The 72,089-nt window shown below is 42.8% G+C and overlaps 1 protein-coding gene across 1 annotated transcript; it reads left to right on the plus strand.

Moving 5' to 3' along the window:
- The first annotated feature begins 14,560 nt into the window (after positions 1–14,560).
- LOC147458529 (tobamovirus multiplication protein 1-like) lies at positions 14,561–55,232 on the plus strand. The gene is made up of 11 exons (XM_086513185.1): positions 14,561–14,899; positions 15,688–15,778; positions 15,863–15,915; positions 16,002–16,094; positions 16,176–16,247; positions 16,332–16,404; positions 42,651–42,696; positions 42,778–42,841; positions 54,298–54,351; positions 54,430–54,507; positions 54,594–55,232. The coding sequence occupies exons 1-11, from the start codon at positions 14,744–14,746 to the stop codon at positions 54,684–54,686; spliced, it is 873 nt and encodes a 290-aa protein (XP_086369311.1). The 5' UTR covers positions 14,561–14,743; the 3' UTR covers positions 54,687–55,232.
- Positions 55,233–72,089: the final 16,857 nt, after the last annotated feature.

A 72,089-nucleotide genomic window follows, 5' to 3' on the forward strand; every position in this document is an offset into this window, starting at 1 on the left:
TAGTGTGGGTGAGGATTCCAAAACATTCTGAGGGAATAGATAACTTTGGGCTCTTCAAATTAGACAAGGTAAATAGGATTTTCTTTTGTATGGACAAATGGACAAGGACATCCTCAAGAGGATGACTAGGTCTTCCAGTCTCTCTAAAGATGAAATTAAATCTCCTAATTGGATACATGAACTAGCCACTATGGATTTTGGTACTCGAACCAAGCCCTCTACTCAATTATATGAGATGTATCAATGTAAGTGTCCCTCATTTAAAGAATAGAAACAAGTCTTGAGCCAAATTCTAATGCCAAAAATAGCATTGAACATCCATAAACGCAATGAGGGAAACCAATGTCAATGGCTAGAAGGTAAAAAATTAGTGAACATATCGCATAGATTATTGCCAACTACTTAAATGTCATTGGATGCACAAGGATTCTACAAAGATCAAGCAGATTAATGGTTATTATGTGCAACCAAAGGCTTACAAGGCAAGTGGCAACAAAGGGCAACACCTAAACAAAATTTAAGAGTATCTACATAGAAGCAATACAAATTTAGGAGTATCTACATACAAGCAACACAAGTCTATCTCTAAAAGTAGTGTTGATACACATGCCCACAAAGGCCCAACACAAAGGGAAATAGCCCACAATGCAAAAGTGGGTGCTTAAGTATCTCTTAAGTGCACGAGGTTACTTTGAAGGAAATAATCAAATTTGGCTACCATTCAGTCCAAAACCAAATTCAGCAAAATCAAGCTACAAGGGGATATTAACACCACCATCCAACATGAATTTATGAAGATCACAATGGAATGGAGATCAAAAGCTTCTCAGTCATAGCAAGTGGCCATCACCCTCATGATATTTAATCATACCATATAGAATCTTGAAGTCACCTCCAACTCCTTGGATACAAAAGAGAAAATCCATGATGTCAACATGGGTAGGTACAAGCCAATCTTCTATCATTAAAAACATAAGCAAATAGGTCAATCACTTCAAGCTCTACTGCATGGTAAGAGCTCTCTTCCATAAAGTTATCAAAATTCCACAATATAAAAGAAAAACTTTGAGTTACAAGTCAATACTAAGATATTCCAAAGCCAAATTGTGCTTGGATGTTAGACCAATGCTTCAAGAAATATTTGCTTCAAGTATATAGATTGAATGTACATAATTTTTCTCTAATATTCAATATTTTGGTGTGCAATGGAGCTTTGTGATGCATTTAGACTACATGTAGTCATATAAGGCATTGATACTCTTGTTTCGCTATCCTTATCCCCTTCTTTTGATGTTTGATAAATCTTTGATCGCTTTGACTATACCTGTCCGAAACCCTAATTGGTGTGTGAAATCCTAATGTTAGCCATAGGTGCCACATTGTGGATGGATGATGAACTTAGTATGGGGAAGGAGGTAGTAGCAACCGATCTATGGCAAGAAAATCAAATGAAGAGGCTACTATGGCAAGTGGTTACCTTGATTGGATTTGAATGATGGTCACACCTTGTAATGGTGGAAGTTACCAATGTGTTTGTTGGAATTAGGGTTGCTGGAAAACACACACAGCTTGGAGAAGACAAAGGAAGCTCAAGGCACACAACAAAGAGTGTATTACTTAGTGTGCAATGGAAAGATTGATAGCCCTAGAATGATGGGCGTATATACAATGCACAGGGGAAAAACCCTCCTAGAGAGGGAAAAAATGCCCCTACGGTCCTAAGTGTATTCACACACATCACTACCACATGTATATGGTAACAAATCCCCCCTCGAGTGATGCGGTGAACGAGAGCTGGCACATAAGTAAAGGGAAGTGCCATGCACTGAGGACATGATCGATCGACAAAGGGGAGTAAACCCAAAGCTTTGCAAAAAGCTTCAAGCTTCTCACAAGGTAATGCCTTTGTGAAAAGATCTGCAAGGTTGTCATGTGTTGGCACATAAGCCAAACTGATCTCTCCTACTGAGAGCCTCTCCCTGACATAGTGGTAATGCACCTCAATGTGCTTTGTGCAAGCATGAAAAATTGGGTTCCTCGCAACTGCCAATGCGCTCTGGCTGTCAGTGTAGATAGTGTTGGCAAGACTTCCATGTACTCAACCTCACAACTATAAATGGCCACAGTAGGTTGCTTCTTGCTCCACCATGATATACATAACTTCCAAGCATGAAACAAAAACCACTTGTGGACACTCGCGTGTCAAAACAACCAACCCAATCAGAGTTCGAAAAAGAATGTAAGTCTGGCAGTAATGATCCCCCCTTGGGATAAAACAAGCCAAGATGTAAAGTGCCACTCAAGTAGCGAAAAATCCTCTTGACAGCCTGCCAATGCTTAAACCCTAGGCTATGCATAAATTTGCTGACTTGTGAGACTGCAAACTGAATATCCGGCCTCGTGTTGCATACATAAATGAGGCATCCAATAGCAGTTTGGTAAAGAGTGACATTTGCAGGATCACCCACATCATGAAGACTCAATTTCAAACTTGTTTCCATGGGAGTGGCAATAGGTTTGCAATCCTCAAGTCCAAACTTACATAGCAATGTCTCTATGTAACTTTTCTGACACAAGGCAATATTACCATCACACTGCTGAAATTGTATACCTAAGTTATGATGCAACATCACCAAATATTTCATCTTGAAAGTAGCATTCAAATTAGCCTTAAATTCAACAATATGTCTCTCATTTGGTCCAATGATGAGCAAATCATCTACATAAAAAACCCCAGTGAAAAGTACATCACCCTCACACTTTACATATAATGTGCTTTTTGATGGATTGTTTACGAAAGCCTTGTTTGACCAAATGAGTGTCAGCCTTCTCATACCAAGCACGAGGAGATTGCTTCAACCCATACAAAGTTTTGTTACATTTGCACACCTTATCCTCGTCCTTTTTTGACAAAAACCGCGATGCTGCAACACATAACTTCCTCAAATATGTCACCATTCAAGAAAGTGGTAACATTGTCTGATTGATGTACATCCCAACCAAAATGAGCTGCCAATGCACATAGAAAACGCACAGTAGTCATACGATAAGTGGGAGCAAAAGTCTCTTCATAATCTATGCCTTTTTGCTATGCATAACCCTTTGCAACAAGTTGAGTTTATTGCGATCAATCTCACCATCCGACTTGCGTTTCAACTTGTAAACCCACTTCGTACCAATGGCATTTTTGCCGGGAGGCAAGTCACATAAAGCCCATGTGTCATTTTCTATAAGTGCATCATATTCTGATTGCATGGCAACCATCCAATTTTTTGAATTATGTGCTTCATTAAAAGACAAAGGTTCCTCAACATCATGTAGGCTAGATACAGCCAAAGCATAACAATTTGATGCATAAGATGCATGGCGAGAACCTGAACGAGTACGACTAGACAAAGGTGCATCCAATTTACTATCATGCAATGTATGCAAAAACCATTTTGGCATACCTATAGCCTACTCATTTTTTCAGCCCTTTCCTCATCAAGTACATCATGTACATCTACATCAGTAATAGGCTGATGATCTATAGCATTTTCAGAAACCCCCATAGGCTGTACATTTGCCTCATTTAAATTTACATTCGTACTTCCACCATTGAAAAGAGGCAACAAAGTGTCATAAATGTCCTGTGAGCTTACATTATTGTCTCTAGTACATGACAACAAGGGTTTAACAGAATCTTTCACAAACACAACATCTTGTGAAATCAGAATACGCTTTATTTGTGGATGATACAACCTGTAACCTTTGATTTCAGCACTATAACCAACAAAAATACATTTGACAGCCTTATCATCCAATTTTTTGTGTTGTGTTTGTGGCACCAAAACATATGCCAAACAGCCAAAAACACGCATGTGCTCAATAGAAGGCTTTCTATCATGACATGCTTCATATGGAGTAATAGACTGCAAAGCTTTTGTAGGACACCTGTTTACATAAGTGGCATACATGATGGCCTCAAGCCAAAAAGAATGCGGCAAACCTTGACTTTTGACCATACATCATGCCATTTCTGTAAGTGACTTGTTTTTCCTCTCAGCAACACCGTTTTGTTGAGGTGTATAAGGCACTATACATTGGTGCTTTATCCCATGACTAGCCAGAAATGCATTGAATTCATGAGACATATACTCCCCCCCTCGATCAGAACAGAGGGTGCCCATAGTACATTTTGAGACATTTTCAGCCATAGCCAAAAATTGTTTAAAGCACATAAAAACTTTGGACTTTGCTTTAAGCGGAAATACCCATGCATGCCTGGAGTAACCATCAATGAAAGTCACGAAGTAAAGGTAGTTTCCCAAGGACGGGGTCGGCATGGGCCCACAAACATCACTATGCACAAGCAACTTGTATGTGGCCCTAACTAAACCATCCTTTGGAAACTTAGAACGCTGCATCTTACCCAAAGTACAGCCTTCACAAACATGTTTGACAGGTGCTTCAAGAGGCGGCAAAGAAGCAACCATATCAGATTTCTGCAAACGCAGCAAACTGGCAAAATTCAGATGTCCAAAACGTGCATGCCAAAGTTTTGCATCTGAAATAGCCTTAGAATCCACAATTGCATTTGCAAAATTTTGCCCACACTTGTCATACAAAATGAGCTTATATAGCCCACGACATAATATGCTAGATGCAACAATCTCATCACCAAAATTGAGATCATGTACTGTACATCTGTCATCCACAAATTTGACTACAAGACCAAGTCTAGCAAGTACAAATACAGAGAAAAGATTCTTCTTAATCCCAGGTACTTAAAGTGCATCAAGAAGTGTGAAAAAACTGCCATTTGCAGCAATAAGCACAATCTTTTCAACTCCTTGAACTGGATAAGAGGCATTGTTGGCACAAGTAACTGAATTCCCATGAGGGACAGACTCAAGAGAGGTGAACAAATCACGAAGTGAGGTAATGTGCTTTGTAGCACCACTGTCAAAATACCACACATGTGAATCTGCAGCAACTGACATGCATGCATCATGGACAACAGGATTATAGGTACACTTTGCACTAAAATCCCATTCTGCATCAACATTAACATCACAACTTTCACAGAAGTCTCAACAATAGCTGCATTTGTAGTGGAAACAACATTTTCCAACCACCCTCTTTCTTCTTAGCCTCTTTGGCCTTCAACTTAGGACACTTCTTGATCAAGTGATCATTAGCTTTACAATAATGGCAATGCATCTTCTTTTTGCCCTTATCACCAAAATTTCCATACAAATTGTTGCCAGCAGAAGCATTAGGAACATGTGATTTTCTACTCGCAGAAGAACCATAAGAAGTGGTTGCATTACTGTACCACCCTTTCTTTGAGCAACAATAAAAGCCTATTCAACTGCATGTTGTCTAGTCCTTTTTTTTTGGAAAGTGACTCTTGCAATAACAATGTGCACAATGCATCAAACTTGACAACTTCAGGATTTCCTTGGGTCATAAGTCTCGAAGTACTAGCAAAAGTCTGGTAAGAGTCTGGTAAGGCATTAAGAACAGTTGGTACAAGGGAACTGTCTTAAATGACTTCACTTGTAGAAATATGTTGCTCATTGATATCCTTGACACCAGCAAGGAAAGTGTCTATATCATCTTCCTCATGCATAATCTTCAATTCCAGCTCTTTACGTAACAATGCAATTTTAGCCTCATTGCGACTTGCATAAAGACCAACCAGAATATCCCAAGCCTGTTTGGCAGATTTTGATGAACGAATGTGGGGAGTAATAGTGCGCTACTCAGACAACACAATCAATGCATGAGTCTACACATCTTTTACATCCCAACGAGATTGCTCGGCTGTAGGCAAAACAACACTAACAACAACAATCCTTGCAGCAAGACCCGCAACATCCTCAAAATCGCCTACATCCTCAGAAGCAGGACGTACATTGATGCCCTACACAATATTCCGGACTCCCTTTGACACAAGAACATGTTGCATCCTATAAGCCCACATAGGGTAATTGTCCCCATCCAATCTGTCCTTAGCAGAACACATCTGTGTTGTTGTCAACGATGGTAAATGTTGCATCTGATGTGAAAATTTCCCAAGAGGAGGAGAAACGAAGCGAGAACAACACATGCTATGTAGCACAAACTGTAGAAGACTGTAAGGGACATGTTATGTAGAAAACGACACTGACAAAAATTTTGCACAAAATGACAAAATAGCTTGTGCAGTCTTAGTAGCCTGTAGTGTAAACGGAGGCCGAAATAAGCCCGAATTAGAAATCTGAGCAAAGTGAGCTCTACAAGCCTACCTAAAGTTTTTGTCGACTTGTGAACGCTTGCCAAAGCTCATAGAAATCGAAGAAAGTGAGCAGGCGTGTGCTGGAGCTGTTGGCGACTAAGCCCGGGAGCACACAACCTGCTCTGATACCAATTGTTGGAATTAGGGTTGCAGGAAAACACACACAGCTTGGAGAAGATGAAGGAAGCTCAAGGCACACAACAGAGTGTATTACTTAGTGTGAAATGGAAAGATCGATAACCCTAGAATGATGGCGTATATACAATGCACGGGGGGAAAAACCTCCTAGAGAGGGAAAAAAATGCCCCGGCGGTCCTAAGTGTGTTCACACACATCACTACTACATGTATATGGTAACAGTGTTTGTACATATAACTTTTTGTTGGTTTTTCTATCTATCCTTTGGGATGATGTATTCTTTGTAGCTTGAGAAAACAATAATTGTCAAAGACGCTCATGGGGGATCTAGTCCTCTATCCAAATTGGAGCATAGTTAAGAAGTTATTTTGTAGGGGATACCCTTTGTCATGATTGGGTTATGCTTTGGAAGTATTGTGATAGGTGCCACCCTTTGTCTTGGATCATCTATGTGATGGCTAGTGATTAAAACTTGATAAAAAGGTTGAGATGAGGAGAAGAAACCTAGTGGGGGAGAAAGTGCCTTCATCTTTTATTTGGCTACTAAAGCCAAGGTGTTGAGAGTAGTAAGTGTCTATACATGGGTTGAACAATAAAAGTATGCCTACTGCATATGTCTAATGGTGAGAATGTATTATTCATTCGCAAGTATAACATAATAGGGAAGATATGCAATGCTAGAAAAGAGTTTTCATCGGTTCTCTAATGATTTAACATAGCACTTGTGACACATTGGAAATTTATAAAGGACCAACCAACACAAGTCCAAATAGGGCTTTTGTTATAGAGGTTTTTCCACTTTTTCTCAATGTACAAACACTTCAACACACGGAAAATGTACTCTTTTTGTTACAAGTAAAGAACCCTCTTTGACCTGTCTCACACAATACGCATGCGAAGAGTACGGTTTGCTTCACACAAATACTTCATATCAAGGTTCTTATGTAGCTTTGACTTCAACGCATCTACCTCGAGTTGTTATTCCCAATAATGAGCATATCATCCACATAGAGGATCAAAATCAAAAGACTACTATAGATAGTTTTCTTTGTGTATAGGTTGTTACCAATTTGAGGTAATGCCTTCTTGTCAAAGCATTCACAAAGATGCCCCTACTTAGACATAAACCAAGGGAAAAGAATATGATGTTTAATTTATTCCCTAGGCCATAATATATCAAATTATTACCTTATTGTTTTCTTGGAAGCTCCATTTATGATACTCCCATTGTGAAGGACATCACAATACTTAAGAAATTATAACATGTCTTTGTAAAATTTTGACTATTTTTAATCTCGTCAAAAAATTACATCTAAACATAGAGTAGTAGTTAATGTTCCTACAAAATTCTAATGTGCACATACAGGTAAAATGCTTGAATAAAATCAACGCATACAGTGAAAAATTAGGATAGTCACTTGTATAGAGCATACAATTGACAACATCAAATATAATCCGTAGAGCACGCAAATGATCTTTTTTAAGTTACTTACTACAATCAAATCTTCAAAAAAAAGATATCAAAGTGCACTTAAGCATATATACACGTAAGAAAGCATAAGACATAAGAATTTTTTAGGTTAAAACATGTGTGTAGCAACTCACTTTGGTCACCATCAACATTCCTATAATAACTAATTCAAACTAAATTTAACCCTAAAATCACACACAAAAGCAACACAACTATAAAAAAAGGAAAAAAGAGTGCAGTTTATAAGCCTAGACTAAGGACAAAGTGACTTCCATCTTTTAGTCTCTTTGTAAAAAAAAAAAGCATTTAATATGAACTAATAGTTAAATGTATGTATCATTGCTTATTTCCTATGTTTTAGTTTACATAAAGCTTCTATGTATATGTAATTAAATTGGGTGTGTAGATGTAGATATGCACGTGGGACACATAGCAAGGAGCGGATTGTCCCCATATAAATAAATTTGTATATGAAAATTTGTGTAGGTGTGTGTGTGCACCACGCATATAGCATGGAGAGGATAGTATAAATTTCCCCATATAAACAACCTTGTATATGAAAATTTGTGTAGGGGTGTGTGTGCACGGGTGCACATATGTGCAACTTTCCATGGGAGACCATGTGGCCTCTGGCTGTGGATGGAGAATAGCTTAGGGTTAGAAATTGAAACTTTAGGGTGTAGATAGAGATAAACAAGTGCTAATAACAGAGTATAACGATGTTTAGAGATTGATTTGTGAAAACAATAGAGATTTAGAGTATGGTTTAAGGATAATAGCAGTAGGACACAAGAATCAACACAAAAATTAGGTTTGCAAATACTAGACACTTCCCATTGATGATCTTTAATAACCCAAACTTAAAATCAAATTGCCCATGCCACTATTGGTGTACACCTTCATTGAATCCCGAAATAAAAAATTCTAAACCCAATCCAATTGGTAGGCTCAACCCCTTCAGAAGCAACCCACTATCAAATCCAAAATGATGCAACACCCTCGGCTCACAATTTTCCCAAAAGTTGATAAAGAAAGCCTTGATCAAATGTGAATGCATTTTCAAAAGAGGAAGACATCCGGTTGAAGGACAAAAGCAAGAGAAAATTATGGAGAATTTCCACTTTGCTCAACTTCCTCCTCCCCTGCCGAGAGCTCTCCTCTTGGTAGGAAAGGATTGAGAGCTCTCCTCTCGATCCTTTGGAGGAAAGGATCGAGAACTCTCCTCCTCAATCCTCTCCTCCAAAGCATGATAAGCACCCCTCAAGAAGAAGTTGCTCTTCTCCTTTTTCTTGCCAAAAAAAGTTCCTCAAGCTATCACAAAAGTCCTTATTGCCTTGTTTTTTGTGCCTTTTTAAAATAGCCAAAAAAAGTTTCTTTTCTTCTTCCTCTTTTTAGAGGTCATCTTCTCTTTGTTTAGAGGTTGACTTTTCCCAACTATGCACACATATGGCATCCATGCAAAGCCACCCTTATATCCAGCCTTCTTGTGACATTGTGCCCCATTGGGGTTGTCACGGTGCCCTCCATCTACTTCAATTTGCATAAGGGGCAACCTAGTTTGGTCGCCCACATGGGAATGCACTTGCATTAGGCCCTATAGGCAGACAACTGCCATAGCACCACTGGTAGTCGACGATATACCGCAATACTCAAGAACTACCATCATAGCATTGGCAGCGCACTTGTGCATTGTACCAAGAGGCATCTACCATGGCCACGGAAGGAGATGAAGCTCTCTCTCTCTCTCCCTTCCTTCTTGTGATGCTTACCCAGAGCTCTATATATAGTGTGAGCAATACCCCATGGAACTGCTTATGGGTTCAATTGTACGCCATGCGATGGGATGTGAGGCTCCTTCCCTTTTGAACCACATCCTCCCAAAACCTCCAAAAGGCACTAAAAAAACATTGTTTTGGCCCTACAGTACTCTCTTGGAGTTCGAATTGGCCTTTGAAAAGCTCGGCTGAGTCTTGACCTAATCACCTACAAGTTGAGCACTGGAAGCACGTCTAGATTGGACACTCCTTCCTTCTAACTACCTAATCTTGTTGTCCTTTTTAAGGTTCCTGTGATATCGTTTTCTTTCTTTCACTTCTCCTTGACAATAGCTTTGATGTTTAGAGACTTCACTATGTATGCACACAACAAGAGCATATTGCCCATATGTTCCTACCCAGCTGTTCTCCTAAGGCAATTCCCCATCTGTCATTTTTGCTAATGGCAACTTTCCCTATGTATGTTGTCTTCATGGCATATGGCCAGAAAATTCCATTTCCATGAGATCCCCCAATAGATTTATCCTGAAATTTATTCTCCACCTACAAGCCATAGGTTTGTGCTTCAACAATACTTACATCATGACCTTGAGAATTTTCTCCATAATTTTTTTCCTTCCTTCTCTCCTAAACTTGACCTTAAGGGATAAATAAGTTTCCCTCAAGTAAATCCTAGCATCTTTGCAAAAATCAAATCTTTGCTCTTTGCTTCTTCAGATTCCTCACTATCATTTCTTATTTGATCAAAACTATCACATCACATGCAATTAAAATTGTCACTACCCTTTTGAGGGCTTCATTCCCTTGATCTTAATGCTGAACCCTTATCCTCAAGCTTGATAGCTTTCAAATTAAGGTTCAGTCATGTATGCCTTTCCTGAGCTCATCCAAAACAAGTTCTTCCAATTTCAAACCCCCACTTCAAAGCTTTTCTTCGTTATGCGCTCTTTGTCCTCAATAAAATACTCTTCTTTGCGAGATTTCTTAAATTATGTCCATGTGTTTCCATGTATGGTCTGAAGCTCCTCAATCCGTGCCCACAATTTTGGCATAAAAAGCAAAGCAAAATTCTCAACTGCATCCGTCCCCTTATCTACCATAGCTTTTACATAACTGCTAATTAATGAGCTGAACTGGTGAAAGACATTCAAGACAAGGAGAAATTAACATTGACACAATGTACAAGGTCAAATTTGACGAGGGCTTGCTATCTATTTAGGTTCCAATTTCTGGGTCCTTTTTGTAAATTAGAGTTGAGTTTGACAATGTTTTAAGCTTGAGGAGCTACAAGCTTCGCAACTACTACAATTACTTATTTTAGTGCAAAAGGATCCTGAAGCTAATTGAGAATGTGACGTGTTGTTATCCTCATATGCTCTCTACCCTTAGTGCATGTCATCATGTTGTGGCCTTTTAGGAAATATAAGTTTACTATTGATTGTGTGGTGAGTGTGTTTTTTGTAGGCTAATTATTGAGGTGACTAATAAATTTAAATAGTAAGTTTTTAGACTTTTAAGATGAATTGGGACTGCTTTTTCATTTATGTCTATGGATGCATAGGTCCCACAATCCATCTTAGCCCTTGGGAGGAGCTTTGAAGGGTGGATTCACATAAGAGCACCATACCATTGGAATGGCGAATGCTCAAGATGGCCATGATCTCACCCTCGTTCATATGGGGCATGATGTAAGAATATAAATCTCTCAAGAGGCATGATGTTACATAATGAGTTGACAACAAAGCCTTAATTGAGTAAAATTACTATGAAGGATCCCTGAAGAGTGAGGGCATTCCCCCAAATGATGGACCTATGCATGAATTCTAAAAGCTTGTGTTGGGATGGGGAGCCGTTGACAAGGGAAAGCAAACTCGTGATAAAATCTCAAGGCAGGGTTTGTTAAATTGAAGCATCATGCTAGAAAATGCACAAGTGGACATGTATGCCAAGTGTGGCATCTTTCCCAAGTAGAAAATGTTCTAAAGAAGCTTCCTTTCTTCAACATTATCTCTTGGATGCTCTCATTGCAAGGTATGCTCACAATGGGCAACTTAATCTAAAATGTTTTGAAAAAATGTAGCATGAGGACATCCCTCTGGGTGCACTAACCTATGTGTGCATCCTAAAAGCCTATCCTCTTATTGGATCCATTGACAAGGAGAAATACATACACCATAATATTTTGACGTGGGGGTATCTAAATTATGATATAGTGCTTGTATGCCAACTGTGGTGCTCTAGAACATTTTGAACAAATGCATGCTACAATTTCAAGGGTGCAAATATGGAAGGATGATATTGTGATGGGTAGTGCTCTTGTGAACATGTATGCGTAGTGTGGTGCCATTCATCACGTGTGCAATATACTAGCAGACCTACCTTCACACAAAGTCACCTCATGGAATGCTTTGATTGCAGGGTATGCACAAGAAGGTCAATGTGAGCAAGCACATAAAAAATAAATGCAATTTGATGACATGATCTAGGTATAATGACATTTCTTTGCCTCCTGAACTTGCGTGGTCATCTAGGTCAAGTGGTAGAAGGCCAATAACTTCTTTGATAGCATGGGAGCCATATATGGTTTGAAATATGATAGGAAGTGTTTTTCCTATTGATTGCTCTTCTTGGAGAGGTTGGGCATATTGTGAAGGCAATTGGGATTATCCAAGAGATATCTCTTTCCACTAACTCTGCTATTTGGCTTTGCTTCTTGAGTTTCAACTGGAAATGGGTAGATTTCAACTTAGGACCTAGGTGTTTGAGCATGCAGTGTAGCTAGAGAAATCTGATGGGACAGCCTATGTTATGTAGCAGCTAGGATGCTATAGGAGGAAAAGGCAGTGGAACCATGAAAATAATCCTTTAGAAGACGATCATTGAAGTAGTCTACATGCCACACAAGGACTGGTTTGAATAGAAAGGTGATACCAAGCGTGCATAAAAGTAAACAACCGGACTTGAACCTTGAAGTAGTTGCTTTGTAAATGTTGCACAAAGCATGTTGTTTAAAGTGAACATGTAGCTTTGGCTTTCATGGGGTTTTTGGATGTTAGACAAAGGAAATTTGAACAATGGTATTTGGTGCACTCTCCAATCTCCTCATAGTTGAGAGAGCGTCTTTCATCTTCAAGAAAATATTTGTAAATGCAGTTTTTTCAAATCATGGTATCTTTATCATGAGCTAAATGTCACGAAGTACATTGGGTGCAATTATATCTCAAGTCACAAGTTGTTGTTTACTTCACTTGCATACCTCCTTGGTTTTATAAGAAAGAGCAACATCAAGTCCATCAAAATTGCATGTGACAATACACAAAGCTGACCATTCAAGAAGCTTGAACATTGCCCTTTATTTGACCTATCAAAAAGCAATGACACAAAAACCATATGTTCCCCATTTTGGCTTTTATTCTACTACATGTACTTCAATAAAAACCTTGCTTTGGCCCTAGCAATTTTGAGGATAAGATTTACAATTGAGATCTTTTTGTTTTTGACATGGCTAAAATAGAGTCAAGCAAATTTTTTGCACATGTAGTACATGGAGGAACAATAACATGTTACGTTTGGCTCACCATAGCACACCACAATCACTTAGCACCCCTTAGCAACCATATTATTAGAATAATCCTCTCTCTCACACACACACACACACACACACACACAAAGAGAGAGAGAGAGAGAGAGAGAGAGAGAGAGAGAGAGAGAGAGAGAGAGAGAGAGAGAGAGAGAGAGAGAGAGAGAGAGAGAGAGAGAGAGAATGCTCACAATCGTCGTACTTTGAGCAACAATATATTGAGAGGCTAGCTTCCTCTTGCACAAGCGAATGATTACCATCTTAATTTATAGATTAGTTTACCATATAACATTGTTGAAAGTAGTAAATAACAAGAAAAAATACTCACATACGAAGACAATGTGCTCCAAGCGAGACAAGGAGAGAGAGATCCACCCTAAGGTAGGGAGAAGCTGGGGGAGACAAGGGGAAGACAACTTCTGCACGTGAGAGAAAGCAAACTGGGTTAGGAGAGAGAGTAATTATGGAGCCACAAGCAACTATGAGAGAGAAGGAGAGAGGGACAAGTTGGAGAGAAGGAAACGGTCGCACATATTCCACACACACACACACACACACACACACACACACACACACACACACACAGAGAGAGAGAGAGAGAGAGAGAGAGAGAGAGAGAGAGAGAGAGAGAGAGAGAGAGAGAGATGGCAAGGCTCTCTGTAATGTGCCAACTTAATGTAGTTTTTGACGTTGGCAATCCCTGACTTTGGGCAGTGCCAACAATAGGGGTTTATAAGGTGTTTTGTCCTTCGATAATCTTATGTGCGCCCTAAAAGAGACCAAAGGGGATCAACAATTGGGAGCATGAGAGCTGTCCGATGCTTGTAGGAACCCCCCTAATCTTTACAAGGCGGCCTTATTAAAGTGATGATTAGTAGCAAGGATGTATCATGCATGTGACTCGTCGTCCACGTTGGCTTAGCTAAAAAAAATAAAAAATATATATATATTTTACCATCAACGCGGGGAAGGAAGTAGGGAGAAACTATACACATATCATGTATTTACAACTGTACATTGCTGCACATTACACCCTCGAGGGGCAACCGTGGAGAATACACCCAAAAGAGCACATTACACCCTTGAGGGGCAACTGTGGAGAATACACCCAAAAGAACCCTCGAGGGGCAACCGTGGAGAATACACCCAAAAGAGCACATTACACCCTTGAGGGGCAACTGTGGAGAATACACCCAAAACAACGCAACTTGTGAGCCTCGAACCCTCAACCTTGGGGTTACATCTCAAAAGTCTCACCAACTAAGCTACGCTTCTTGGGTAATTAGCTAACTAATAGCAAGATTGAGTTGCGTTGGCCAATATAAACGCATTCATGTCGAAAGCTGTGCTAAAATTCTCTTAGCCTACTCACCCCCCAGGGGTTGCACGAGGTGCCACTCCACTCGCATCGCAATAAGCGACAAGCGAAGCCTCCAAGGGCCTCCCTCTGTGTGCGGCTGTCCAAGTTGAGTCGTATGCAGATCACTCGCCATCTCTGTCGTTAAGGATCTACTTCCATGGATCTTGCCTTTCACTCAATCGTGGAGCAGGGCAGAGCCATCACCTTGGCTCTTCAAAGCTGGTGGGACGACGTCAATTCCTCGAATCCCTGGCAAGAAGGCGTCTTCTACACTCTCTGTGCAGCTTACTCTCTAGTCGCTGCAGTTGCATTGGTAAGGTCTCAATCGCTTCGCTTTTCTTTCAAGCGTTGCAATCATCCAAAACCTCAATGCACGTTGAAAATATGCGGTAGCCGGGACTGGGGGCATTCTAAGAGAACAGGAAATCGTCAAGCAGGCTGCATGTTTGTGCAAAACAATCTGCTTCTTACCACCATTAATTGAGCTGCAAGTGGTACTTGGATCGACCACAGGTGGAACCTCTCGACCTTGTCATGAGCCACATCGAATGCATGCATTCTGCTAAAGGCTTGTTTGCTCTGTATTCTCTACATGCTCTGGGAAATGATTGAAATTCAGCATATTTGTGGGCCGATGAATGCGGCATTGTTTTTTTTACACAGTAAGTTAGTTGCAGAACTTTGATTTTTTGGTATCTAGGGAAAAGGTTCCTTCATCCAAAGTTTCAAGTAGGATGTGCCATTTAAAGCACAGAGAGATGATAAGTATTCTTAGCATTCCTGCTCAAGGTAAATTTTTGTAAGAGAGATGCCTCAAACGGAATAAAAATGGATCTGGTTTGCCTTGACAATGTGATCGACACCTAAATGCCAAGACTGGCATCATGGTTATTTTTAGTTATTTGAATGGGATGATTTTTAAAAATATGCCACTCTTTTTGACTTTGTCTTACTGGGGAAGAACAGCTTAAAAGCTTATTGAGTTTATGCTTAGTTTTCAATGACTTATAGAGTGGCTCGTTGTAAGAAAACGGCTGGTAAAGGAGTCCCTGTGCATCTCATATGATAAGAAAGCTCTACACATTTTTCCTTTAAATGTAGATTCAACTTGTACGAATCGAACTGCGTGTTCCAGAATATGGTTGGACGACACAGAAGGTCTTTCACCTAATGAATTTTGTAGTGAATTCTGGTATGGTGTCTAAGGTTTTGTATGTCTTTTTATGCACATTACGTAGAGCTTTTTGTAACGACTGTGCTGATTTCTCTCATGTAGCTCGGGCATTGGTTTTTGGATTTTACAAGAATGTTTTTTCTTTCGATATCAAGGTAAGCTTTTGCTAGCTCTTAGCAGTTGAAAGTTTTGTATTAACCTTTGTCAAAGTTTCCACGTTTACTTGAGCATTTTGCTACAGATTTTTAGTGTGATATTGCTGGACTTCCCTGGACTTTTATTTTTCTCAACATACACCCTTCTTGTTCTCTTCTGGGCTGAAATTTATCATCAGGTTTGGCTTTTTCCATTAGAAATGATTTATCTTCCAATTGAGGAATCACTGTTTGTAAGAGTCCGTTATTACGTGTTTCAGGCCAGGAGTTTACCAACTGACAAGCTGCGACCAGGCTTTCTCTCTATGAATGTACTGATCTATGTTTTACAGGTGATATGCTTTTTGCTTGAAATTGCAATCTTGACAATAAGTTCAAACAGCTTTGGTGAAAATGGAGCCATTGTTCTGTTTCAGATTATCATATGGCTGTACGAATGGTTAAGCTATAATGCTGTAAGCTTGGCTGTGGCTCGCCTCTTCTTTGCAGGTAAGAGATCCTTGTTTTCTTAAAAAAGAATGTCTAAATTTGGACATTTAACTGACCATAAGTTTCAAGCGCAGTGGATTGTGTGGGTTCGGAGTGATTTGGTGGGGGTGTATTTAAATAACTAAATTTAGAATTTAATGTTTGTCAGTCAGGTGGTAGAGTTGAGTGCATGGGACCGAGAGAGTTTGATTTCTTGGTTCATCATATTGCATGAAATGCATGGCAGGAGTTGTGGCTGAGGTTTTGAAGCAGTAGCTATCAGGTTTGTGGGATTCAAACACTTTTAGCTGTCACATGTATGCTGTCTTTTTCCATCCAATATGATATGGCACGAATGGAATTCATTGAGGATGCGAACCATATTTTTTCCACACTTCCATACCTGTATGGGTTACGGTCGTAGCAAATAAAACCAAAGATGGAATGTTATGTCAAAGTGGCAGTGGAAAAGTGGGCTGTCCACACACGGGGGAAAAGTGCCACCACACAGAGTGCTGTTCTAGTCATCATCCGACTAGATTGCCGTAGATCTTGCTCCAAATAAGCCACAAACAGCGGACAACCCTCTTTGCTTGAAATCTGTGACTACGGAAGCATGGGCAACCCAAGGAGAAAGCGAGAACCAGACCACGGGCAACCTGGGCCTACAGGGGATTGCCTTGCAGTTGTAGACACAAGAGACATGGTAAGAGAGGGCTATGGGGAGAGAGATCACCTACATAGAGCAAGTGGAGAGAGAGAGAGAGAGAGAGAGAGAGAGAGAGAGAGAGAGAGAGAGAGAGAGAGAGAGAGAGAGAGAGAGAGAGAGAGAGAGAGAGAGAGAAGCAGTGTTGCGGACATTCTCAGGGACAATTTTCATCTGATGATATCCGCTATTTAAGTCTATACGACTAGAGATGCGTGCACCCTGCAACTTATTGAGAATATCATCAATCCAAGGAATTGGAAAGCCACTTTGATAGTGATCTTGTTTAGAGATCGATAGTCTATGCACATTCGAAACGTGCCATCTTTCTTTTGCACTAGTAGGACGAAGTACTTGGTTGTACTAGACCTTTTTCTAGAAGCTCGTTCACTTGCTTCAAAATTCCTTTTGCTGAGCAAGACTTACCCTGTAAGGGGGTTGGTTAGGAGGAGAGTTACCTAGTATGAGCTCAATGCAATGATCTTTTGGGCGTTCCGGAGGTAGCCTATGTGGTAGCAACACCCACCAAGCAAGACTAGTTTGGGGGGAATAACCTCTATAAAAGTACCATTGACTATAATTCTAGCAAAATCATAAGTACGTCGGATATGATATATATAAGAGATCTTTCTTGAAGAAGATGTAATCCTCGTTAGAAGGATTCCCATTTAATAAATTGAAAATGTTTGATTTCCAAACTCAAGCGTAAACTCTCGTTAGTTTTATCCTTTTCTTGTGTGAAAATCAAGTAAGCAGAAACACACTTCTTTATGTCTTTTTAATGGAGATATGGCTTACAATAGGAATAGCCAATCCCCAGCATAAGCAAAAATTTTAATGTTCTTGTCCTCATGCTCAATTGTGAGTGTCTTTTCCACATAATCTGGACCAGTTACATGTGAAACTGCCATGGCATACCCAAGATAATATCACATCCGTTGATGGGTGGCCTCAAGAATGATTCGCGGTCCTTGTACTCGTCAATTCGAAGATTGAGCGCATTGGTGGTCAACCCCTCGAACACCGGTTTGGATGTGACCGGAGTTTTGAGCAGAGCTGGTGTGAGGCGTTTTGCAGAATCCAGCGAGATAAAGTTGTCGGTGAAAGGAATTGTTGAGACATGGTGGTTTACTCTGTTGTTACTCAGAGAAGCACCTGCTACGTGGTTAAAATTCAAGACAATTTTTACGTCAACTTGGATATCAGATGATTATGCACGAGATGTCATCACGGCTTGGCATCACTTGAAAATGACTGAGAAAGATACATTGGATGACTATTGCAAGAGGTTTTGGGATACTTATTTGCCAAAGAGACTAGATTGAGCGGTTTTGTTGTGTTTTTCCAAAAGAGATTTGAGACTATTGTCTGAACTAGAGGTCTGACTCCATTCAGAGACTTATGGGACATGCTAAGCAACGATTTGGAACGCATGGCGGCTCATTGACTTATCCTACGGACAGAATAGTATCCACCTCAATAGTGCAAGAGTTCGCCAATGAAAAGAATGAATCAGGGGAACCGGATGACAACTCATCACAGGATTTTGGAGAATCAGATGATGGTAGCACTTGCGAAGGTTCCGACAAACGAAGGGAACCAATTCCAAGTTCATCAGAGGATTCCGGAGAAAGGGGAGTTGGTCATGTTCTCAGGGTTCCGATGATTGCAACTGACGTGCCAATGGACAAGGAAAGCTAGTGAAGCTACCCACAGGTCCCAGGACACAAGGAAAGAAACGAAAAGGGAATCAACTAGTAGATCAGAAAATTCGCCAGACCCAAGATAAGATTTTTGAGCAGATCAGTATGATCTAGATCTAGATATTGCTTTTGCCAAGGTGCACGATGTTCTTGAGAAGTCTCAAGCACATCATAAGAAGGAAACTGACTAGAATCGACGCGACTTGCAGTTGAAGGAAGATGATTGGGTGCTTGTACGTTTGAGAAGGCATGCCTAAGAAAACAAAAGGGAAAGGAGCTGCTTTTTCCAAAGCTAAGAATGCGGTACTATGGCCCTTTCCAGATTTAAGAGAAGATAAATGATGTATCCTTTAGACTGAAGTTGCCAGATACTTAGAAGATTTACAATGCTTTTCATGTGAGTGAGGATTAGTGGTGCTAATTGTAACAGACTTGGACACTCCAAGTCAAGAATCAACCGTGACAGCACCAAATAACCACTTCAAAACAATTCACAGATCACAATAGATTTGCACTGGCCTGGCAGAGTTCCGTGCCTAGGGTTTCTGCTGACTGTAGCCACGTCATCACTTTGTGACATACCCCCTCTTGAAAGCATTGTAATCGACCGCGATTACGCCTACAAAACCGACAAAAGCCATAAATCGTCTTAGCAGACACTGACTGTTAGTATCTACGTACTAGGAACACACAACTAGCACATGTACAAAATCAACAGTCACATCACACGACATCACATGACATTCAACATTCATTCGGATCTTAGAGCATGATTTATTAGCAATGTAGCTAGCAATCACATCTAGGTCCAATCGGGACCTCATCGATGTCCGATTGACTAACCCCTATTGCAACCATGTCTATTTGAGATCAAGTAGACCAAAATGTTGCAGTCATTTTGTCTATTAGATCCTACACTCAAAAGAAGTGAAGAAACAAATCAGTATCATTATGAGGAATTCCATTTCATAAAGTCATCCAACAGAATACTGTCAGCTATCAGTATCCCTGAAGCTCAAAGAGACATCAATGACTTTAGTATCAAAATCGAGGCATCTGTTGACAAGGGAGCGGAGTGACTCCCCTCTTGTGCATCCCACTGCACCAGATTTCCGGCCAAGCTGAATTCTGGGTTCCATTTGGAGTAGACTATGCTAAACCAAAACCAAAACATCGAGGTAAAGTTTCAGAATCCGAGGACTATCTGCTAGGTCCTCCTCCTCCATCCACTTCGCATCAAATGCAGGAAAGTTCTTGAACTTAACCAAGAACCGCCTTCGGACTTTACCTTTCTTCGTACCGTTATGTGCCAAATCTGTTCAGGAATAAGGATCTCCTCGTTTTCTTCCACTTCGGGTTGCTCATCAGGCTCCCCATCATAATGCACATCACCTTTAAAAGGTTTCAAGAGACTCACATGAAATGCATTGTGAATCCTCCAAGTATCTGGCAGTTTCAATCGAAAGGAGACATCATTTATCTTGTCAGTGATCTGGAAAGGTCCGTAGTATCGCATACTAAGATTTGGAAAAAGCCTCTCCTTTCCCTTTTTCTTTCGTAGGCGTGCCTTCTCAAAACGTAAGAGCACCCAATCATCCTCCTTCAGTTTCAAGTCGCGACGATGGCGATCCGTTGCCTTTTTTTGTCGTTCTTGAGACTCTTGCAAAGTCTCGCGAACCTTGGCAAAAGCCGTATCCAAATCTCGCGAATATTCATGCGCTTCAAATATCTAATCTTTCGTGCTCAGGAAGGATGGAACCTTCGCAACAATTTCAACAATCTGAAATGGCGTCTTCCCCGTCGAAGAGTGTATCGTCTTATTGTAGGCAAATTCCACCAAAGGTAAGTTCTTTTCCCATTGAGTCTTCTGATCCGAGATACAAGACTTCAATAAATCTAAAACCACTGAATTGGCAATCTCAGATTGCCCGTCAGTCTGCAAGTGGAACGATGACGAGAACTGCAACTGCGTGCCAATGTTCTCTCAAATTGCGTTTCAAAACAAACTCATAAATCTGGGGTCTCTGTATGAGACAATCGTCTCAGACATGCCATGTAATCAGAAAATCATCGTGATCATTCTGTGTTCTCGGGAGATCAAAATTGAAATCCATTTCAATATTTTCCTAGGGGCGGGTGGGTATGGGTAAAGGCTGTAACAATTCCTGTGCCTTATGCCTGTCAAACGCACAAACTCTTCCACATCCTTTTTGAGTCTCGGCCAAAAGAAGTATCTCTCTACCCCTTCATGGTGGTAGCAATGCTGCGGTGACCCGTAAAAGGTGGACAGTGGCATCCAGTCATAACCTTTTCCCGCAACGGCTGTGTGACGCACAACATAGTCTTTCTCATCAAGTAGCCTTCCCGAAGGGAGTATCCAGCTACGGTCTCCCCATCCCGTATCTGTGTGACAATATCTGCAAAATCTGTATCTGTGGCATACTGATCGACCATATCCTCGAACCTCCTATGATGTATCGCGGAAATAGCCAAAACCAACGGCTTCCGAGACAAAGCATCTGCCACCACATTCTTCTGTCCTTGCACATGGACAATTTGGAAGTGAAACTGTGACAAGAAGTTCGCCCACCGGATCTGCTTTTCCAAAAGCTGCTTCTGTGACAAGAAGTAGCGCAAACTTTGATGGTTTGTAAAGACAATAAAATCCGCTCTGAGTAGGTAATGCCGCCACTGAGTAAGAGCATGGATAACCACCAAAGCTCTTTCTCATAAATCTGTGTTGTCATCTCCGGCCTAGAGAACAATCGGCTCTTGTAAGCAATGACATGGCCTTCTTGCATCAAGACCGCACCCAGACTACGACCATAAGCATCACAAAATACTTCAAATGACTTCTGCACGTCCGGCAAAGTCAAATGTGGTCCTGTAGTCAATTTCTCTTTCAATGTCTGAAAGGTAGTCACCTCTGTGGATCCCCACGAGAAAGGGACTCCTTTCTGTATCAAGAATATGCAAAGGGGAAGCAACCTCTGCAAACTTTCGAATGAACCGTCTGTAGTACGAACACAGTCCCAAGAAGCTTTCAACTTCATGGACATTCTTGAAATCGGGCCAATCACGGGTAGTGTCTATCTTGGCCGGATCCATTTGCACTCCTGCTGCTGAGACAAAGTATCCCAAAAAAAAGTGTATCTTTGAAGCAGGTGATCTCTGTGTTCTGCCTCATTCTTGGAGAAAACAATGATATGATCAAAGAAAGTGCCAACAAATAGTGTGTACTCTCGAAAAATCTTGTCAATCATCCGGTTAAATGTTGCAGGAGCATTGGTTAAGCCAAAAGGCATCACCAAAAACTCAAATAACCCAAAAGTCGTCCGAAAGGCTGTCGTGTAGACATCTCCCGGCGCGATTCGGATCTGATGATATCCACTCTTCAAGTCAATCCTGCTAAAGCATGATGATCCCTGTAACCTGTCGAGTATATCATTGATCCTAGGAATCGAAAATCTGTTCTTGATGGTGATTTTGTTGAGAGTTCTATAATCGATGCACATTCTCCAAGATCCGTCTATCTTCAAATCCAACAACAGTGGAGAGCAATACGGTGATATACTATGCTGGACAAGACCCTTTTCCAAGAGGTCTTTCACTGGGTTCATAATCTTTTCATTCTGTACTCGGCTCACACGGTAAGGTGGCCGGTTCGGTGGCGTGCTTCCAGGTATCAGATCAATGGTTTGATCTTCAGGCCCTCTGAAAAGCGATCGGCATGAGTGTGGAGAAAAATCTTGGCGTTCCTTTGATCACGTCAAAACATATTCAACCTTTATCCATCGTTCAATTCTCTCCCAAAAGAATGAGTAAGAAACTGAAGTTCATCAAGTACAATCTCTAAGCCCTTCATTTATCAAAGTCGCTTTCTCGGCCCGGTAGTCAACCACGGCGTAGTTCTTGTGGTACCAAGGGATTTGAGTAGAACGTCACTCGCGTGCCCTGAACACCCCTGTCATTGCAAACGAAGTTTGCCAATGCTCGGTGTAATGGCAACATCCCATCCGGGTGCCAGTCGAACTACCTCAGCTGTGGCGTCAGTCAGTCTGGTGTAATTCCAAATCGAGCCGCCAATTCCAAGTGAAAAGAAGTTGGCCTTGGCTCCTTCAAAAGAGCTTCCTGATCCTTCACTTTGCCCCAAAAGCGGCAAAGTTTGTACTTTCATTCATTAGATTCGGTGTAGGTCCCACGCCATGTGGTACCAGTTCTGGTTTTCTATCTGCCTTTTCTGCCACATTCCTCACCTGCTCTCGAACTCTCAGGCCTGTCGTCGTCTTTATCATTCTGTTCTTTCTGTGCCTTTTTAGGGCACCTCGCAGAGATATGTCCCTGTTCCCCGCATCCAAAGCACTTCCCCTCTCTGATGAAGCGAGCTCTCTCCTCAGGAGTAAGCTTGGGTCGTGCATCCTTATTCTCTGGGTTGCTCTTTTTCTTTCTACTTTCATTCCCAGAAGTCTGTTCGGCTCGTTGTGTCATGACCTCATTTGTGGGGTAGGTCTGACTGCCAGAGTGAATGGCAAAGCCCCGCTTCGCATGACTCATCAACTCCTGAATAGAAGCTGACTTCTGTTCCAAGCAGTGATCTCGGATCTCTGTAGGTAGACCCAAGGTGAACCGCTCAATCTGTTCTCTGAACAAGATCTTCTTGAATGAAGAGGCGGGTAGAAAAGAGCTTGAGAATCTTTCACAGTAAGCATTGATTGTATCTTTCTTGGTCATCCGAAGATGGTTCCAAGAAGCTCGTATATCTTGTTCATATTCTTGCGTCAACCAAGAAGAAATAATAAGCTTCTTAAATTTCAGCCATTTAACTGGCGCAGTCTTGTTTAAAAGAAGCGTGGACCACCAAGTACGAGCATTCCCCTTAAAGTAAGAGGCAGCTCTCCGAATCTTGGAGTGCTCTGAATAGCGTCCTTCCGCGAAAGCGATGTCAAACTGCTGTATAAAAGACAAAGCCTTCGAAGCATCTTAGTATCCTGAGAAAGTATCAAACTTGATCGAGTGGCCACCTTCCTTAAACTCTCGGACTTTCTTGCTTTTATCTTCGAGAAAGTCATATTGATTGGCTTTGTAAAAATTCTTCTTGTTCGCATATAAGTTTCCGTCATCGGAATCTGAGCTGTCTGTAGTAGACGAGTCCTCAGTAGAACTGTCAGTCTCTGGGCGAGATGTAGCCTTCTTTGCCTTTTTCTTGCCCTTTCCGAAGCTTTGTTTCTTGGTTCGCTTTTTACCTTTTCTGTCTTCTTCGCTCGAATCTGAAGAGCTAGAAGTACTGTCACATGAAGAAGAAGAAGAAGAAGAAGAAGAACTGGGTACTTCTTCAAATCGAACACGCTTCTTTCGTTTCTTTGCCTTGTCAAAAGTCGACTGACGACCCAAATATCCCGGGAAGTCGGTGCTTTTATTTTGCTTTTTGCCATGCTTTTTGGCTTTCTTTTGCGCGTCAAAAAGCTGAGCAATCCGTGCATCAACCACCTCTTGTAATTCCTTCTCTGTATACTGTTTGTGATCAGAAGGTTTCTTGAGAGCGGGTTTCAGTGGTGGTGTAGTGGTTTTCTGCCACTGTGCATGCACTTCCTGAAAAGAAGTCTCGCTCATATATTTTGCCAATTTCGGATCCTTCGCAAAACTGAGCATCATCTTTGTTGCATCGCCGATCAATTGACGACGCTTCATCTCTCTTTGCTCCGCCTGAGTAGGCCGAGGCGGGCCATACTCTCTGTCTGAATCTTCGTTGTGATCCGAGCCCGCATCTTCAGATGTAGAGGGAGTCGGCTGATCCTTGCGTGAAGCCATAGGTGTAGCGGAAAAAAATTATTTGGGATCAGATTTCCCGTAGAAGAGAAATCGGCCGTGCTCTGATACCACTGTAACAGACTTGGATACTCCAAGTCAAGAATCAACCGCGACAACACCAAATAACCACTTCAAAACAATTCACAGATCACAATAGATTTGCACTGGCCCGGCGGAGTTTCGTGCCTAGAGATATTGGCCCCAAAGACTGGCGCCCCTTTCGGTATTTCTTTTTATATTAATCAGTTCAAAGTACAAGAGAGCGGTTAGGGTTTCACTCTCAGACTCTGCATCCAGATGCTCTGAGAAGTGAGGCCCTCACCACTAATTTAAAGATTACAAGGGATGCCCAAAAGCAAAGCCCCAAAAGCTTGAAAGCAAAAGCAGATTCCCTCTCTCTCTCTCAATGAGAGTCAGTAAAAAGCAAGTTCTCTTTTTCTCTCTTTCTCCCAAATCATAGCAAAAAGCTGAGATTTGCGTCGCTCAATTTCCCCCCCCCCCCCCCCCCCCCCCCCCCTCCACCTCCACGATTTTTGAAAATTAGGGTTTCTGGCAGAAATTAGGGTTTGCAGGAATTTTAGGGTTTTTGACAGAAAATAGGGTTTTTGTTGTCCGTAGCCACGTCATCACTTTGTGACACTAATCCTATAATTAAGACTTAAAACTTCATACTTAAGATCAAACTGAGACTCAAGAGACTGAATGTGTGTTTGATTGATTGAATAAATGCTTGAATGAGTACAATAGACTCCTTATATAGGAGACGAAGAACGAAGAGACATAAATGAAAAGACACGTCTCATGGTGAAGAGACATGATTTTAGACGCAAAGACACATTCTTTCGGCGAAGAGCTGCAAATATTGGACGAAGAGTTGCAACCGTAGAGCGAAGGGGTGTGACCAGTCGTCGAAGGAGTGTGGCTTTTGGCGAAGAGGCATGTCTCTTGAGCGAAGGGTCGTGACCATCAAAGTGTAGGGGTTCTCCTTGCCATGACACTTTGCGCATCTGCAACTAGGAGTAGATGTAATACTGCAACATAGTCACAATCGTGACATCCCCTCCCATTTTAAATGAGAGCCCGTATCAAAGAAATGACTACTGAAGTTGATAGAATTCTGGAAAAGCATTGAATCTTCGAAAATCTTCAGTCTTTGAGTTATCTGAAATCTTTGTCTTGAACTTTTGCTTCTTGCGAAACCTTTTTGCTTTGATGGCTAAATCCCATGTCATTGCATTATTCAAATACTTTTGAGAAGAATATGGCATAATCAGGTTGACCGCAACAAGGGATTGATCTTCAAAATCCTTCATGCGATGTAAGACATCTGGTTCAAAATCTTCCAATAACGGCGAAATATTTGGTGAAGAGGAAATCTTCTCAAGGCATTCTTTAGAGGAGGTAACGTCATCTTTATGAATCACTGGAGAGGATTTTTGACTAAGACTGCAATTATCTTCCAATAATGAATCCCAAAATTCTTAAGAATCATCTTCAGATAATGTCTCTTCATGACTTGCAATTGGCATATCATCATCCAGCAAAGAATCAAAGAAAGCATAATCATCTTCTAATTCAGAATCAGCAACTATGTCCTTATTTTTGTCTTGAAAAAACCTCTTGCTTGAAATCATCTTTGTCTTTATCAATTGATTTAGGAGAAGTTACTGAATCCAAAACATCATCAATAATAATTTCTGCATCTGCATCGGAAATCATATTCGTTTCATAATCCACTGTATCATGCCGTTTGACTTGTATACGTGAGGCTTGAATCACTCGTTCCGTATGATAAAGCCCGTGTAAAATCAATTCACGTCCATCTTTGAACAAATTGATAGTATGTCCTCGAAAGCTAATAGCTGGATCGTACTGAATTAATCAATGCTGACCAAGAATCATGTCGTAATAGGATAGAGGCATGACTTTGTAATCCAATTGATCCGAATAGCTTTGAATATCAAACTGCAACTGTCGAACTGTCTCAACAAGTTAAAATTGATCCATCTGCTAATTCCACATCATATAAGTTAGATGTCTTCTGAGTTGGCAAGCCAAGCTGTCGAACCATCTGAGTGTTGACAAAATTACTAGAGCATCCGTTGTCCACCAAAACATTGATGGAGCGACCATTGAGAGTTCCAAGAAGGCTTAGAACTTGCTTTGAAAGAGGCTCCAAAATTGAAGAATCACACTGAGCATGCTTCATAAGAATAGTCGTATCCTCTGAGACACGAATTGTATTGACCATAGATTTTCCTTTATCTTGAGTAGGAGCTTGTTGTTCAGAATTCGATGATGTTTTCGCGTTAGAATTTCTTTTCAAATTAGACGGATTTGGTCTCTTTGGACATTGATACCATCTATGGTCACCTCCGCAAATTGTACGTAATCCATCCTTCTCTTTGAAGTCGAAGATGCATTTGACGAAGAGCCTTGCTGAGTATTGGAACACCAATCTTGAGAAAAATCTTGTCCTTTACCACGATCAAGCGGAGCATTTGAAGAAGATCTGCTTTGAGATTGTCGATCTTGAGAATAGAACCTTGAAGTTGAATAAGGCTCCGTGGCTTGCTGTCTGAACTGAGATTGTTGCTGTTGACTTCGGCTATAGCTTTCTCTGTGATCGCGTTGATAAAAGCGAGCGTTGTTTGAAGATCTAGCACTGGGGAGAAAATTTCGTATAGGACGCCGATTATCGCCAAGACGCTCCACATAGGCAATTGCAGCATCTAAGGTGGTAGTGTTGTATTTGTGCACATCGTCCTTCAGGGTTGGTTCAAGCCCGTCAATGAAACTGTGTAGTTTATCAGAGGGGCTTAGATTCTCTATCTCCAGAGTTAGTCTCTGAAACTCTGTGATGTACGCGGCTAAGGAACCTGTCTGGTTCAGGCGGCGAAGAGAGGACCGGGCATGAAAATCCGCATTGGTAGGTTTGAATGCCTTGCGAATAGTGCACCGGAATTTATCCCAAGAAGGCATATGTTTCATAGTTACCGGGGAACGCATTCTTGGAGGCATGGAATGTCGGAACGACGCTTCGAACATGCAAGGTGACGTGGAACGGGCCGGAACTGATGGGCGTTCCGGATGCAATGTTGGTACCGAAACGGCTCGGGAACGGGCGGAATGGGCAAAAATGGCTCCTCCTCCAACGAGCAGAAAGGGCAATTCTTTTGAAGGTCAAAGTTTGAAACATGGGAGTCTTGGAGGGGAGCAAACCTTTTAAAATGCACCCCTCCTCACCCCTTTCCTTCACTCAAGTCTCATGCTCTCAAGCTCAACCAAAGCTCTAGCCTCTTAAGCTCTCTCTCCATTGCTCTACGGTCTACCCTCAAGGCTCAAGCTCTCAAGCTCTCTCCCTTGCTCTCAAGCTCTCTCTCCATAGCGTTTAGTTGTATTTGGAGCCTCCAAGCGACGCAGGCTGCGGTCTGGGGAGCGTTTGGTTGTATCAGTCCTCTAAGCTCATGGCCTGGACTTTTTTAGGTTAGTTGTGGGGGGGCGGGGGGCGTGAGGAGTTATTTATTGAGTACCTTCATGCCTAAGAGCGTCTGTTTGGGAGGAGTGCTCAACGGTGTTTGTTATGTCTTGTAACATGCATATGTAAGCATTTGTGTTGCATTGTGATGTGCCAATCACTGAGTATTCCTAATTGGGTGAGATTGCGTGCGTATGTAACTTTAGTGCATCGAGACACCCCTCTAAAAATCAATGCGGTTTGGGTGTGATGGCTAATTTTGCTATGCCAAAATATCAAGAGCTCCGAAATGGAATGAGAAAACTCAATGACCCTCCTCGGAATGATCTCAGATACTTTTGATCTAACTTGAGTTGTTTTGTAGATACAATCGCGCACGATTACTCTTCTCTCAAGAAGAGGGGGATGTCACAAAGTGTTGACGTGTCAAGCCACTGAAGACCTAGAGGGTTAGGGTTCCCAAAGCCTAACCTGCAAATGCCGATCGAGGGGTTTTATACTGATGATTAATATGGTAAATTTAATACATCTAGACATTTGCTAGAGATTTGGATGTGATGGGTAAATGATTCATTGAATTACAGTTTATGTTTGAGGTCTTGGTGTGGACAAATGTAAATGTCATTTGCGAATGTGATCCTAGTGCATCAAGAGTTGTGTCTGGATGAGATGTCTGGATATTGATCTTAGTGCATCAAAAGTTCCGAACGGATGAGATCGCTAGATGGTGATCTTAGTGCATCAATTGATTTGGATTAGATGAGATGGCTAGTTTCATGGTTTGGATCTGAGTGTTAAGGGTAAGTTGATCCGAAATCCAGTGTGTGAGAGGATTTGTGCGGAAGCATGCTTCGTGAATGTATTGTCTTGTGAGGATGTTCATTGGAATGTCTGCATGGAATCAATGAGGTGATGTAATTGATGAGATGATGAGATTTAGTGCATCGAGACATTTGTTAAAGATCAGTGCGATCTTGTGATGTGGATGTGATGACTAAATAAGCCGTAATGATCACGATTGACATCTCGATGGGGACAACGATGTGATTGTGATTGTTCATTGACTAAATAAGCCATAATGATCACGATTGACATCTCGATGGAGATAACGATGTGATTGTGATTGTTCAGTGACCAATGTTCTATGTGCTAGTGCATGGTTTGAGTGGTATATTGCATGTATAAATAGTGTAAGTGTGATTTACTGTTTACAATATGTTTTGTAGGGGTAATCGAGTACTTTACTTCTCTTTTAGGAGGGAGGCAGGGGGGATTTCTCAAAGTGATGACATGGCAACTTGACATATGAGAGAGAGAGAGAGAGAGAGAGAGAGGGGGGGGGGGGACATCCATGATGAGTTTGGGGGTAAGTTGCATGGCTTTTGCAATTTCGGGGGTCACACACGTTTTTTCAGGGCTTGCTGACAGATCCAATCTTCATGCTTAATCCCTTAGGATATAGACCGGACATTATAGATGATCCGAGATGCAGGTCACCGGTTGGATTTTTGCCAGTGAGACAATTTACACCAGGATCTATAGCATCACGGTTATAGCATCACGCTTTGGACCATGTGGAAGGCTCGATGTGCCCACAGTCTGGGCTCACAATCCTCCCCTACGTCCACCGTTTTGACAACCATTTGGACTTAGCTGCTGTATACTCTTTGTAGGGGGTTTTTAGTCGGCTCCTCCAAGTTATCAGAACAACGTCGATGCGCCTTTCTTCACACATGAGCAAGGTCGTCAATTCTTTTCCATCGGGATCATGCCCACATCACGTGGCAATATGCACCCCAACAATGGTTCATCTTACACTTATCGTACAAACCACCTTTATGTTTACATAGCCTACACCTTGTTGCCCCTCTTTTGAACTTGCTCTGGGTAAGCCCATTGAGCATCTCCTGAGGTCTGTCACAAACTGGTGATGTGGCTGCCCAGTACACACATACATACACTCTCTTTGCAGGGAGTCCCGGATTCTGCGGATTGAATGCTGACGTGGCACTATCGTATGACCCTCCGGATTTTGCGGCGGAAAATGTGGCGCGTTTTGCGGTTAGGCAGCCATGTGGCAGCAGCTTACGGACGACAACTTTTTGGCTTGCTTTTGTCTACGCAAGGCATAAGAGAAAAGAGAGAGCTTTTGCTTTATTTTTGCAAGGCTTTTAATTTTGAAGCTTTTGGGGCTCTGCTTTTGGCATCCCTTGTAAAACCTTTATAAGTGTGGGTAGGCCTCCCACTTCTTAGAGCATCTGGATGCAGAGTCTGAGAGAGAGCCTCCCACTCCCTTGTACTTTGAGTTGCAGATTAATACAAAAAGAAATACCGAAAGGGGCGCCAGTCTTTGGGGCCAATATCTCTAGGCACAGAACTCCGTCGGGCCGTTTCGAAGCAATTGTGAACAGTGAATTGTTTCGAAGTGAATTCTTGTCGTGTTGTGGTAGAGTCTTGACTTGGAGTGTCCAAGTCTATTACAATGGTATCAGAGCACGACCAATTTCTCTTCTATCGGGAAATCTGATCCTTTTTACGCGGCACTTATGGATTCAGACAGAGATCAGTCGACTTCCTCTGCATCCGAAGATGCGGGAAGAGATCACGAAGAAGATTCACACGAAGAGTACGGCCCGCCTCCGCCTACTCAAGCGGAGCTTGAAGAGATGGAGCGTCGACGATTGATCGACCACGCAACAACGATGATGCTAAATTTTGCGAAGGACCTGAAATTTGCAAAATTTATGAGCCATACCTCCTTTGACGAGGTGCATTCACAATGGCGGCAAACCACAGAACCACCGCTCAAACCGGCACTCAAGAAACCTCCTACTCCAAGGATGTTTACAGAACAAGAAATTGAAGAGGTGGTTGATACACGGATTTCTTAGTTTTTTGATGCGCAGAACAAAGCAAGAAGGCACGACAAAAAGCAGAAGAAAGGAACTGACTTCCTGGGTTATTTGGGTCGTCAATCTACTTTTGCCTCGGCAAGAAAGTAGAAGAAGCATGTGCGATTTGAAGGAGTACCCAATTCTTCTTCTTCTTCTTCTTCTGACAGTTCTTCTAGCTCCTCTGACTCGAGCAAAGAAGATAGAAAAGTAAAAAGCAAAGCAAAAAAAGCAAAGCTTTGGAAAGGGCAAGAAAAAGGCAAAGAAATCTAAATCTCGCCCAGTTGTTGACAGTTCTACAGAGGACTTGTCTTCGGATAGTTCGGACTCTGACGACAACAGCTTTTATGCAAAGAAGAAGAATTTTTTATAAAGCCAACCAGTATGACTTTTCTGGAAAATAAAAGCAAGAAAGTCCGAGAGTTTAAGGAAGGTGGACAATCAATTAAATCTGACATGTTTTGTGGATATGGAGACGCTTCGAAGGCTTTGGCTTTCATACAGCAGTTCGACATAGCTTTCTCTAGAGGGCGTTACTCAGAGCACTCCAAGATTCTGAGAGCTACCTCTTACTTCAAGGGAAATGCTCGAACTTGGTGGTCCACGCTTCTATTAAACAAGACAGCGTCAGTTAAATGGCTGAAATTTAAAAGGCTTTTTATTTTTTCTTGGTTGACTCGAGAGTACGAACGCGACATACGAACTGCTTGGAACCATCTTCGAATGACCAAGAATGATACATTGGACGCATATTGCGAGAGATTCTGGAGCTCGTTTCTACTAGCTCTTCATTTAAGAAGATCTTGTTCATAAAACAAATTGAGCGGTTTACCTTGGGACTTCCTACAGAGATCCGAGATCACTGATTAGAGCAAAAGTCAGATTCCATTCAGGAACTGATGAGTCATGCGAAACGAGGTTTTGCCATTCATTGAGGTAGTTTGACCTACCCCACAGATGAAATCATGACGCAGAGGACCGAACATACTTTGAACAATGAAAATAGAAAGAGGAAGAGCAACCCAGAAAAGAAAGAAAAGGATGCACGAACCAAGCTCACTCTTCGAGAGAGAGCTCTCTACATCAAAGAGGGGAAGTGTTTTGGATATGGGGAAACGGGGCATATCTCCGCAAAGTGCCCTAAAAAGCACCGAAAGAACAGAACGTCAAAGATGAAGAAAAGGCCTGAGAGTTCGAAAGCAGCTGAGGAACGTGGATGAAAAGGCAAGATGAAAGTAGGACTGGTTCCAGATTGCATGGGTACTGACCCAAGCACGATTGATGAGAGTCCAGAACTTTGCCAAGCTTGGGGCAAATTGAAAGACCAAGAAGCCGTGATTTTCTTTGATGGGAGGAGCCGAGGCCAAGTTCATTTCACCTGAATTGGCGGCGCGGCTTGAGATCACCCCCCGTTCGGATGGGACCACTAGCAGAGGCAGTTCTAGCGGCACTTGGCAGGGACGTAGCCATCACATCTGTCATTGGCAAACGTCGGTTGCATTGTCAGGGGTATTTGGGGCATGAGGACTTCTACATAATGCCCTTGGAAGGTTATGATGTCCTCTTGGGAATTCCGGGGTACCATAAGAACAACGCCGTTGTCGACTGTCGGCCGAGAAAAGAGACTTTGACTACAGAGAAGGGCCGAACCATTGTACTTGATGTAAAACTTAAGGGCGAGTTTGTCCCTATTGTATCGGCTTCGGCCGTTTCAAAATTAATGAAATCCAATCTATTTGTCTACTCGATCTTTTTGAAAGAGTTGAATGATGAGAATAGGACAAAGACGTCTGAACTTGATAAAGAACGCCAAGATTGTCTCCACACTCATGCTGATTGCTTTTCAGAGGGCCTTCCAGGCGAGTTACCAACTGCTCGTCGTGAGGATCATACCATTGATCTGATACTTGGAAGCACACCATCGAACCGGCCACCTTATCGTGTGAGGCGAGCCCAGAACAAAGAAATTATGAATCAAGTGAAAGACCCTTTGGAAAAGGGTCTTGTCTAGCCTAGTACTTCATCGTGTACTGCTCTCCAGTGTTGTTGGTTTTGAAGAAAGATGGATCTTGGAGAATGTGCATCGATTATAGAGCTCTCAACAAAATCACCATCAAGAACAGATTTCCGATCGATGATATTCTCGACCGGCTACAAGGATCCTCGTATTTTAGCAGGAAGAGGGGATATCATCAGATCCGAATCGCGCTGGGTGATGTCTATAAGACAACTTTTTGGACGACTTTTGGGTTATATGAGTTTCTGGTGATTCCTTTTGGCCTAACCAATGCTCTTGCGACATTTAACCGGATGATGGACAAGATTTGTTGAGAGTACAGACTATTTGTTGGCACTTTCTTTGATGACATCATTGTTTTCTCCAAGGATGAGGTAGAACATAGAGAACATCTGCTACAGGTCTTTCAGGCATTACGAGATCACAAGTTGGTGATTAATGCGAAGAAAAGTAAATTTTTCCTACTAGAGATACAACTTTTTAGGACACATTGTCTCAGCAGCAGGAGAGACTATCCGTGATTGGCCCGATTTGAAGAATGTCCATGAAGTTAGAAGCTTCTTGGGCTTGTGTTCGTACTATAGGTGGTTCATTAGAAAGTTTGCAGAGGTTGCTTCCCCTTTGCGTATCTTGACACAGAAACGAGTCCCTTTCTCGTGGGGACCCACAGAGGTGACTACTTTTAGACATTGAAAGAGAAATTGACTACAGGACCAGTTTTGACTTTGCCGGACTTGTAGAAGTCATTTGAAGTGTATTATGATGCTTGTGGTCGTAGTCTGGGTGCGGTCTTAATGCAAGAAGGCCATGTCGTTGCCTACGAGAGTCAATTGTTCTCAAGGCCGGAATTGACAGCACAGATTTATGAGAAAGAGCTTTTGGCGATTATCCATGCTCCTACTCAGTGGCGGCATTACCTACTTAGAGCGGATTTTACTGTCTTCACAGACCATCACGGTTTACGCTACTTCTTGTCACAGAAGCAGCTATCGAAAAAGCAGATGCGGTGAGCAAACATCTCGTCACAATTTCACTTCCAGATTGTCCATGTGCAGGGACAAAAGAATTTGGTGGCAGATGCTTTGTCCCGGAAGTCGTTGGTTCTGGCTATTTTCGTGATTCATCATAGGAGCTTCGAGGATATGGTCGATTAGTATGCCACGGATACAGATTTTGCAGGTATTTTCACTCGGATACAGAATGGGGAGATAGTAGCGGGATATTCCATTCAGGATGGCTACTTGATGAGGAAAACCATGTTGTGCATTACACAACCGTTGAGGGAAAAGCTTATGACCGAATGCCACTGTCCACCTTTTACGGGTCACCCTTGAAAGGTGTGGAGAGATACTTCTTTTGGCCGAGACTCAAGAAGGACGTGGACGATTTTGTATGCGATTGCTTGGTATGCCAGAAGGTCAAGTTTGACAGGCATGAAGCACAGGGATTGTTACAGCCTTTACCCATACCCACCCGCCCGTGGGAAAGTATTGCAACGAATTTCATTTTTGATCTCCCAAGAACACAGAGCGATGGTATCTGGACTGTTATTGATAGATTTAGCAAGCAAGCTCATTTCATTTTAGTGAAGAAAACTGTCAAGCCGGATCACTTAGCAAGACTGTTTGTGGCCCAGATCTTCAGATTACATGGCATGCCCAAGACGATTGTCTCCGACAGGGATCTCAGATTCACGAGTTTGTTTTGGAAGGCTATTTGGGAGAACATTGGCACGCGGTTGCAGTTCTCGTCAACTTTCCACCTACAGACTGACAGGAAATCTGAGATTGCTAATTCAGTGGTACTGGATTTATTGAAGTCTTACATCTCGGATTAGAAGACTCAATGGGAAAAGTATTTACATTTGGTGGAATTTGCCTACAATAACATGATACACTCTTCAACGGGAAAGGGGCCATTTGAGATTATTGAAGGTGATACGAAGGTTCCACCCTTCCTAAGCACGAAAGATAAGATTTTTGAAGCCGACTAGTGCACGCGTGACTTAGACACGGCTTTTCCCAAGGTCCGCGAGGCTTTGCAGAAATCTCAAGAAAGACAGAAAAAGGTAGCAGATCGCCATCGTTGCGATTTGAAATTGAAGGAGAACGATTGGGTGCTCTTATGTTTTGAGAAGGCATGCCTGAGAAAGAAAAAGGGAAAGGAGAGGCTTTTTCCAAAGCTCAGTATGCGATACTATGGACCTTTCCAGATCTCCGAAAAGATAAATGATGTCTCCTTCCGATTGAAGTTGCCTGATACTTGGAGAATTCACAATGCTTTTCATGTGAGTCTCTTGAAGCCTTTTAAAGGCGATGTGCCCGAAGATGGGGAGCCTGATGAGTAACCCGAAGTGGAAGAAAACGAGGAGATTCTTGTTTCCGAACAGATATTGGCACATAAAGACATAAAGATTAAGGGTAAATAATGCGGTTCTTGGTTAAATTCAAGAACTATCCTGCATTGGATGTGAAGTGGACGGAGGAGGAGGACCTAGCAGATGCTCCTCAGATTGTGAATCTTTACCTTGAAGCATTTGGATTAGCACAGTCTATTCTAAATGGAACCTTGAACTAAGCTTGGGCGGAATCTACTGCAACAGGTATGCACTAGAGGGGAGTTGCTCCACTCCTTTGTCAACAGATTGCCTCGATTTTGATATTAAAGTCACTGATGTCTCTTTGAGTTTCAGGGATACTGTGAGCTGACAATATTCTGTTGTATGACTTTATGAACTGGAATTCCCGATAATATGATACTGATTTGTTCTTGACTTGTTCAAGTGCAGGAACTGATAGACGAAATGACTGCAACATTTTGGTCTGAATGATCTTGATAGACATGGTTGCAATAGGGATAAGTCAATCGGGCATCTCTGAGGTCCTGAGTGGATCTAGATGCGATTGCTAATTGCGTTGCCGATAAATCATGGTTTGAGATCCAATGAATTTTGAATGTGATTTTTCATGTGATGTCAAATGATGTTTTGTGATTTCGTGTGATGTGACTGTCGATTGGTACATGTGCTAGATGTGTGTTCCTAGTGCGTCGGTACTAACAGTCAGTGTCTGCTAAGACAATTTATGGCTTTTGTCTATTTTGCAGGCGTAATCGAGGGCAATTACAATGCTTTCAAGAGGGGGGTATGTCACAAACTGGTGACATGGCTGCCCAATACACACATACACACACTCTCTTTACAGGGAGTCCCAGATTCTACGGATTCAATGTTGACGTGGCACTGTCGTATGACCCTTTGGATTTTGTGGCGGACAGACAGCCACGTGGCAGCAACGTACGGACGACAGCTTTTTGGCCTGCTTTTGTCTACGCAAGGCATAAGAGAAAAGAGAGAGCTTTTGCTTTATTTTTGCAAGGCTTTTGATTTTGAAGCTTTTGGGGCTCTGCTTTTAGCATCCCTTGTAAAACCTTTATAAGTGTGGGCAGGCCTCCCACTCTCAGAGCATCTTGACGCAGAGTCTGAGAGTGAGAGCCTCCCACTCCCTTGTACTTTGAGTTGCATATTAATACAAAAAGAAATACGAAAGGGGCGCCAGTCTATGGGGCCAATATCTCTAGGCACGGAACTCCGTCGGGCCGTGTCGAAGCAATTGTGAACTGTGAACTGTTTTGAAGTGAATTCTTGTCATGTTGCGGTAGAATCTTGACTTCGAGTGTCCAAGTCTGTTACAGGGTCTCTTATGCACATATAATATGACCCCTTTTCTCGCGTGTGCGCAAAGAGAGAGAGAGAGAGAGAGAGAGAGAGAGAGAGAGAGAGAGAGAGAGAGAGAGAGAGAGAGAGAGAGAGAGAGAGAGAGAGAGAGAGAGAGTCTTCAAAAGGCCAAAATGACTTATGAAATCAACCCGTTACAAAGTGGTGAATCTGATACCATGTCTTGGTACAAAAATTGCGATACTAAAAATAATCTACTAGTTGGAACTGTGTGGGGTATGTATGACCATTGATACAATGGGTGCCCGATACAAGAGGGGGATATAATGGGTGACGAAACCATCCTCATCTCTACTCTGGATGTCGAGATACTATGGCTCGAATCCTCTGTTGTAGTCTCGGTCGATGCTTTGAAGCTCCTCTCCTCAATCTCCCTAGCTCCAATACTCAGTCAATGGGAGTACCGCAGGTGTGAGTATGAAATCAATAATCTGTCTCCGGGATTAGATCTCCTCAACAAACTTATCTCTATGTGTGTGTGTGTGTAACTCAAGTAGATACAGTCCAAGACATCTCTGGGCCTGATAGCTCATGATCCTGGAGAAGGGTCTGAACTGAAGCCCTATCTTGTAATACACTGTGCACTGACATATATACTGCATCTTCGTCTTGGCTCTGTATGGCATAGGCGGCATATCTTGCTAGCTGTTGGTATCCCTCTGAATCTACCGGTCTCAATCTCAAGTTGGTGTGAAGATGTTTGTATGTGACCAATGGCACAATGTAACCCATGAGATAGGTGTGTATCCATATAGCTGGGTCGAATCACTATAGTAAAGGTAATAAGAAGCTCCTTTTCTCTGACAAAGATATATATATATATCTACAAAGCTCCATATGTATTGACTATATATACTGAACGTAATAAAAAGCTCCTTTTTGGAGAGAGAGAGAGAGAGAGAATCATAGAAGAGCCCAATCATCTCAGCACCACTAGTAGAGCTCACCAAACCGCAAGGGTTGTGTACAAGAACTGGATTACTTCCCTTGATGTGTGGGGACAGTATGCAACATCCTTATACACGGTCCCTCGACAAACACCCCTTCGAGATCCTCCTGAGCCATGACCATCTACGAGTACCTTCTTTACCACTAAGATGGTAAGACGGCCATTGACAGGATGAGGACCAGGCAGATTAGTGTTGGGACATGTACGCACTCCAGAGGGGATATTTGACTTAATTCACTCCACTATTGGAGTGAAACAAGGTTGTCCATTGTCTCCTACTCTATTTCGTATGTATATAGATGAGGTTTCTGATCACATTGACAGAGAGGGTGACAGAGGTGTCCAATTGGCTGGGACATGGATTCCATTGTTGTTACATGTTGATGACATTGTATTGATCTTTAACTCACCGAAGGGTATGCAGTGGCATTTGGATGCATTACATAGATTTGCAGAGGATAGTGGATTGTCTATAAACTTTTGGTAAAACCAAGGTTATGGTGTTTAACACCACACAACAATGGATTAGGAGATCTGTCACAAGACGGGCACCACGTGCCAGTAGAAAAGAACAGATTGAAACAGACTTTTAGCACTTCAATAACAACTCAATTGAAAGAGAGAGAGACGACATGCAACACGCAGTGGCGAAATTCCATCCCAGAGAGTATTGGCCCCAAACCTTGGCGCCCCTTGCGGTATTTCTTTATATTGCATCATCAAAGTACAAGCCGGTACTCCAGACTCTGTACCTTCTCCAGGAAGCATGCCAGAGAATGAGCCCTAACCTCATATTTAAAGGCCCTAGGTCCCAAAAGCAGTTTACAGTGAAAAGCCTTTAAACTCAAAAGCATATGGTCCAAAAGCAAAAAAGCTGCCAACGTAAATCATGGAAATCCGTACAGCTTGCCACGTCATCAGCCAGCGCAATTTTCGAAAATCTCCTTGTTGCTCTTAGGGTTAGGGGTAGGGTTTCTGCAGTTTTAGGGTTAGGGTTTCCAAAATTAGGGTTTGCAGGTTATAGGGTTAGGGTTTCCAAAATTAGATTTTTGGCAGAAATTAGGGTTAGGGTTTTTGCTCTCGGACAGCCACGTCATCACTTTGTGATGGTTTAGGCTCCTCAGCCACATCTGTAAGTTGGCTCCATTCTTTAGGCTTTGACATGTTAGCAGTTTGTTACATCTTCCCTTCTTGAAAGAGAGTAATCGTCCGCGATTACAGCATATCTGCAAAACAACTCAAGTTAGCTTAAAGAAAATTCCGAGGGACATTTTGAGGGACAATCAGTTTGCTCTTTTTATCAAGGAGTTAGCTTCTCCTTTCGGCTGTTTTGATCAAGGAGTTAGCTTCTTCTTTCGTCCAGATCGCAACTCTTGATATTCCGGCGTAGTAAAATTAGCCATCACACCCAGACCGTACTGATCATCCACGGGTGGCCATGCACTAAAACTACATCCCTAGGCAATCTCATTCAATCAAGAATATTCAATAATTGGCACATCACAATGCAACACAAATGCTCACATATGCATGTTACAAGACATAGAAACATAAAGCCGCCGATGAACACTCCTCCCGCATAACCTAACAAGGTCCGGGCTGGGAGATATTCAACGACTCCCTTATCACTCCTCCCGCATAACCTAAAAAGGTCAGGGCCGGGAGATATAGAGGCCTTTTACAACCAAACGCCCCCCAGACCGCAGCCTGCGTCGTTTGGAGGTGCTGAGAGTAACCACTGCTCAGACTTCTTAATACTCCTCCCGCATAACCATCCAGGTCTGGGCCGGGAGTCACAACAACAATTATTTTACAAGCTACTCTTGGGCACTGACGACGTGAGTAGGGATGTCATAGCTGTTGTCCAAGCTATGCATGATAAAGGTGATAATCTTATTCTTCCTGTTTGGACAAGCAGTGAAGTTGAGTTCACATATTGTCAAGTTTGGTTCTTTGCTCTTCGTAGGTTTGTAGTAGTATTCATTTTTCGATTTCATATTTAGCTTACCTGAGGACTTAAGAATGTGTTCCGTTATAAGTTGTTGTGTGAAGTTTGATTTCTAGGATTAAGTTTTTTAAGATGTCTTATCCTTTTTTTTTTGGCTTAAAGTTGAGTACTTGTTTTAAGCCAAGTAAGTTGCGTCAACTTATTTTACATATGCCTTTTCTAAAAACTTTTTTAAGTTAATAATGTTTTGTTTTATCTAGTTTTGTTTCGTAGCAAACAAAGTGATTTAGTTTGTTTGTTTTTGTTTTTCTTTTCTTTTCGTGTGTCCCTTGCTTTTATAGTTTTATGAGTGCTTTATTCCCTCTTATAATTCGTGAGTTCAGACTATTCTCAACTTATGAAGGTATATAAATTATTTTACAAGCATACAACCAAACGCTCCCCAGGCATCGGCCTGCGTCGTTTGGAGGTTTTCTAGCATACAACGGAACGCTCCCCAGGTATTGGACTGCGTCATTCCGAGGTTTTTAAACATACAACGAAATGCTCCCCAGGCATCGGCCTGCGTCGTTGCGAGGTTCAAACAATACCAAAACAATATTTCTCACTTCTCCACCCGGGAGTAAAATCACCAATCATTGAAACCAGTATCAAACCAGAGTGAAACAATTCAAATCGGCACCAAAACAGGTTCAAAACAAATAGCATCCATTTCAAACAAATTGCAATCAGGATCACCAAACAAGATCAAATAGAACTCAAACTTAAAAAGCAATCTCGACATTAGTCGAGCTCGGAAAGTCGACCGACTTTCCATCCTGAAACTTGCACCAAAAATTAGGGTTAGGTTTCTTCCATAAGGTCGTAGCCGAGCACAACATGGTCCATCAGCTCTTGGACAAACAATGTTTCTTTGACGGCGATGGTAGTCCCAAGATAGCAATCGCACTTGACCTCCAAGGTCATTTGCTCATAAAGAGACATCTACTAAGAGATGTCGAGAAATTTCAAGTTATAATCTGCTAGGGTTTCCATGGCAAGTATTAACAGTGACTTGAAACAAATCTGGATCCTTCTCTTGCAAGTGATTTTAATGGGCTTATGCCCTGTAAAACATGAGCGGTGAAGACGGGAGCGCGTTCGATGCGCGATGAAGTAAGGGTGGGAGTGCCTAATAAGTCTGGGTTGGAGGCCGAAGATACCTCGAATAAATTGGCTAATAAGTTTGGGTTGGAGGCCGAAGATACCTTGAATAAATTTCCAATAAGTCTGGGTTGGAGGCCGAAGATACCTCGAATAAATTTCCAATAAGTCTGGGTTGGAGGCCGAAGATACCTTGAATAAATTTCCAATAGCTCTGTCTGCTCTTTGCAGGACCGGTATGCTTTCAGAAAAGCACACGCCTGATGCTCTGATACCACTGTCACAAGACGGGCACCACGTGCCAATAGAAAAGAACAGATTGAAACAGACTTTTAGCACTTAGAATAACAACTGAATTGAAAGAGAGAAAGACGACTCGCGACACGGAGTGGCGAAATTCCACCCCAGAGAGTATTGGCCCCAAACCTTGGCGCCCCTTTCGGTATTTCTTTATATTGCATCATCAAAGTACAAGCCGGTACTCCAGACTCTGCACCTTCTCCAGGAAGCATGCTAGAGAATGAGCCCTAACCTCATATTTAAAGGCCTTAGGCCCCAAAAGCAGTTTACAGTGAAAAGCCTTCAAACGCAAAAGCATATGGTCCAAAGCAAAGCCAAAAAGCTGCTAGCGTAAATCACGGAAATCCGTACAGCCTGCCACGTCATTAGTCAGTGCAATTTTCAAAAATCTCCTTGTTGCCCTTAGGGTTAGGGTTAGGGTTGCAGTTTTAAGGTTAGGTTTTCCAGAATTAGGGTTTGCAGGTTTTAGGGTTAGGGTTTCCAGAATTAGGGTTTTCAGCAGCTAGGGTTTCTGGCAGAAATTAGGGTTAGGGTTTCTGCTCTCGGGCAGCCACGTCATCACTTTGTGACAGTTTAGGCTCCTCGGCCACATCTGTAAGTTGGCTCCATTCTTTAGGCTTTGACACGTCAACAGTTTGTTACAAGATCAGCACCTACATTCACTTATGGTCAAGGGACTGTGGAGTACACAGATGCATACACTTATCTTGGGGTAGTCTTCATTGGGCCAAGGTTTCTTTGAAGACAACAGTAGGGACCAAACTGAACAGAGTGTATGCGGCCTTGGGAGGATTGCAGAGGATGTGTTAGCAGGCTCGTTCCAGGAACCCCGAACAAATTTCTGACTCTTTGATACCTTGGTAGCTTCAGCTATGCTCTATGGGGTTAAGGTTTGGGAACCCTCTGTGGGTCACGATGGGTGGAGAGATATGGAGAGGCCCTTGGTATCTATGATCTCTCTGCTAATTAGAGCCAAGGCCCTTGTGCCACACAAGATCATTAAAGCGGAGTTAGCAGCCCCCCTTATGGAGATAAAGGAGATGGAGCTTCGTAAACAGTCTCTTTTGAATATTAGCTTCAGCTAGAACCTTTGCAGACAATGATGCTGAACTTAATCAAGAAGCTTGAACTTCTCATGCTGGCAGTTGCAGAGTCGGTCACCCAAATGTTTTGAAGTTTGAGCTCCTTTTGATGTTGAGCCTGTGATTATTAAAATTGTGCTGTTGTGGTAATCCAAATGTTAAATAACTCTCTTGTTGCTCAGTTTGTAATTCAGAAACTTACGTTTGCTTAGATGTTGCCATCTGTTGTATATGCTGACCTGTCAGCTTCTTTTAATGTTGATGTATTTTAAACAGTTCACCTCTTTAGTTTAGATTGACCATGTTTTCTATTGGATTTATTCATGCATAAAGCATCCTGGCTGTGGTGGGTGGATGGGATGTTTCTTTCTTTTGGGGCGTAGGTCTGTTTAGTTCAGAAAGATACGTTTTTTAATGGGAAGATGTCTTGTAGCTGCTGTAATTCCAAAACTATCAACCTAATGGCTTGCCCTCAGTTTATGATAATATTGCTTTTTATGGTGCAGTTGTATCTTTCTTTGCTGCTATTGGCTTCTTGTTGTACGGGGGAAGGTAAGAAGCTATGCTGCTCTTGTATTGGACAATTCATAATATTCTAGATGTGTAGTTCACATCCTAAATAATGCATTTCAGACTGTTTTTGATGCTGCGACGTTTTCCATTAGAGTCCAAAGGTCGTCGGAAGAAATTAAGAGAAGTAAGTTTCCACTTTGCTTTATAGTGATGCTCTTATTCACCTTATTTGGACTTGCTTTACAGGGATTCCTCTCTCTCTACCCTCATTTATTTTTATCTTTATGATCTCTCTCTCTCTCTCTCTCTCTTTTGTACCAGTTTGGATTGTTGTCTTTTCTCACAGATGGAAGACATACACACACGTATACTTGAATTTTCTTAGAGGCCGACTTCGGCCTCACATAGAAGTAAAATCTCTCTCTCTCTCTCTCTCTCTCTCTCTCTCTCTCTCTCTCTCTCTCGTGCTTCTTTCTAGATGCCAGAGAACACACTCATGTACATCGATTTGTCTCATATTCATAGGATGATGTCAGCCTCTAGACGATGTTATTACAGCTCTCTCTCTCTCTCTCTCTCTCTCTCTCTCTCTCTCTCTCTCTCTCTCCACACACACACACACACACATTCGTATACGTATACATAAACACACTGTAAACGTAAATATACGTATATACATAAATATACACATATATGGTTACGCATATATGTACACACACACGTATATATGTATACGGATAGTGTGTGTGTGTGTGTGTATATGTGTGTGTGTGTGCATACATATAGGTATGTGCACACACACATTTTTTTTTTGTAATGTCAGATTGAATTACCAATGGGAAATCTCAAAACGAGGAAAACCCATAGAAAATATTACAAGCCAAAAAGTCAGAAACAATCAAGGTAGAGCTTGTAATGACACTCACACACACACACACACACACACACACACATAAAGAGGGCTTTGTTAATCATGCAAGATAAGCACTTGTGCTACAAAAATTGGGCCATGGGTGGTTAAGGTACAAGCGAGAACATAAAACCTCAAGAGGGACGTGGGATAAACCCTATGTGCATGTGGACAAGCTACTTCATGTTCAGGGTTCAGGTCGGCTTAGGAATTGTTCTGGCACCTTTGTGAGCCTGTGCGCAGGCCGTCCATGTCCAGGCACTTAGAGTAGTTGCATATCCTCTGGTTGCACACAACATGATCATCAGATTACAGTCAGTACCCATCAGGAGCATTTTACAGTGCACAGAACCCATTTTTCCTATTTTAGCCATTTTTCACTTATTATTAATAAGTGACTTTGTTGGGAAACTGGGTAGGGCAATTTTGGTAAGTCAATATATAATAAAAGCTAGCGCTAGCACTTTTTGGCAGAAGAGGCAGTAGGGAACCAAATTCTGGTAGTGCACCTTCTCAGCAAGACCGACAGGAGGACTTAGTGTTTTTCAGCCATCAAGACTACATCAACGTTTTTAGCAATTGCAGATTAGCCCAAGCGTTTTGCAGTTTGCAGATCAGCCTGGCGTTAGCAGTTTTCCAGTAGACCATCTAGCGTTTCCAGTTTGCTTGCGTTTTGCAGATTCCTGGTGACAGTTCAGCCTATAGCATCAGCATTTTACATTTTCAGCACTTAGACTCCGCTACACTAGCCCCAAACCTCGCAGATCGCACCTTTCATGGTAGATCCTCGCCGCACGGTCAGATCATCCAACGTTTGCAGATTCAGCCCGCTATTCGTAGATTTCGGCATCTACGTTTTCAGCGCATCGTCGTCGCGTCTTTATCATCACCATCGTCACTGACATAGAGACAGAATTCAGCAGATACAAGGTTTGCAGATTTCAGCCCCTAGCGTTTTTAGTTTTCAGCCCGTATCGTCGTCGTCATCATTGTCGTCGACATCGTCGGCAAGTCCATTGTATTTAGACCATTGTACGAGGATTGTGCAATCAATAAATAGCATAGACCTCTCTCGCCATAGAGAGTGGGGCCCTTGGAAGAGGGTTTAACAACATTTTGGTATTGTATTCTCTCCTCTCTCTCTCTCTCTCTCTCTCTCTCTCAGTCTCAGCACCTTCATTCACACTGTCTTTCCACTTTGTTTATGATCATTTGTACTCTCTCACTAAGGAAACAGAAGGCTCCCCCTTACATACGTAAAAGGAACCCTTGAGCACATTTTGGAGCACTTATCTTGAGGAAAGTTCTACATTCACTTCCGTTGCACCTTACATTGGTATCAGAGCTTTGGTAGTGTTTCTGAATCACTAAAGGAAAGAACTTTATAATTTTTTTTGCTTGTTGCGATCACACATAACCCAAGTCCACTTGGGCGTGTCAATTTCTAATCGTGTTTTTGAAGAGTGACATGTAATCAAGAAAGAAGGGCTTGTCTGGCCTCTCTTTGTTCCTCTTTTCACTCATTGAGAGCGGACTGTGCACTTTGCGGCTGGCCAATTGACGTGAGGTGGGAAAAAGCAACCTTGGTGTGAGCACAAAGGCCGCCAAGGGGTGTGCCCGCAGGGAAGAGTAGAGCTCGGATAAGAGAAGATCCTTCTCTAACACAGATTGCAAGCTAAAGAAGAACCTTAAGAACCTCAAGAACTCAAGACCCTCAAGGACTCAAGAACCTCAAGAACCCAAGAACCATAAGAACCCAAGTTCCTCGTGAACTTAAGTACGAAGAACTCAATGTATGGTCATCACCCGAAGCGGAATGGATACTTTGCATGAAGGTTATTAGCATGGAGGTGGAGAAGAAGAATTTTCCTCACCAGGAGGTTTTTCCGACTCTCCCCCCTCCCCATCTACGCCAAGGGTTGCATCAAATCCTATGGAGGCTTTGGTCAAGTCGATGATGAACATGATGTTACAACAAGAGGTGCAACGCGCTACCTTGGAGCGCGAGCGCGAAGAAAGACGGTTAGCTTCGGAGCGTGAGCGTGAGCAAGCGTGCTTGGCGGCCGAAGAAGGACAGTTAGCCTTGGAGCGTGAGCGCGAGCAAGCGCGCTTGGCGGCCAAAGAAAGATGAGCTGCCTTGGAGTTAGAGCGTGAGGCGTAGAGAGACCAACACATGCAAGAGTTGGTCCTACAGATACTCACCTCGAATGTCTGAACTGGTCAAAGAAGTTGGTAGTTCATTAAGTTGCACAAGCAGAGATTGTGACTCCAACAACCCCGTCATAGAGAAGTTGACGTTCAGTAAGTATGACGGTAAGATCGGTGCTACTATTTATTCATTCTTGGTTGCATTGATTTAATGCTTACTTTGCGACAGCTAAGAAGAGAGGAAATAGCAAGGTTTTGACGGTAGCTATGTACCTTGCCGGTGATGCCATTGATTGGTACTACGCATGGCAAGAGGCACAGTTGACCGCGCGCCTAGAGGAAGCCGAGGAAGGCGCGCCCCTTTCTTTCGATTGGGCTGTCACGAGGATGTGGCAGTTATTAACCATGTCACAAGGATGTGGCAACTGCTAACCTTGGTTGTTGGTTTCTTTCCAATGGGGTTTATTTTATTTGTTTTGAGACCCTCTTTTTGAAGGAGCAAACAGTTGGACATTGTATGGCCAATGTGAACGGTAGATTCACCCGCAGACAGGAAGTGGTTGGCATTGGAATTCGTATGGTAAGAGGATGTCTAGGCTCAGAGCAAGATCATATAGGTTCCCCCGTCGCACTTAGCAAGTTGGTGGATACTAGGAAGTGAACTCATTTAAGACGTAAAGTCAAGGTGGGACTACCAACAAAAAGTATCCGACAGTTGGGCCACATTGCACTTTTGGATGCGGTCCCAATGAGGATAGATGGTTAGAAGACCAGTGGGAGCCCAACGGAAGCATCTCCTAAAATTTAGGGAATTGCTATTTTGGGCCGTGAAATGTGTTCGCGTCATTACCTCCGGTATGACTAGGGGAACATTTTACAACTCTGCCGCGAAGTCAACTCGGCAACCGGTCAGGATATTTTTAAGCGGCGAACCCAAAACTGGAAAATGCTTGTAAATGCCCCAAGTGTCACATTTTCATGGACTTTCCTCTTGCAGAAGAATTGGCGCTGATTTAGAGAAGGGAGAGGCTTCATTTGCAATCTGTCACAGGTTAAGAGCTATGGAGTGCTTCCTTTCCCTCTTATGTACAGTGCGGTGCCAGGAGTGATGCCCTGCACGCTATGCACTACCCTCTCTCTCTCTCTCTCCTACGAGCAGTATGTTATGCCCCACTAGTGGGCTTTTCATTTGACCAATGTACAGTTATGTGGGTTCATGCGCGATTGCCGAGGCAAGAGCCTCTTGCACAGGTATTGGATTAGCTAGCGGCTAATCCCTCGCAGGTACATGTGAATTCGGAGAGGTTTCACGCTAGAAATCCCGTCTGATTCAAAGGGCAAGTAGCCCTACAGGTGCGGGAGCTCGAGGTCTTGCTACAGATGCGACCGGCACGTGAAACGGAGCCCAAAACAGGGAATTACAGCCTGTTGTGTATTTTTGCAGGTTTAGGGTTTCGGCCCTAAACGGACCCTAATACCCCCAGGAGGTTCGGGGACGCAAGGGGACCGCTGTACAGGTGAACTGGCACATTTTCGGGGCAGAAAACAGAGAATTCAGCGTGCTGCAGATTCTCGCCAGGTTTTGCAAAGTGTCCGTATGCGTCGGGAAAGTCACCTATTGCGTGGGGATACTGACTGTGAAGCGTCCTAGTATAGTTATGTTGCCGAAATCAGGCCAGAACAGGTGTTTCTTAGCCTAGATTGTGCGGGGCAGCTTGTGGGAGATCACATGTTTTATTCCCTTTGATAAAGAATAAAGAAATACCAAAAGGGGCGCCAATTTTGGGGCCTACAGGTTGTCGGTGTCTGGTCGGAGCATTCTAGCTTCTGAGCTGTGTGTATTCAGGTGTTAATTCCCGTCGCAGGTTCTCTTTGCAAAGTGCTCTGTGTGTGTGTCTAAAGCAAAGAATTTCGGGTGAAAGCCAACGCGTAACGCCCTACGGGCCGTTTTCACGTGGGCCGACTTCCAAGACAATCTCAAGGCGTGATTTATGCCACCCCTGTACCTCGCACAAGTGAAGGACGGTTGGCGTAGCCTCAAGCAAAATGGTATGCCAATTATGCCTTTCTCTAATCGTGTTTTGCAGCTCGGCACCCAATTACGCAAATCGGATGATCAGCGCAAGGAGGCATTCCTTTATGGATTGGACGAGTATATCAAGTATGACGTCGAGGTACTCGATCCAATCGATCTCAACAAGGCGGTAGCGATTGCTCTGGCACAGGAGATGAAGCACAATATAAGGAAGCCTAAGGAGAACAAGTCTTCTCAAAGTACCTCTCAGACTCTGCAAATCGGTAAGAATGGTAAGTCTTCTAGCCAATCTTCCTCTAATCCTTCGGAAAAGAACTCACAAAATGAATCTAAGGGTAAAGCTAAAATACCTGCTAAACCTAAGCTTACCAGGATGAAAAAGCTGCAAAGGAATTATAGAAGGATACATAACTGCAGAAGAACAAGTCATTTATGCTAAGGAAGATCGTTGTTATCAATGTCATGTCAAGCGTCACATTAAAGCGGCTTGTCCTAAGACAGCCCCAGCTAAAGAACCCAAAGAACCCACAACTACCACAAGCACTTTAATGAATCAATTTGAGTCTTCACATGTTTTTGACACACACATTGATGAGTCTCTCATGAAGTGTTATGATCATGTGAAGGGTCAACGTTTTGTCATATTGTTTGATCTAGGCAGTATGCATGATGTGATTAGTGCCTCTCTTGTAGAGAGAACCCGCCTAGAGGTTAGTCAAACATCTCCTCTCTAGGTATCTGGCTTCGATCCTGGTATGGACTCTCTCATCACGTAAGAGTACCGTGATATGTTGTTTACAGTTCAACAAGCTGTCTTTCATACGAAGTTTGTCGTGTCTCCTCTTTCAGGATGTGATATGCTTTTCGGCATTAGAAAGTTTCGTGAGCATAACCGTCTCATTGATTGGGAGGACAATACTCTTATATTAAATGCCAAAGTGACTCTCCCATGATCATTCGTGTTGAGGAGGGTCTGCATTCTTTGCCTCTTATTTCTCATGTGCGGGCAGAGCGTGAATTACGACGAGGAGCACAAGCGGCATTCATCTATGCCGCTCCAGTTACCCAGAGCATTCAGGCTCGAGACAGGTATTCAGCTTTGTTTACCAAGTTCAAGCATCTCTTTTGCAGGATGATCTTCCACCCCGTCTCCCACCCGAGCGGTCGGAGGACCATCGCATCGAGCTCACGGAGGGGGCACAGCCTGTCAGTAAGGCTCCCTACCGTTTGAACAAGACTCATGAAGAAGAGTTAAGAGCGGTAACTCATGGAGTTGGTGGCCAGAGGATTCATACATCAAAGTGTAAGTCCTTTTGCCGCTCCTATTTTGTTTGTCCGCAAGAAGGATAATTCGTCTTGTTTGTGTGTTGATTACAGGGCATTGAACAAGATGACCTTCAAGAACAAGTTTTCGATGCCTCGCATTGAGTATATTCTCAATAGGTTCAATGGGGCAAAGGTTTTCAGTAAGGTTGATCTCAAAAGTGGATACCATCAGGTAAGGGTATTCAAGGGCGACATCTTCAAGACCGCTTTTTGCACAGAGCGAGGGCAATGGGAATATGTAGTCATGCCTTTTGGATTAACAGGTGTCGTGGGTACATTTAACCGTCTCATGGTAGGCCGTTTTGGCGATATGGGTAGTGTATGTGTGTTCATCTTTCTTGATGATATTCTCATTTTTTCTGCATCGTGGAAATAACATGAAAAGGATGTAGAAAGGGTACTAACCTGTTTGGATGAGTGTCAGTTGTACATTGTAGCTAAGAAATCTGAGTTTTTTCTCATTGAAGTTACTTATATGGGTTATATCATTTGTGCAGAAGGCGTCAAGCTAGACTCCGCAAAGGTGGAATAAGTACGTAATTGGGATTTGCCAAAACTGCATATGATGTGCGTTCTTTTCTTGGTTTATATCAAGCATATAGTTCGCACATAGAGAATTTTGCACGTATTGTCGCACCCATGACTGATATTTTGAAAGGGGTAAAGACTCGTCGACAGCGCGTGGATTTACCTGAAGCAGCCATTGAGGCTTTCGCAGCTCTCAAGGTTGCAGTTACAGAAGCGCCGTGTCTTATCCTTGCCTCTTGGATGACCCCTTTGAGGTATGGACGGATGTGAGCAATGTCGCCATCGGCGTTGTGCTTCAGCAGCATGGTCGTCCAGTTGCTTTCCTTAGTCGAAAGCTCAATAGTGCAAAAAAGAACTATTTACGAGGATTGTGCAATCAATAGCATAGACCTCTCTCGCCATAGAGAGTGGGGCCCTTGGAGGAGGGTTTAACAACATTCTGGTGTCGTATTCTCTTATGTCTCTCTCTCTCTCTCTCTCTCTCTCTCTCTCTCTTAGTCTCAGCACCTTCATTCACATTGTCTTTCCGCTTTATTAATTATCATTTGCACTCTCTCACTAAGGAAACGGAAGGCTCTCCCTTCCATAAGCACAGTTCGGAGCACTCATCTTGAGCAAAGTCCAACATTCACTTCCGCTTCACCTTACGATATGGTGATTTGTCTCGTAAACAATAGAAAAGAAACCATGTCTTAGGGACAAATAATACATTGTGTTATTTGAGAAGTCTTAGGAAAAATCTCTTCTAAAGAGGGAATAAAGGTTCTTCGGTAACCTACAAAACAAGGGGAGAAGGTTCCAAGAAAGCTTTTGAAAGACAAGCGCAACCTAGATGATTTTATTTGGAATCGACCACCTCAAGGGTCAACAACACTATCTTGTCAAGAGGTACAAATTAAGCCTAAACTTGTAAGGATGAGAGAGAAGCCACATGGAGATCGAGATGTTGTCCTACAACCTTGTGAGCTGGTTAGTAGGACTTGCGTTTCCACTGTATTGGGGCCTCTTTGCATTGTGTGTACTGAGCGGTGACTATGCAAAGTTCTATCACCCAAGTGTGGTAGGTTGTTCTTCCAGTTTCCTCTGGAGTATGATGTCCTGGGTTTACGACTTGTTGGATAGATCTTTGAGGTCTCCTGGAATTGATCTTATGATGTTAAAATTTATCCTTTTCTTCTTTTATATTCGTATGTTATTACGGGTTGCTCTACGCGCTCCACCAAGACGTGAGGAAAAACTACCTTCTCCTAGGGGTGAAGGGAATTTTTCAACCTACTAAGTTCTAACATGAAACACGGGATGCACTTGAGAGTCTTGGGCAACTCAAGTTTGTAAGCTATGATATAAAAGGTCTAGGGCTTACTGAACTATACGGTTTTCATGGTTTCTGATTGGGTAGAGACCTTAAAGAAAACAAACTCACCTTTTTCAACGGCGACAGGTCTAGGCCTTTTGTTATCATACGTCTTGGCACGATTGTGTGCACTGCGGATGCATTCTCTTGTTGCCTTGAGCATGTTATTTATGTCTTCAAGAAAATCCTTGACAGATTGAATCTTCTTCTTATCTAGCCCTATGGCCATAAGAGGTCTAATGTGAATGGTGTGATGCCTGTAGCGGAATGTTGGGAGCTCATATTCTCTAAAATCTGGTTGACTCTCTTGAGTCTTATCAGACTATGGATGATCAACAGTGCTCTTACTCAAGAGTAGTTTTCAGCTTTTCAAAGACTCCCTCCATAAGTGATTGTTGAACTATCTATCTCTATGTGGACGTCGTATAACTTGTAGAGATGTTGAACGAATAATCTAGCTAGTTTTCACATCCTTTTTAGTAGGTATGAACTTTGCCATTTTAGTCAACCTATTTATTACTACCGAAAGCAAATCATTTCCACGACTCACGTTAGGCAACCTTGTCTGTGCTGAAATCCATAGTACAGTGAACTGCTTGTCTATTTTATGATGGTGCAGCCCTCCAACCTTGAAGCATTCATACCTATTGACCTGACCTGACCTTGCATTGCAGCTCGAAGTTCTGGACGTTCTCGAATAAAATGGGCCGATAAAATTTCCCTAGCTTGTGCAGAGGTCTTTTGAATCCCAAGATGACCTGTAGAGGAGCTATCTTGACTTTCAACAAGAACGTGCCTTGAAGCCACTGATGGAAGTGATACAAACAAACCCCTTCGTAAAGAAGGTATCCATCATCCTAGGAGTAGTTGGAAATCTCTCCCCTCAAAGAAGTATTACCCCCGTTTGAAGCACTGCCAAAGGATGCGAATGTGCCGCCCCTGAGCACCCCAGCTAAGTATTGTACCTAGGAGACTTGCAATGAACACAAGAGCAGGCTTCCAATTAGCCTCGGCAGCAATCAACAGTCTTGGGCAGCTGCAACCTGCAAAAAGTCTGCGTTTATCAGCAAAATAGTTGTGGTTGAGGCTAAAAGTCCCTCCTCCACACCACGGCCAATACTCCAGCCCACCACTAAACTTGAACAGGTACCACATACCAGGGGGAATATGCAAAAACAAGAAGCAGAAACACGCGCGTGCGTGCGCGCGCACGCGCGCACACACACACACACACACACACACACACACACACACACACAGAGAGAGAGAGAGAGAGAGAGAGAGAGAGAGAGAGAGAGAGAGAGAGAGAGAGAGAGAGATGAAATGAAATGTTATATTAACGTCTTCAAAAGGCCAAAGTGACCTATGAGACCAGAAAGTTACAATGTGGTGGATGTGATACAAAGTCAGAGTAACAAGATGACAAAATAAAATACTATGGAATCCTAGACTGATGGGTGTGGACTAAGCAGCTAAAACAGCTAGCTAGCTGGGATAGCTAGATCATAGGAGATCTAGCATCGGTGGTGTAAAGCGACGAGCTCTGCTGTGGTAGTAACTCCTCCGGGTGTCCAGTGGCAGCTCTAAAGAAGTCTGTGATCTGTCTCTGAGACTGGCTAGTCTCTCCTCTCATCAGGTTCTCTCTGTGTCTGCGCAGCTCGAGAAAAACAAACCCAGGCATCTCTGATCCTCGTACCGCATGACTCTAGAGAATGGTCCAAAGCCCTCTCTGAACAAGCAATGGAAGTGGCCTCGTATCTCGTAGTAGACGGGGCAGTGTCATGTGTAGTGCAACTTTGTCTCAGGCTCGATGTCACACAGGGGGCATGTCCTGGCCTCTCTTGGTACTCCGCTGTATCTCCCAGTCTCGATCCGCAGCTGGTGTGAAGATGTGTGTGTCTGGCCAATAGCACATCGTATCCCATGAGACAGGTGAGTGTCCATGTATCTGGGCCTCGTCACAAAACCATCCTCCGTAAGTTGGAGGAGATGCTCTCTGTAGAAAGCCATCTTCGTGCCTAGCTCCTGTACTGGCTGTATCCATGTCCTCTTGGTGTCTAGCTGAGTCAAGTCCTGGCGAATGAGCCTGGTGATCTCGAACTGTGTAAGAGTCAGAGAGGGCGCATCCAGTGAGTACTAGAAAGGAGGCAATCTGTCTATGCTGAACCCATCCGCCTGAAACCATGACATCATCTCCCCATACCAGCATGCTGTATCTCCCTGCATGGCTAACTGTCGAGAGGACTCAAGTGCAAGGCGTGCATATGTCTCTTGGAAGTTCCCACATGCGGTGTATGAAGGAGACAGATCTGGTGAGCTCCTCAACCACCAGTGGGGGGGGCAGCTAGCTCTGCTCGTATAATAGCACGTGGTACTGAAACCTTGGCCCTAATGAGCCGCGAGGTCATAGAGACCAGAGGCTTCTCCATGTCCCCCCATCCATCATTGCGGCCTGTCCTCCCGTGATGGTCCAGTGAGGGTCCCCAAATCTCAGCTCCATAGAGCAATACAGAAGCCACCAAAGTGTCAAAGAGCCAGAGCTTCGTCCGAGGCTCCTGAAACTGAGCCTATGAACACATCCTTTCCAATTTACCCAATGCTGCATGGGCTCTGGTCAATCTAGTCTCTGCTGCCCTCCTCAATGAAAATGCTGGCCCACTAAAAACCACTCCAAGGTAACTGTAAGCATCTGTATACTCCACCTTCTCCTGGCCGTATGTGAAGGCGGGTGCTGACCTCCTGATCTACTGTGGGGTGGTATTAAGTATCATGACCTTGGTTTTACCAAGGTTGACGGACAAACCACTTTCTTGGGCAAACCTATGCAAAGCATCCAGGAGACGTTGCATCCCCTCCGGAGAGTCAAAGATCAAAACAATATCATCAGCGTATAACAATAGTGGAATCCATGTCCCTGCCAGTTGTGCACCTCTATCACCATCTCTCTCAATGTAGTCAGAAACCTCATCTACATACATACCAAATAGAGTAGGAGAGAGCGGGCAGCCCTGCTTCACCCCAATAGTGGAGTAAACCGGTGTGGATAGACCCTCTGGGGTGAAGCAGGCGTAACGAATCTGCCTGCCTGAGGCACCATGCCTCTCCTTCACGTGAGCATATCTGCCTGGTAGTCCCGGCGTGCATGTGTCTGTGTGAGACTGCACGGTGTGCAGGTCTCTCTCTCTCTCTCTCTCTCTCTCTCTCTCTCTCTCTCTCTCTCTCTCTCTCTCTACATCTTGCACGAGTAAATGTGTGGTCACAGTAAATACGCATATTGAATGTTTACCCGGCTCTTTTTTTGGCAACAACATAGGACTCAGCATGCCTTCATGATTGCAGGTGGGATTCGTTACAGCCATATGCTTTATGTGCTTCATTATCAGAACAGTGGTGGTGAGTTAAATATTGGCTGTATGGACCTTTCCCCAGTATTGCCTCTTGATGATGGGGTTGGTATTATTGGGTTTTTAGGTAGCGGCTTCAGCATTTGATGATAATGCAGACTTGGATGTGTTAGACCATCCGATATTGAATTTGATATATTACCTGGTAAATTGTTTTGTTTGGCTTTTCACACTTTTGTGGATTTTATATGCTTTCATCCACTCAATGTTGTCTTGTGTACATGGATGCAGCTTGTGGAGATATTGCCATCAGCTCTAGTATTATTTATCTTGCGCAAACTTCCTCCAAAACGCCTATCTGCCCAGTATCATGCCATTCGTTGATGTGCAAAAATTTAGCTGGACAGTTCTATTTATAAGACACGGATCGTACAGAACTAAAGAGGTGATGCTTATGCAATCTGTTGGACCACAAGAAAAAGAGGCCGTAGGGAGCTCAGCAAAGTTAGCCCTTGATTCTTTCGTTCTGAAAATTCAGCATTGCTGTCATCATGATTAAGAGTCGGACATTGGGGACATTCTTACCCCTAACCATCTGCAACTGGTTGGCCCTTCACATTCTCACCATGCCCCATCCTCTTTGCCAGTCAAGTGCACTTTGTTTTCAAAAGTTGCTGCTCAGGAGAGTATTCAAACAGATTTTGCTAGTTGTAGAATAATTTTTTTGTTACTGCATCAAACGATGAGGTAGGGCTGCATTGACCGCGTCAGGACTGTTCAAACAGGAAGTTTTTCAAGAAAGAAAGAGCAGCAGTTGTGTATGAACAAGCATTAAATTGGACAGAAGCATACATGGCCATTCTTACAATCAGGTTGTTATGTGATAATCAAGAATTAATATGAGGTGGGTCAAAAGAGAATTTCTGCTCTGATGAGAGGCATTTTCCTTCTGGAGACAACAATATAATGTCTGATGAGTTTGTGGTGTGCTATAACGGGTCTCCTACTCGCTTGAAAAGACATATTAACAACTCCACTAAATTTCGGTTAAGTTTTGAGATTGCGAAGGGACTAACCTGGTTCAGGGTGCAGTAGATTTGAGAGGAGCGGAGCAATGGCCTCAGAAGAATACTGTCATGTTTTGAGACTAACCAGGTTCAGGATGCAGTAGGTTTAAGAGGAGCTCAGCAATGGCCCAAGAAGAAGGGCATGCTTGACCACCCATTTGGGCTAGACTGCCTAGCTTTATTCTATTGAGAGAGTTACTGAGCTAATCACAATGTAAATCATGATCAGGTAAAATTTGAACCGTAAGGATTAGATTTGAAGGTTTCCAACTGTCAGTACGGGGCTTGAGATAAAATTATGCGTCCATTGGAGCTATCGGGGTAGGCTCTGTTTGTATAGTCCCCAGCCGTTGATTGTTGTAAGCGTAGAAGTGTTTTGGGTCATCTTCGATTGTGCCCAGGCTAAAAAGAAAAGTAGAGCGTTGTGTGCCCAATGGTGCAAAGTATGTAGTCTTGCCAGGGTGCCTCTTACGCCGCAAAACTAGAGTGCTTTGTTAGCCATGCCTGTATTGAATTAAAGTGGGTCCAAGGGTAACAGAAAACAAGAACCTAGAAGAAAAATGTGTGTGTGAGAGAGAGAGAGCGAGCTCGTGCTTTGTTTTCCACAAATCGTATTATCTTAAGTTGACATAGGGTAAAGGGGCCAGTGGTGGGCCAGCGCCTCTGGGCCAGCTAAGAGGCGTTGGTCATAGCTCCCTCCCCCGTTATCAGATTCGAGTCGAAGGAGGCGCAGAAGATGCGCGTTGAAGAGAGGATTTCATTGCAAAAATTTGAGCGCAATCTGCCTACAATTGTACGCATTCTCCAATGCAAAATGAAGCCTCTCACGTGTTAGAGACAGGCAAGGCCCAGTAATATTCAGTTTTTCAGCAAATCAAAGAAAGACACATCACCAAGATTCTAAGCATATTCTAGTTTTTTGGCTCTATATTGGGGGGAGGTGCAGCTTCGTTCTGGTACCCGTCCCCTTATTGACCCCTTTACCCTAATCCTATTTTGACAACGCGATGATCTTCATGTCCCAATGCTGTTATGTTTAAATATGGTTTTAGATTTTAGATTGTATCAAATCTTTGATTGTCTAAGTTCTTGTCATTTGTATATGTCACTTCAACCTTCTTAAATGAATAAAAATCAACAAATTCTATTATTTATGTCTTAAGATATTTATTAATTGGGAGGTGAGACGTTAAAATGAAGCGTGCACACACACACACACACACACACACACACACACACACACACACACACACAGAGAGAGAGAGAGAGAGAGAGAGAGAGTGTGTCAACGCGTGTTAGATTTTTTTACTTGAGAGCGTGTTTGGGATACCGATCATAGTGTTTCAAAGGTGTACCTTGCCAAAAACTACAAAGAGAGTTAAGAGTTTTGTCAAGGTCATTGTTTGTAATCATAGAAGATGAATGTTATTAATTGTTTGTTGTTCCATTTTTATGTTAAAAAAAAAAAAAACATGCAAGTCTCCTTGCATGGGGGAGGTTGCACAGTCCTCCCCAATTTTATAATACGAGGAAACGTGCCATTCCCACGGTTGAGTGCAATTTTTAACGCGTTTATTAAATGTGTTTTCAGTGTCAAAAATTAGAAAATGGTAACGCTTGTTCACCTTGTGATTATCGTCAATGCACATCGATTGCATTTAACCTTTCGTATCACCGCACTGCTCTGAACAAACATGATAGTTGAGACAGAGTGGACATTGCAAAGCCTGAGGTTGCGTCACCAAGTGTCATAAAACCTAATATCTAACAAACCTAAATGGTTTTCTCATATTAAACCGATCATTTAATGTGGGAGAATAAATGAAAACAAGGGTTAAAATATAGACATGTGGTTATGGATCCATCTCAGTACGGGGCCAAGGTTAAAGGGGTCCAAATGGGAGATGGTTTGGGGGTTGCTTCTTGCTACTCCATGTGGTAGCAGAACTCCCAAGTGAGAACATGAATCTGTTGATAGACCTGCGATTTGCTTTTCGAAGTGCACCACATTCAGCATACGTATCGACCAAGGCATTGCTAAGCACGACAATTTTTTGAAACGACCCTTGCTGAAGTGTTCCACATTTGGCATGCATATCGAACAGGACAGTGCCAAGCATGCCATCTCTTTTCGAGAGCAATTAGCATAGATCCACGTGCCTACAAGATGCACATGTAGGTGATAGCATCTGGAGAAAGGCCCTCGCTTTGCATCTACTACAAAAGCCCACACCTTGCTTGCCGGTTGTTGGGCATACCTTGCAATCAGTGCATTCCAAAACACATCTCACACAGGAGCACCACTTCTTGCATACATATCGATCAAGGCATTGCCAAGCATGGCAATTGTTTGCAACAGCCCCTTACTTAACAATACCAGAGTTTGCCAACCACAACAATTTTTTGCTGAAGTGTCCCATAGTTGGCGTACATTGCCGCAGTCAATGCACTTGAAGAGATGGCATTTGGGACAAGAAATCTCCTCAAGCACGTTTTGTGCTTTCTGAAGTGCACCACATTCAACATACATATCGACCAAACCATTGCCAAGCATGACAATTGTATAAAAAAGCCCTAGTGAAAGTGTCCCACGTTTGGCGTACGTATCAACAAAGGCAGGGCCAAGCATGCCATCTCTTTTAGAGAGCCTCTTGCATAGAGCCACATGCCTGCAAGATGCACACGTAGGTGATAGCAGTTGGAGAAGGTCTCCCGCTTCGCATCTATTGAAAACAACCGATAGCTTCCTGGCCTGGCTGTTGTTGGGCATATCTTGCAATCAATCATTTCAAAAGACGACATCCCGCACATGAGCACCACATTTGGTGTACATATTAACCAAGGCATTGCCAGACACAACAAATTTCTGCAGCAACCCATGACTAACAACATCAGAGTGAATTTTTAAGCCCATATCGGCATCTTGCGTACAAACACATGCCTTGTAGATGAACGTGTATGTGATTGCACTTGGAGAGAGGCCCTTGCTTTGAATCCGATGAAAATAGCTGAGAGCTTTCTGTCCCTGCTCCTATTGCACGTATCCTGCAATCAATGCACTCCAAGAGACGTCATTGGGAATAGGAAGCTCCTCTAGCTCGTTTTGTGCTTTTTGAAGTGCACCACATTTAGCATACGTATCAACCAAGGCATTGCCAAGCACGACAACTTTTATGAACAACCCTTGTTGAAGTGTCCCACATTTGACATACATATCGACCGAGGCATTGCCAAGCGCGCCATCTCTTTTTGAGAGAAATTTGCATAGAGCCACATGCTTGCAAGATGCACCACGTAGAGTCTAGAGAAATGCCCTCGCTTTGCACCTGCTGAAAAAATCCGAGAGCTTGCCGGCTCGGCTATTGTTGGGCATATCCTGCAGTTTGTATGTTCCAAAAGAAGACATCCTGCACAGGAGCACCACATATTGCATAGATATCGACCAAGGCATTGCCCAGCATGGCAATTTTTTTCAACAGCCCCTTACTACCAATATTGGAGTGAATTTTTAAGCCCACAACAACGTCTCGTGTGCCTTCAAGATGCACTCTTATGTGATTGCATCTAGAGAGAGGCCCTTGCTTTGCATCCATTGAAAATAGCTAAGAGCTTTCCGACCTTGCTCTTGTTGTGCGTATCTAGCAATCAATGCACTCCAAGAGATGGCATTCGGGACCGGAAGATCCACAATCACATTTTGTGCTTTCTCAAGTGCACCACATTTAGCATATGTCTCAACCAAGGCATTGCCAAGCATGGAAAATTTTTGCAACAGCCCCTAACTAACAATATAAGAGTGAATTTATAAGCCCATGTCGACATCTTGCATACAACAACATGCCTACAAGATGCAAGCTATGTGATTGCATATGGAGAGAGGCCCTACGTTTGCATCTGCTGCAAACATCCAAGAGCTTTCTGGCCCTGCTCCTGTTGCGTGTATCCGACAATTAATACACTCCAAGAGACGACACTTGAAACAGGAAGTTTTGGGCGTATTCTGCAGAAAACGCATTCCAAGTGAAGAGCATGCCTTAAAGACATTTCATGTTTCCATGATGGCACCACATTTGACATACATATGGACCAACGCGTTCCTAAGCAGCGCTAGTTGATTGTGAGTCTTGCGTAAGAACAAAAGCCAAGTACGACAATTTTTTGAAACAGCCATATCCAAAGTGCCCCACAGTTGGCATACATTCCCGCAATCAATGCACTGCAGGAGATGACATTCGGGAGTAGAAGCTCCGCAAGCACGTTTTGTGCTTTTTGAAGTGCAGTACATTTAGCATACATATCGCTCAAGGCATTTCCAAGCATGACAACTTTTTGAAAAAGCCCCAGCTGAAGTGTCCCACATTTGGTGTACGTATCGGCGAAGGCGGTGCCAAGCATGCCATCTCTTTTATAGAGCATCTTGCATCAAGCCACATGCCTGCAAGATGCATATGTAGGTGATAGCATCTGGAGAGAGGCCCTCGCTTCGCACCTGTTCAAAACAACCCATAGCTTCCTGGCCCGGCCGTTGTCGGGCATATCTTGCAATCACAATGCATTCCAAAAGAAGACACCTCGCACACGAGCACCACATTTGGTGTACATATCAACCAAGGCATTGCCAGGCCCGACAGGTTTCTGCCACAACCCTTGACTAACAATATCAGAGCGAAATTTTAAGCCCATATCGACATCTTGCGTTCACACACGGATTCAAGATACACACGTATATGATTGCTTTTGGAGAGAGGCCCTCGCTTCGGATCCTCTGAAAACAGCCGAGAGATTTCTGGACCGGCTCCTGATGCGCTTATCCCGCAATCAATGCACTTGGGCAAGAAGCTCCTCAAGCTCGTTTTGTGCTTTCTAAAGTGCACCACATTCAGCATACGTATCGACCAAGGCATTCCCAAACACGACAAGTTTTATAAAAAACCCTTGCTGAAGTGTCCCACATTTGTCATACATATTGACCAAGGCAGTGCCAAGCACGCCATCTCTTTTTGAGAGCAATTAATTGCATTGGACTATTTTCAGCAGGTGCAAAGCGAACACCTTTCTCCAAACGCTGTCACCTACATGTGCATCTTGCAAGCATGTCGCTCTCAGCTTGTTGGCCCGGCTGTTGTTGGGCATATTCTGCAATTAGTGCGTTCCAAAAGACGACATCCCGCATAGGAGCATCACATATGGCATACATATCGACCAAGGCATTGCCAAGCATGGTAGTTTTTTGCAACAGCCCCTTACTAAAAATATCATAGTGAATTTTTAAGTCCAAACCATCGTCTTGTGTGCTTTCAAGATGCACGCGTATGTGATTGCATTTAGAGAGAGGCCCTCGCTCTGCATCCGCTAAAAACAGCTGAGAGCTTTCCGGCCCTGCTCCTGTTGCGAGTATCCTGTAATCAATGCACTCCAAGGGACAACATTTGGGACATGAAGCTCCACAGACACGCTTTGTGCTTTCTGCAGTGCACCACATTTAGCATACGTCTCGACCAAGTCATTGCCAAGCATGTCAATTTTTTGCAACAGCCCGTGACTAACAATATCAGAGTGAATTTAACAGTCGCTAACTAACAATTCGGGACAGGAAGCTCTACAAACACGTTTTGTGCTTTTTGAAGTGCACCATGTTTAGCGTACGTCTCGATCAAGGCATTGCCAAGCATGGATTTTTTTTTGCAACAGCCCCTGACTTATAAGCCCATGTCGGCATCTTGCGCACAACCACATGCTTTCAAGATGCACGCTTATGTGGTTGCATCTGGAGAGAGGCCCTCACTTTGCACGCTTATCTAGAGAGAGGCCCTCACTTTGCATCCGTTGAAAACAACCAAGAGCCTTTTGGCCCTGCTCTTGTTGCATTTTTCCCGCAATCACTGCATTCCAAGAGACGACATCCGGATAGGAAGCTCCTCAAGGACTTTTGGTGCTTTCTCAAGCACATCACAATTGGCATACATATTGACCAAGACAATTCCAGGCATTGCATCTTGAACTTTTTGAACAACCCCTGACTATAGCACTCTCATCATGAATTATCTCATCCAGGGGGAGGCTTTCAAAGTGCTTGCACTTTGCTTTGAAGCTTGTGAAAAGAACCCAAAGCTTCCTTGCCACAACCATGTTGAGTATACCCTACAATCAAAGCACTACAAGAGACATCCCAGAAAGGATGCCCATCAAGGACTTATGAGCTTTGGTGAGGGCATCACATTTGACATACATATCGAGCATACATACTCTCATCCATGTCAACGTCTTGTGAAAGGGTATAGGCCTTCAAGATGCAAGATGTATATGGAGACTTGCGTTCGCATTCGGCGAAGTAGGATGAAAACTGTTGCTATGTGGACTCATAACCGGTGACGATTACAAGATATTTTATCCACCCCGCAAAGATAATTTCGGAAAGGATACCCATCAATAACTTTTTGTGCTTTGGTGAGGGTCCCAAATTTGACATACATATTTGCTCAAAGCAGCGAGGAGAAATTCATGATCTCATCATGAATTCTCTCTTGAGTTGTTGATGCCCTACTTGGGATAGGTGCCTCAATTCAAGAGTTGCACCCTGCAACAGAGAGCTGCTTAGATTTAAGGAGTTGTTTAGCAGCACGAGGACCATCGCACGTGAGTCGTGAGCATTTAGCAGCTGTATGTGCACTTTCTTGTTGTCTTTTTCATGCAACACGCCATCATGATGAGGAAAGGTGATGCAGGCTAAGGTTGGACAAGAGACTACATACGGTGGACTCCGACTCTGGAGGTAGGCGCATGCATAGACTCAAAGGATATGGCGTAGTCTTGTCAAAAAGCGTACGAGCCATATTAAATGACATAACAAACAACATTGCCTATTAAAAAGATCTGATCACGTGGAGGCTTGAGAGCTCGAGAATTCAAAAGAGGCTGCTAAGCTAACGAAGTAAAGAATGCCGCTTGAGAGGAAGAGAAGGATAAATCCCTCCCTTAAGATATCTCGAAGAATGTCAGTTAATACACCTCTTCTCTTTATTTGAACTTCAACTTTGAAAGTAAATTTAAATGGTTATTGCTACTTGAGATGTATGATAGCAATAATGTACTACTGGAACGCATGTTTTATGAAAGATTACTTGGTGATAAAGATCTCCTGTTTCATAAAATTCCACCTTTGAGGAACTACAAACAAAAGCAAAGTGATAATTGAACTTTTCACCTTACAATTTTGGCAAAACTATTAAGAGCTTATGTAGTGCACGGAATATTGAAGTCTCGATATAAAAGTATGGTGTAGAATTGGCACTGCGTGTCTCCTAGAAATATAAGGAACAGAAGTCATGTGTTGTGCAATCCAACATGGCGCATATGCATGGTAATGCAAAGCGAGATCACTGACCTGCGACTTATCATGTTTTGTCCACTTTAAAAAGGTTGGCAGCTTAAACATGTATGATTGTTGTGGCTCATTCAAAATGAGTCAAAATAATAAGATATGAGCTAATATAAATTAAAACAATGTGTGGATGACCAACGTTGGTTTCCAAATAGAGCTGTAATGGGTGCCTTTTATGTGTGAGAACAAAAGAGGAACAGAAAGAAGTCGGTGCCCTATGAAGTATTTGCTTCACGTGCATTATTGTCAACTTTCTATAGTTTAAATGGTATTGTGTCTTAAGTAGTGGCTCAATTTTCTAGAGTTTTGAGGCATATTGTGTCCTTCACACTAGTGCTTCACGACTATAACTCATGTAATGCTTTTCACTCGTCCTAATTTAGCGTGGCACAATCTCGAAGTTCTTGGCGGCATATCATTTGATCTAGACGTTCCAAGGTCCCGTAATGACATAAAATTTGTGCAACGGAGTGGCAAAAGTACTTGATGCCATTGTTGGGGTATTGCCCAAGTATAGGCAATGAAGAGAATATAGTGAAGATTTGGGATGTGGAAGTGCATTGCCTTTGCTTGAGAGTTGTGAAGAGGGAAGGTGGGAAACCATGCTTTTTTGTCAAAATTAATCAACAATTACCTTTAAAAATAAATAAATTTAACAGTAAGATGTAAGTTGTGCAAGTTTGCTTTTGCTTTTGCGTACTCTTTTTCTATGAAAGCATGCGCAAGTACTTAGATCCAATATATCCAATGTCTCAGATTGAGCCAAGTGATTCAATCAAGGGCACACCTTAATGCGAAAGCAATCTTGTAATTTATGGTTGCTTTTGCCATGATGTGAGCAACCTTTACCTTTTACAACCATTGCACTATGTTGAGACCTTGTGTAAGTGCCATCCTTTTCTCTTCTCTAGAATTGATTACATCTTCAAGTGCAGGGATGGTATCTTTCTTCTTGAGCACAATTACAATGTTATCAAAGCTACTTGGTGGAGCTTTAAGGAGGATTGCTATTTTATCCTTGTCTAGGACTTGAACCTTGGCATAAACAAGTTCAATTGATATTTTCGTAAGTTTGTTGATAAGGCTAGCAACATCATCTTGGTCTTGCATAATGAGACCATAAAGCTGAATTTTGAGCCAAGTGACTCAATTAAGGGAACACCTTAATGCGAAAGCAATCTTGTCATTTATGGTTGCTCTTGTCACAATGTGAGCAACCTTTACCTTTTACAACCATTGCACTATTTTGAGGCCTTGTGTAAGTGCCAATCCTTTTCTCTTTCTCTAGAATTGATTATATCTTCAAGTGTAGGGATACTATCTTTCTCCTTAAGCACATTTTCAATGTTATCGAAGCTACCTGGTAGAGCTTTAAGGAGGATTGCTATTTTATCCTCGTCTAGGACTTGTACCTTGGCATAAACAAGTTCAGTTGATATTTTCATAAGTTTGTTGATAAGGCTAGCAACATCATTTCGGTCTTGCATAGTGAGACCATAAAGCTAAACTTTGAGGCTCATCTTCGAGTGCTTACCTCGAGCACCAAATAGACACTCTTTGGTTTGCCAAGCGTGAAGAGTGGATGTAGCATTATCAATGGGGTGGATGAAGTCATCTTCGAGTGCCGTGAAGATGATTTAAAGTGCTTGCTCATCTTTCGCTTGTTGTTGAGCATTCAAGGTTCATGTTGAGGCTTTTCCCAAACTGAATGGGGGTTTTACAATGTTGTAGAGATTCTTTTTCATGAGCACCCCTTTTACTTTTGTCTTTCAGGTGTGAAACCCAATGCTATTGAATTTGTTGACATTCTTGGTGGACATTGTTAATGTAGGCCGATCTTACCAAGCAATTTGGCAGTGTTCGATCACTTTACAATTTTGGGGTGTAAAAAAAGGGAGTCTATTGGCCCAAATATGACATACACAATAGCTTTTACAAGTAAAAAATGGCCATGTCCCCTTACAAAAAGACGATCGAGGCTTTGAAATTATTTTTCCCTTTGAATTGGAGTTGAAAAAGCTCTAAAAATTTGGTGATTCAAATGCTTGATGTGTCTTGAAAAAGAGTATATATTGCTTTGATGTTGTGAACAAAGACTTAATAGGAGCATGTAGGAAGTGTGAAAACACAGGTGTGTTTGGGGAAAGGAGGGAATTATGTGAGGCTTGGGGGGTAGAGATGTGTGATTGCTGGGAAAGAGGCCTCTCATGAGGCATACTCAAAAGGTTGTATCAAATGGAGTTTGAAGAGGGAGCTTGGCATTCAGATGAGAAGCGAAGGTCATTATGGCATGGGATGTTGTTCTTATAGCACATTAGGCAACACCAGTAGCGCGTGCACGTGGGGTTAGGCACGGAAGCAGGGGAAGCTTTAGGCTAAGGAAACGAAGCCATTTGGAGCACTTTTAGAAGAGCTCCGCCAAGAGGTTAGTGAGGGCAAGGGTCCCACGGGGCTTGGCTTTGGTTGGATAAACATTTAGGGATCCCCCCCCCCCCCCCCCCCCTCCTTCCTTAAAGCCACACAAACACACAAAGGGCTCTCTCTCTCTCTCTTGTTGGAATTAGGGTTGCAGAGAAACACACACAGCTTGGAGAAGACGAAGGAAGCTCAAGGCACACAATAGAGAGTGTGTTACTTAGTGTGCAATGGAAAGATAGATAGCCCTAGAGTGATGGGCGTATATACAATGCACGGGGGAAAAAACCTCCTAAAGAGGGAAAAAATGCCCCGGCGGTCCTAGTGTGTTCACACACATCACTACCACATGTATATGGTAACAAATCCCCCCTGGAGTGATGCGGTGAACGAGAGCTGGCACATGAGTAAAGGGAAGTGCCATGCCCTGAGGACAGGATCAGTCCACAAAGGGGAGTAAGCCCAAAGCTTTGCGGAAAGCTTCAAGCTTCTCACGAGACAATGCCTTTGTGAAAAGATCTGCAAGGTTGTCCTGTGTTGGCACATAAGCCAAGCTGATTTCTCCTGCTGAGAGCCTCTCCCTGACATAGTGGTAATGCACCTCAATGTGCTTTGTGCGAGCATGAAAAACTGGGTTCCTCGCAACTGCCAATGCGCTCTGACTGTCAGTGTAGATAGTGTTGGCAGTGTCCTGTCCAACACCCAAGTCAGCCATAAGGCGTCTGAGCCATACACACTCAACCGTAGCTGTGAAGACTGCCCTGTACTCAGCCTCACAACTCGAAGTGGCCACAGTAGGTTGCTTCTTGCTCAACCATGATATACATGAACTGCCAAGCATGAAACAAAAACCACTTGTGGACACTCGCGTGTCAAAACAACCAGCCCAATCTGAGTCCGAAAAAGCATGTAAGTCTGGCGGCAATGATCCCCCTTGGGATAAAACAAGCCAAGATGTAAAGTGCCACTAAGGTAGCGGAAAATCCTCTTGACAGCCTGCCAATGCTTAGACCCTGGGCTATGCATAAATCTGCTGACCTGCGAGACTGCAAATTGAATATCTGGCCTCGTGTTGCATACATAAATGAGGCAGCCAACAGCAATTTGGTAAAGAGTGACATCAGCAGGATCGCCAGCATCATGTAGACTGAACTTCAAACCTGTTTCCATGGGAGTGGCAATAGGTTTGCAATCCTCAAGTCCAAACTTACATAGCAATGTCTCTATGTAACTTTTCTGACACAAGGCAATACCACCATCACACTGCTTAAACTGTATACCCAAGTAATGATGCAACAGCCCCAAATCTTTCATCTTGAAAGTAGCTTTCAAATTAGCCTTAAATTCAGCAATATGTCTCTCATTTGGTCCAGTGATCAGCAAATCATCAACATAAAGAACCACAATGAGAAATACATCATCCTCACGCTTTACATACAATGTGCTTTCTGTTGGACTGTTACGAAAGCCTCGTTTAACCAAATGAGTGTCAGCTTTCTCATACCAAGCACGAGGAGATTGCTTCAACCCATACAAAGCCTTCTTACATTTGCACACTTTGTCCTCTTGTCCTTTTATGACAAAACTGCGAGGCTGCGTTACATAAACTTCCTCAAATATGTCACCATTCAAGAAAGCAGTAACAATGTCTGATTGATGTACATCCCAACCAAAATGAGCTGCCAATGCACATAGAAAACGCACAGTAGTCATACGACAAGTGGGAGCAAAAGTCTCTTCATAATCTATGCCTTTTTGTTGTGCATAACCCTTTGCAACAAGTCGAGCCTTATGGCGATCGATCTCACCATCCGGCTTGCGTTTCAACTTGTAAACCCACTTCGTACCAATGGCCTTTTTGCAAGGAGGCAAATCACATAAATTCCATGTGTCATTCTCTATAAGTGCATCATATTCTGATTTCATGGCAGCAATCCAATTTTCTGAATTTTGTGCTTCATCAAAAGACAGAGGCTCCTCAACATCATGTAAACTAGACACAGCCAAAGCATAACAATCTGATGCATAAGATGCATGGCGAGAGCCTGAACGAGTACGACTAGATAAAGGTGCATCCAATTTACTGTCATACAAAGTGTGCACCAGCCATTTTGGCATACCTCTAGCCTGCTCATTTTCAGCCCTTTCCTCATCAAGTACATCATGTACATCTGCATCAGTGATAGGCTGTTCTAAAACATTTTCAGAAACCCCCATAGGCTGTACATTTGCCTCATTGGAACTTACATTCGTATTTCCACCACTGAAAAGAGGCAACAAAGTGTCATAAATGTCCTGTGAGCTTACATTACTGTCTCTAGTACATGACAGCAAGGGCTGAACAGAATCTTCCACAAACACTACATCCCGTGAAACCAGAATACGTTTTGTTTGCGTATGATACAACCTGTAACCTTTGCTTTCAGCACTATAACCAACAAAAATACATTTGACAGCCTTATCATCCAATTTTCTGCGCTGCACTTGTGGCACCAAAGCGTATGCCAAACAACCAAAAACACGCATGTGCTCAATAGAAGGCTTTCTATCATGCCATGCTTCATATGGAGTAATAGACTGCAAAGCTTTCGTAGGACACCTGTTAAGTACATAAGTGGCACACATGATGGCCTCAAGCCAAAAAGAATGCGGCAAAGCTTGACTTTTGACCATACATCGTGCCATTTCCGTTAGTGACCTGTTTTTCCTCTCAGCAACACCATTTTGCTGAGGTGTATAAGGCACTATACATTGGTGTTTTATCCCACGACTAGCCAGAAATGCATTAAATTCATGAGACATATACTCCCCCCCTCGATCGGAACGGAGGGTGCCCACAGTACATTTTGAGACATTTTCAGCCATAGCCAAAAATTGTTTGAAGCACATAAAAACTTCGGACTTCGCTTTAAGCGGAAATACCCATGCATGCCTGGAGTAATCATCAAGGAAAGTCACGAAGTACAGGTAATTGCCCAAGGACGGAGTTTGCATGGGCCCACAAACATCACTATGCACAAGCTGCAACCTGCATGTGGCCCTAACTGAACCATCCTTTGGAAACTTAGAACGTTGCATTTTACCCAGAATACAGCCTTCACAAACATGTTTGATAGGTGCTTCAAGAGGCGGCAAAGAAGCAACCATATCAGATTTTTGCAAACGCAGCAAACTGGCAAAATTCAGATGACCAAAACGTGCATGCCAAAGTTTTGCATCTGAAATAGCTCTTGAATCTGCAACAGCATTTGCAAAATTTTGTCCACACTTGTCATACAAAGTGAGCTTATACAGCCCACGGCACAAAAGCCCAGATGCAACAATTTCATCACCAAAATTGAGATCATGAACTGTACATCTGTCATCCACAAACTTGACTACAAGTCCAAGTCTAGCAAGTGCGGATACAGACAAGAGATTCTTCTTGATCCCAGGTACATAAAGTGCATCAACAAGTGTGAAGGAACTGCCATTAGCAGCAGTGAGCACAATCTTTCCAACTCCCTGAACTGGATAAGAGGCGTTGTTAAACAAGTGACTGAATTCCCATGAGGGACAGACTCGAGAGAGATAAACAATTCACGATGTGAGGTAATGTGCTTTGTAGCACCACTGTCGAAATACCACACATGTGAATCTGCAGCAACTGACAAGCATGCATCATGGACAGCAGGATTGTAAGTGCACTCTGCACTAAAAGCCCATTCTACATCAACATCAGCATCACAATCTCCTTTCACAGAAGACTCAACAATGGCTGCATTTGTAGTGGAACCAGCATTTGCAGTGGAACCACCCTCTTTCTTCTTAGCCTCTTTGGCCTTCAACTTAGGACACGACTTGATCAAGTGATCATTGGCTTTACAATAATGGCAACGCATCTTCTTTTTGCCCTTATCACCAGAATTGCCAGACGAAGTGCTGCCACCAGAAGCATTAGGAACAGAATTTTTTCCACTCGCAGCCGAACCATAAGAAGTGGCTGCATTACTGTTACCACCCTTTCTTTGAGAAGCAATAAAAGCCTGTTCAACTGCACGCTGCCTAGTCCTGTTTTTTCTAGAAAGTGACTCTTGCAACAGCAATGTGCATAATGCATCAAACTTGACAACTTCAGGATTTCCTTGGGTCATGAGTCTCCAAGTACTAGCAAAAGTCTGGTAGGAATCTGGTAAGGCATCAAGAACAGTCTGCACAAGGGAACTGTCCGAAATGACTTCACCTGCAGAAATGAGTTGCTCATTGATATCCTTGACACTAGCAAGGAAAGTGTCCATATCATCTTCCTCATGCATAATCTTCGACTCTAGCTCTTTATGCAGCAAAGCAATTTTAGCCTCATTGCAGCTTGCATAAAGACCTGCTAGAATATCCCAAGCCTGTTTTGCAGATTTTGCTGAACGGATGTGAGGAATAATGGTGCGCTTCACAGACAACGCAATCAATGCATGAGCCTGCGCATCCTTAACATCCCAACGAGCTTGTTCTGCCGTAGGCAAAACAACTCTAACAGCTGCAATCCTTGCAGCAAGACCTGCAACATCCTCAACATCGCCTACATCTTCAGAAGCAGGACGTACATTAATGCCCTGCACAATGTTCCAGACACCTTTTGACACAAGAACATGTTGCATCATATAAGCCCACATAGGGTAGTTGTCCCCATCCAACCTGTCCTCAGCAGCAAACATCTTGAACACATCTGTGTTGTTGTTGTCAGCCATGGTAAATGCTGCACCTGATGTGAAAACTGCCCGAAAACAGGAGAAATGGAGCGGGAACAACTTGTGCTATATAGCACAAACCGTAGAAGACTATAAGGCACCTGTTATGCAAAAAACGGCGCTGACAGAAAATCTGCACAAAATGACGAAATAGCCTGTGCAGTACTGCCCGTAGTGGAAACGGAGGCCGAAATGAGCCCAAATCAAAATTCTGAGCAGACCAGGATCTTCGAGCTCTCCCAAAATATTTGTCGACCTGCGAACGCTCGCCAAAGCTCACTGAAATCGGAGAAAGTGAGCAGGCGTGTGCTGGAGCAGCTGGCGACTAAGCCCGGGAGGACGTGACCTGCTCTGATACCAATTGTTGGAATTAGGGTTGCAGAGAAACACACACAGCTTGGAGAAGACGAAGGAAGCTCAAGGCACACAATAGAGAGTGTGCTACTTAGTGTGCAATGGAAAGATAGATAGCCCTAGAGTGATGGGCGTATATACAATGCATGGGGGAAAAAACCTCCTAAAGAGGGAAAAAATGCCCCGGCGGTCCTAGTGTCTTCACACACATCACTACCACATGTATATGGTAACATCTCTCTCTCTCTCTCTCTCTCTCTCTCTCTCTCTCTCTCTCTCTCGCACCCATGAAACACAAACATGATCGACACAAAAATAGGTTGGCCAATTTGGATTGTTCCCAAGGAGGATAATGACATTCATAAAAAGGCCTTATGAGAAGGGATTCTATTGTTTCATAGGACCTTCTCAAAAGAGACACCTTGCTCATACACTAGCTAACATCGAGTCTTCAACAAATGCCTTTCCCCCCACACTAAACAACACACACACACACACACACACACACACACACACACACACACACACACACACACACACACACACACACACACACACACACACACACACACTTGGTCACAACATCTGACCTGGATGGCATCTATGGGGCTTGGATAATGTCTTGAATCACTATTTCTGGCTACAAAATATGACATACAACCTGTTGCACTCAAACTATTTTTGAGTTGTGGCCTTAGGGGAGTTTTACCTTATGCTTTACATATTAAATTACTGCCTTAGGGATGTGGTTGCTCTAGCACCTCATCTGGAGGGAGTTGTTGACTAGACTCTGAGTCACTGCAACATCCAATTTTATGAGCTCGAGTGAATAAATTAAGTTGCTGCCTTATGGGAGATTACCTTGTGCTTTACTATACAACTGCTAGCTTTTTTATGTGAATCACATTGGTTGAAATTAGAGCTATTTACCATAAATTTAAAACCTTCCTAGCATCTTGTTTGGGCTACCTTATGGGTACAACCCCCTAATCTATCTCTTACATGTTTTTAGTAAAAACCCATTCTTTGGCCTGTTACCTGGGCGGGTTTCGAGTTGATTGATTTTACTAGGTTTTCATCACTCTGTCGCGGCACTCATACTGCATCACGACTCTGCTCTGATAACCTCGCGTAATGAAGGGTTGCTTGCCATGGATTCTTTGCCTCCCTCTCATTGATTGAGTCTTACCTGGAAAACCTCTTACATAATGAGAATGATCGACACAGCACCACCACAAATGATTATTTTTCAGAGGTCTTCCCTGCCTCTTTCACTATAAAAGGTGAGGGGTTCTTCCCTTCAGTTAGGCTTGGTTTCCCTTGGCTACTTGGAGAAATACTTGGGATTACGTCTGCTCACAGGTTTTTTATCTCAATGCTTAAAAACCATGCTATGTTATCTGATTATAAACAGGATTTTTTTAACTTTTTGAAAGAACTGTTCTTTTGGGATTTTTTGTTAGAAAAGGAATATGGAATGAGGAACTGGGTACAATTTTTACACATCAGCAAAGGGTTTTGTTTGGCTTCTTGCCTAGTACTGGCAGCATACTCACTTAATACTCTGCTACTGTGCTAGAAAATGACATCAAATCTATCATGCATGTGGTTACTATTTTGATTTTTTGATAATGATGGTGAGTATAAGCTGAATGCCTAGTGGTGGTGCTCGTTATGCATGGATATTCTGGTTACTGGAATGTGGTATACTGGTTATGCTGCCGTATTATGATAGTTGCAGTTGTTTATGTTACATTCAAAATTGCAAAGAAAAAAATGGAGTTCATACTTGATGATCTAGCATGGTCTAACTGATTATAGACAGACTCTATATCTTCGGCTTAAT

This window comes from Adiantum capillus-veneris, chromosome 5 (assembly GCF_014529385.1).
Source record: "Adiantum capillus-veneris isolate H3 chromosome 5, ASM1452938v2, whole genome shotgun sequence".
Taxonomy (NCBI): Eukaryota; Viridiplantae; Streptophyta; class Polypodiopsida; order Polypodiales; family Pteridaceae; genus Adiantum; species Adiantum capillus-veneris.

Bases quoted from the DNA above. Each gene is read 5' to 3' on its own strand.
- LOC147458529 (XM_086513185.1), top strand. From the start codon at position 14,744: ATGGATCTTGCCTTTCACTCAATCGTGGAGCAGGGCAGAGCCATCACC. The intron at 14,900-15,687 runs GTAAGGTCTCAA...CTTTAAATGTAG, and splicing joins TAGTCGCTGCAGTTGCATTG to ATTCAACTTGTACGAATCGA. The intron at 16,405-42,650 runs GTAAGAGATCCT...TTTATGGTGCAG, and splicing joins GGCTCGCCTCTTCTTTGCAG to TTGTATCTTTCTTTGCTGCT.